The sequence below is a fragment of the Phoenix dactylifera genome, chromosome 10 (genome assembly GCF_009389715.1).
Source record: "Phoenix dactylifera cultivar Barhee BC4 chromosome 10, palm_55x_up_171113_PBpolish2nd_filt_p, whole genome shotgun sequence".
Taxonomy (NCBI): Eukaryota; Viridiplantae; Streptophyta; class Magnoliopsida; order Arecales; family Arecaceae; genus Phoenix; species Phoenix dactylifera.
The window spans coordinates 2,060,240-2,130,307 of record NC_052401.1 but is presented as its reverse complement, the minus strand read 5'-3'; the positions used below and the strand labels follow the sequence as shown (position 1 = coordinate 2,130,307).

Here is a 70,068-nt window from a genome sequence, read left to right as displayed (position 1 = left end):
GATGAGGAGCCTATGGATCATCCTACTGCACCCTCAGAGGCTGGACCATCGTCATCCGCTCCTCCGACAGATACGGGATGACTTCTGGAGCAGGATGACAGAGCTCATGACAGCTCAGGCGAGGACTATTACTGACGGGCTCCACGAGCCGATTGGACGCCGGTTGGATTCATGTCTGCTGAGATCAGTGATCTGAGGCAGCAGATAGGAGCACTCCGGAGAGAGAGAGAGCACATGGACCATCCTGTGCCACAGGCTGCTGGAGTCAGAATATCGGCACAGAGTCATCCCGCTCGTCGTGCTCCACGCCAGACACAGTCTCACCAGGCTCGACCTCCCCTCGCCACGTATGCTAGGAGGATGAGGACTAGATCCCAGCCATTAGATTCCCCCTAGGCTGATCTTAGCGTCTATGTTTAGAGCCTAGCTAGATATCTAGTTCTCACATGTTATCTTGCTTTTCTCCTATGTATCTTGTTTTTATCTTATGTATCTTTAAATCTTGATTAAGGAACATTGTATCTGTCTTTGTTTTGACATGAATGTATGAAAAATGTTCCTATTTTGATCAATGAAGTTTGAAGTTTATTATTTATTTGCATCTTTTCCCATATATATATTTTGATGATAACAAAAAGGGGGAGAAGAAAAGAAAGAGTATTTAAGAAAAGAAAAGTATTAAGAAAAAGAAAGAGTATCAATTAAGTAAAGAAAGAGTATTTTATTTAAGAAGTAAAGAAAGAGTATTAATTTTGGGAGAAGTAAAGAAATATAACAAAAGGGAGAAAATAAAGATAAAAGTTATGTAAAGAAAAGAGAAATAAATGGGCAAACAAATTGAAAATCATATAAGAAAGCTTATACATCTAAGGGGGAGCAATTTGTAACAATGAAATTGACTAAATCAAAAATTTCCATCAAAGTTCAGAATTTGGCCACATAAAATTCAGAATTTGGCACGCCACCTCTCGCACCCCGATACATAACCTGAAACTCAGAGTTTATCTCCAATTTTTGAAGTTTCATTGCTAATGAATTATAAATGAAAGGGGGAGCAATTCAAAAAGTCAAATTGGCAACATTTGAATGATATAGGGGGAGATTTCACAAGTATATATGAAAAGCTGAAATTCAGCAATTTAATCCCTTTTATAAACTGATTTTAAAGACAAGTATCAATAGACTTATACTCTTTATTTTGTAATCATCAAAAAGGGGGAGATTGAGGATGATAGTGTTATTTTGATGATTAACAAGCAATTATCTAGAGTATGCTATAAGTTAAATTGATACTTCATTTATAAGTTCATTACTCTCAGTATATTTGGTTAATTGAAAATAGATACATGACCTTGTTCATTTGAATGAATCTAACCTTGAGAATGCAGCAAAGTGTGGATTGAGTCGACCCAAAGGTTGATTGGGTCAACCCCGGCACATCAAGAAATCATTTGGCACACTCCTGCAAAAATGGCACAAATGAACAGTGAGTTGGGTCGACCCAAGGTAAGCATGAGTCGACCCAACCTTGAAGAACCTCAAAAACACAACTGAAGAATGCTCTCTGGATTTACTGAGAGGGTCGACCCAAACAGTGGTTGAGTCGACCCAAGCTTGAGTCGACCCAAACCCTGAGAGGGTCGACCCAAAGGCAAGACAGAAAGACAGACAGAAATTGGTTCTCTGGAATTACTGAGAGGGTCGACCCAAGAAGAAGTTGAGTCGACCCAAGTGGACTTTGAGTCGACCCAAAGAATGGTTGGGTCGACCCATGGGAAGGAAGGCTGAAATTGAAGTTTCTGTGGTTTCTGAGAGGGTCGACCCAAGGAATGTTTGAGTCGACCCAAGGCAAAGTTGGGTCGACCCAAGGACAGGTTGAGCCGACCCAAACACGGGCTGAACAGTAACGGCTAGTTCTGCAACTGTACTTTTTGTCCTTCCCAAGGTGAGTAACGGCTAGTTTTTCAAATCTAACCATTGGGACTTGTCCTAAGAAGGTGGGAAGCTATTTAAAGGGGCACTATTCATCAGAGAGAACAACTTTTGAGTTGAATATCAAAGAGTACCCAAGAATACAAAAGTGCCCTAATCTTCTTCATCAAGAGCTTCATTCAAGAATCAAAGAAAGGGATTGAGCAGATTCAAAGAGGCATCAAGAGCTCCATCCCCTTAAAGAGTGAAGCATCCTTGACAAAGAAGAGCAAAGCGACTTCAAAGCGATAAATACTTTCTAACTCTTCCTTGTAGCTTATATTGTTTCATATGCTCATTTAGGAGTTTGAATCTTTCCTTTTGTTATTAAACACTTTGTAAAGGTTCGTTGGTGAGCCCGCAAAACCAACAAAGGTTTTTGGTGAACCCGGAAAACCAAAGTGTATAGGTTCGTTGGTGAGCCCGTAAAACCAACAAAGGTTTTTGGTGAACCCGGAAAACCAAAGTGTATAGGTTCGTTGGTGAGCCCGTAAAACCAACAAAGGTTTTTGGTGAACCCGGAAAACCAAAGTGTATAGGTTCGTTGGTGAGCCCGTAAAACCAACAAAGGTTTTTGGATTGTGAGCCCGGAAAACAATCCAACTGTAATCCGCGAGATTATAGTGAATTCCCAAGGGGACGCTTGGGGAGTGGACGTAGGTGCTAAGGAGAGCACCGAACCACTATATATTGTTGTGTTTGTGTTGTGCTTGTGTTTTCATTTACTCTTGCATCATCTTCTACTCTTGCGTTAGTTTAACTCACTCAAATAGCTTAAGAAAGCGTCCACCGCACTTAATTAAGAAAACGTTTAAAGCACCAAAATTTAGAAGAAACCAATTCACCCCCCCCCCCTCTTGGCTTGTCACTTTGGGCAACATATATGTATATATATACGTATGTAAATGTGTGTGTGTGTATATATATGGGGATTGATAACCTACTCTCTATTATGGTAGGTTATCAATCTACCCATTTTTCATTAGACAAAAAATATTCTTACTTTTTATAACTCGGGTATTTTATTTCTTTTTACAATCCCATATTAACTCACCCCCTCAATCCTCTAATTAATACTCTCTCTCTATCATATATATATATATATATATATTATATACAAACATACATACGTACACACACACACACACATATATATATATATATGTATGTATGTATATACATGTATATATATAGATGTATATATATATAGATAGATATATGTATATATGTATACACGTACGTATATGTATATCTATATATATTATATATATATATCGGGGAGAGAGGGAGGGAGAGAGTATTAATCGGGGGTTGAGAGGGTAAGTTAATGTGGTCTTATAAAAAGACATAAAATATTTTTAAGAGTTATAAAAAGTAAGGATATTTTTTGTTTATAAAAAAATGGGTAGATTGATAACCTACCATAACAGAGAGTAGGTTATTAATCTCTATATTATATTTATATATATGCATACATGTACGTACCTATACACACATATTTATATATATATATATATACCGAGGAGAGAGAGAGTATTAATTGGGGGTTGAGAGGGTGAGTTAATGTGAGATTGTAAAATGACATAAAATATCCTTAAGAGTTATAAAAAGTAAGAATATTTTTTGTCTACTAAAAATAAGTAGATTGATAACAGAGAGTAGGTTATCAATCCTATATATATATATATATGTTACGGGGGAACTTAGCCACCATGCCCCACGTGACCGGCACGCGCGCCCAGGAAGACTACGGCTGCCCCTTGATCCAGCAATCCGACCTCGGGTCGGATATCTTCGGCTCCGCAGCCCGACCCCGAGTCGGCTGCCCCTTGGTCCAGCAATCCGACCTCGGGTCGGATATCTTCGGCTCCGCAGCCCGACCCCGAGTCGGGTGCCCCTTGGTCCAGCAATCCGACCTCGGGTCGGATATCTTCGGCTCCGCAGCCCGACCCCGGGTCGGCTGCCCCTTGATCCAGCAATCCGACCTCGGGTCGGATATCTTCGGCTCCGCAGCCCAACCCCGAGTCGGGTGCCCCTTGATCCAGCAATCCGACCTCGGGTCGGATATCTTCGGCTCCGCAGCCCGACCCCGAGTCGGGTGCCCCTTGATCCAGCAATCCGACCCCAAGTCGGCAATCTCTTGACAACAACAGACTGTTCCCCTGAGGCACGCCGCGGCCCCCTGCTCCACTACTCCCTGCAACGGCCGTATCCGGCACTGCCCCACGATCCCCTGTAACAGCCGTACAAAGCGGAGCTCCACTACGCCCTGCCATGGCCGTACCCAGCGCTGCCCCACGACGCCCTGTAACGACCATGTCAGTGGCAACCCCATCGGGCCACACGATGACCAATCCCCAGAAAAACCCCCCAGCCTGATATATATGCGGCTGGGGGGGAAGGGGAGGGTAAGCAAGATTTTCCAGAGTATTATCTTACCTGCTACCTCTTCTTCTCCTTCGATCTCCCCTAACTTGATCGTCGGAGGGCCCCCACCACCCCGGTGGTGGTGCGAAGCTTGCTTGCAGGTTTCCCGGCGGAAGGTGGAGCGCAACCGAAGTAATTCCAAGGGAACCCCGTTCATACCGCTGTGCCAATCGTTCTCGGTTTGGACCCCCAGCAACAGTTGGTGCTAGAGGAAGGGCCCGGATCTCAGAGCGATCGTAATGGCACGGCGAGGTGGTCGTGGAGCTTCCAATGCTTCCGGTCGCGGGGCCTCTCGCGCCTCTGGCCGGAGGGCCGCTGCATCTCCAACACACTCTCAGCAACACTCCACCTCCCCACCGCCCGTTCAGACGGTCGAAGCCGCCCAGTTCGACCAGCTAACCCAGCAGGTTCGCACCCTCGCGGAGGCAGTGCAGAATCTGCAGGGTGCGATGTTCCGGGCGCCGCAGCGGGTTCAGGAGCCGCCGCTGCCTGAGCATTCGCCTGTCCTCCTCAACCCGCGCTCCTTCCTCTCCCATGGGGAGGAGCGCCGGCGCGAGGAGGATTCTCGAGCATGCTCCATTCTGCCGGGACCTTCCCGCCGGAGCTGCGCGGGGTCCGAGAGGCGGGCCCGGGCGCGTTCCCAGACCCCCCAGTCCTCGAGGAACCCGCGCTCCAGTCGGTCCCCCTCTCGCCGCCCCTTGTCTCCCACCCACCGGTCGCGCTCCCTGGATCGGCGGGTGGACGATCTCCACCGACAACTCCAGGTCCTGAAGGGCCATTCTAAAGATCCTTTCGCCGACTTAGAGATCTCCTCCCAGCCGGCGCTTGCCTCGAGGATCCTGCGGACCCCGAATCCGCCGGGGTTCAAAATGCCGGCGATCGAGCCCTATGACGGGGCGGCGGACCCGCGGGATCACGTCGAGAGTTTCAGGACCCTTATGCTCCTCCACGGAGCATCAGATCCCCTTCTCTGCAAGGCTTTCCCGGCAACCCTCCGTGGCCCGGCGAGGGCGTGGTTCGCCGGGCTGGAGGCTGACTCAATCCGGTCCTTCGACCAGTTCACTCACCTCTTCGTCACTCATTTCGCCGTCAGTAGCCGGCGGCGACTGGTCTCCGACTCCCTCTTTGATGTCCGGCAAAACGAGGGAGAAAGCCTGCGGGATTATCTTACCCGATTCAACAGGGTTACGTTGGAGGTCCGGAACCTGAGTCAGGAGGTAGCTCTTTCAGCCCTGAAGCGTGGCTTCCGGAAGGGCAGACTCACCTTCTCCCTGGACAAACGCCTGCCGCGGAGCTTCCCAGAGCTGTTGTCCCGGGCGAACCAGTATGCGGACGCCGAGGAGGCGGCCGCCCACCGGAGCAAGGAGGCCGCCGAGATCCCTCCAAAGCTTGGGAAGAAAAGGCGGAAAGAGGCACGCCAGAGGAGGAGCCCGACGCCCCAGCGTCGGCGCAGAAGCCCGTCGCCGGCGAAGAACCACGGCGCCCCACGCCCTCGTTCTCCGCCCCGACGTTTCAACCGGTACACCCCTCTCCTGACTCCCCGGGCCCAGATCCTTATGGAGATCAAGGGGCGGGAGGACCTCCCGGCCCCGAGACAGATGCGGAAGATCCCTGGGAAGAGGCCCTCCCGGGCGTACTGTGAGTACCACCGAGACCACGGCCACGACACAGAAGACTGCTTCCAGCTTCGGGACGAGATCGAGGCTCTCATCCGCCGGGGGCGTCTCGGTCGATATGTGAGCGACCGACGTCCCCCCGCAGACCCGCGTCCGGCCGACCCGGCTCCTCCGGAGCCTCGGGAGCAGAATCGACCCGTTGCGGGCGTGATCCACACTATCACTGGGGGCTGCCCCCGGCCCGTGAGGAACGCAGGGGGCTCGACGGAGGCGTCAGGTGCGGCCGTCGCAAAGAGGCAGAGGGTCGGCAATGTAATCACCTTTTGTGATGAGGATGTAAAGGGGGTTCAAACCCCCCACGATGACGCCATGCTGGGCTTGTCCAGACAATCGTTGCGCAAAATATCCAACCCCCTCATAGGATTCACCGGCGACGCTGTCCCGGTGGAGGGTGTCGTTGAGCTGCCTGTGACTGCGGGCGTCGCACCCGCAGAAGCCACGGTGCGACTCGGGTTCTTGGTCGTCCGTGTTCCCTCGGCCTACAACGCTATCCTCGGACGACCCGGGCTGAACGCCCTTCGCGCGGTGGTCTCCACGTACCACTTGCTCATGCGGTTCCCCACGACGGTCGGGATCGGGGAGGTCCGAGGTGACCAACCGACCGCACGGCAATGTTTCTTAGCGACCCTCAAAGGGAAGAAGCCCGCAAAAGCCCTCAACGTCGAGTCCCTTGATGCCAGAGACGAGGTGGCCTTGCGGCAGGGGGAGCCAGCCGAGGGTGTGGTCGAAGTTCCCCTCGAGGAAGGCCGCCGGGACCGGGCGGTCCGGGTCGGCGCCAATCTCGACCCGGGAGCTCGGGCCCGGTTGGTGGAATTCCTCCGAGCCAATGCCGATGTATTTGCTTGGTCGGCGGCCGATGTACCTAGGATCGACCCGGAGGTCATTTCTCACGCCCTCAACGTCGACCCGACCCACCGGCCAGTGAAGCAGAAGAAGAGACACTGTGCCCCGGATCGGATTCGGGTGGTCGACCAGGAGGTAGACAAGCTCTTGGAGGCAGGATTCATAAGGGAGGTGAGTTACCCCGAGTGGCTGGCAAATGTCGTACTTGTCCGGAAGGCGAGCGGGAAGTGGAGGATGTGCGTCGACTATACCGAACTGAACAAGGCGTGCCCTAAGGATAGCTTTCCGCTTCCGCGGATAGACCAACTGGTCGACGCGACTTCCGGATATCAGCTGCTGTCTTTCATGGACGCCTTCTCCGGTTACAACCAGATAATGATGGCCCCACAGGACGAGGAGAAAACTGCCTTTATAACAGACCGGGGGCTGTACTGCTACAAGGTAATGCCCTTTGGTCTGAAGAATGCTGGCGCCACTTACCAGCGCCTCGTCAACAAAATCTTCAAAGAGCAAATCGGCCGGAACATGGAGGTGTACGTGGACGATATGCTGGTGAAGAGCCGCCAGGCAGACCAGCACATCGTGGATCTGGAGGAGACTTTCACCACCTTGCAGAAGTTTCGCATGAAGCTGAACCCAGCGAAGTGCGCCTTTGGCGCTTCGGCCGGGAGGTTCCTCGGTTTCATTGTCAACCAGCGGGGTATCGAAGCCAACCCGGATAAAATCAAGGCCATCCAAGGTATGTCCCCTCCGACCAAAGTGAAGGAGGTTCAGGAGCTCGCTGGAAGGGTCGCCGCGCTCGGACGATTTGTGGCAAAATCGGCCGAACGCTGCCAACCATTCTTCAAAGTGTTAAAACGCCCGAAAGACTTTCTCTGGACGGCCGAATGTCAAGCAGCATTCGACCAGCTCAAGGAATACCTGGCGTCTCCTCCCCTGCTGTCCAAGCCGCAAGAAGGGGAGATGCTCTACCTCTTTCTGGCGGTCTCCCCAACCGCGGTCAGTGCGGTGCTGGTTCGGGAAGAGGCAAAGCTCCAGAAGCCCGTGAACTACATCAGCCGGGTCCTACGGGATGCCGAGACGCGGTATACGAAGGCTGAAAAGATCGCCTTCGCGCTGCTGACCGCGACCAGGAGACTCCGCCCCTATTTCCAGGCCCATTCTATCACCCTCTTGACTGATCAACCACTACGACAGATCCTCAACAACCCCGAGAATGCGGGACGGCTGGTGAAGTGGGCAGTAGAACTCGGTGAGTTCGACATCCGCTACCAGCCTCGACCCGCCATCAAGGTCCAGGTGCTCGCGGACTTCCTCGCTGAGTGCACGGTGCAGGAGGCGGAGCCTAGACCGTCGGAAACGCCCAGCCTCGACCTCCCGACCTGGACGCTTCACATCGATGGGTCGTCGAACCCCGAAGGTGGAGGAGCCGGGCTGGTCCTTACCAGTCCTGATGGAGTGATAGCCGAGTATGCCTTGAGGTTTGGATTTTCAGTGACCAACAACGAGGCGGAGTACGAGGCCCAAGTCGCGGGACTCAAACTCACCGGGGAGCTCGGCATCCGGCGTTTGAAGGTTTTCACCGACTCCCAGCTGGTGGTCAGGCAGGTCCGTGGGGAGTTCGAGGCCCGGATCCCGACCATGCAGAACTACGTCCGGAAGGTGCAAGCACTCATTTCCGACCTCGGCAGCATCGACCTCCAGCAGGTCCCCAGAAGCGAAAATGCCAGGGCCGACAGGTTGTCCCGCTTGGTGGGCGCAGAGGCGCACAACTTGTCGAGGGCAATCTACCTGGAGACCCTGGATGCCTCGAGCATCGGCGAGGCTGGAGCGGTGATGGCGATTGATCCGGAGCCGTCTTGGATGGACCCGCTCGTCGCCTACCTCGCCGAAGGGATCCTCCCTAAAGACGAAGATCAAGCTCGGCGACCTGGCAGGCTCCACCGCACCTACGCTTATATTTATAGCCAAACTGTGGCCCCCCGGTCGTTCCGATGCGGATGGCTCAAATAAATGCGGGCACATCGAATCCGGAGCCGTTCCGGCTCTCGAGGCTTATCCCCCCACGATCTCCTAAGCGTCGTTCTCCTTAATTGTATTCTTCGTGCAGGACACTCCGGGCGGCGTGTATCCCGCGGCCCCCGTATCTCCGCATGCGCCCAGGCCGCATCCGCCTCGAAGAACGCGCGTATCGTGGCCGCTTAACTGGCACTCCTCGCAAGCAGCAACTGGCCGGTCCGATTTCCCAGGTAACGCCTCAATTAGCATTTAATGGCCTTCTGGTGTTCCTCAGGTGACACTTCGAGAGGAGGAGAAACACGATCGCAGCTGGCCACGGAGAAACCCCGTCGAGCGGCAAGTGATAGGCGCGCGACCAACGAGCGGAATTCCCCGAGGCTCGGCCCTCGGATGCCAGGCTAACCAGATGATCATTCCGGGAGCAGACTAGCCTGAAGCCCCGACCGGTCGCCTCGGCTTGCGCCAGCCTTGGCCGACCAACGAGCGGAATTCCCCGAGGCTCGGCCCTCGGATGCCAGGCTAACCCGATGATCATCCCGGGAGCAGACTAGCCTGAAGCCCCGACCGGTCGCCTCGGCTTGCGCCAGCCTTGGCCGACCAACGAGCGGAATTCCCCGAGGCACGGCCCTCGGATGCCAGGCTAACCCGATGATCATCCCGGGAGCAGACTAGCCTGAAGCCCCGACCGGTCGCCTCGGCTTGCGCCAGCCTTGGCCGACCAACGAGCGGAATTCCCCGAGGCTCGGCCCTCGGATGCCAGGCTAACCCGATGATCATCCCGGGAGCAGACTAGCCTGAAGCCCCGACCGGTCGCCTCGGCTTGCGCCAGCCTTGGCCGACCAACGAGCGGAATTCCCCGAGGCTCGGCCCTCGGATGCCAGGCTAACCCGATGATCATCCCGGGAGCAGACTAGCCTGAAGCCCCGACCGGTCGCCTCGGCTTGCGCCAGCCTTGGCTGACCAACGAGCGGAATTCCCCGAGGCACGGCCCTCGGATGCCAGGCTAACCCGATGATTATCCCGGGAGCAGACTAGCCTGAAGCCCCGACCGGTCGCCTCGGCTTGCGCCAGCCTTGGCCGACCAACGAGCGGAATTCCTCGAGGCTCGGCCCTCGGATGCCAGGCTAACCCGATGATCATCCCGGGAGCAGACTAGCCTGAAGCCCCGACCGGTCGCCTCGGCTTGCGCCAGCCTTGGCCGACCAACGAGTGGAATTCCCCGAGGCTCGGCCCTCGGATGCCAGGCTAACCCGATGATCATCCCGGGAGCAGACTAGCCTGAAGCCCCGACCGGTCGCCTCGGCTTGCGCCAGCCTTGGCCGACCAACGAGCGGAATTCTCCGAGGCACGGCCCTCGGATGCTAGGCTAACCCGATGATCATCCCGGGAGCAGACTAGCCTGAAGCCCCGACCGGTCGCCTCGGCCTGCGCCAGCCTTGGCCGACCAACGAGCGGAATTTCCCGAGGCTCGGCCCTCGGATGCCAGGCTAACCCGATGATCATCCCGGGAGCAGACTAGCCTGAAGCCCCGACCGGTCGCCTCGGCTTGCACCAGCCTTGGCCGACCAACGAGCGGAATTCCCCGAGGCACGGCCCTCGGATGCCAGGCTAACTCGATGATCATCCCGGGAGCAGACTAGCCTGAAGCCCCGACCGGTCGCCTCGGCTTGCGCCAGCCTTGGCCGACCAACGAGCGGAATTCCCCGAGGCTCGGCCCTCGGATGCCAGGCTAACCCGATGATCATCCCGGGAGCAGACTAGCCTGAAGCCCCGACCGGTCGCCTCGGCTTGCGCCAGCCTTGGCCGACCAACGAGCGGAATTCCCCGAGGCTCGGCCCTCGGATGCCAGGCTAACCCGATGATCATCTCGGGAGCAGACTAGCCTGAAGCCCCGACCGGTCGCCTCGGCTTGCGCCAGCCTTGGCCGACCAGCTGCCTGGCCTAGCGCCGGAAGAATTTCCTGAGGCCTAACCCTCGGATGCCTGGCCTAGCGCCGGAAGAATTTCCTGAGGCCTAACCCTCGGATGCCTGGCCTAGCGCCAGAAGAATTTTCTGAGGCCTAACCCTCGGATGCCTGGCCTAGCGCCGGAAGAATTTCCTGAGGCCTAACCCTCGGATGCCTGGCCTAGCGCCGGAAGAATTTCAGCCTCCGGTAGCACAGCCGAGACAGCGACGGGTTCTCTGCCCCTGCGGGGATGGAGCGACAGAAGTATTGAGAATCCAAGATAAGGCCAAACCCTCGGATGCCTGGCCTAGCGCCGGAAGAATTTCCTGAGGCCTAACCCTCGGATGCCTGGCCTAGCGCCGGAGGAACTTCAAGAGTCAGGAGTCGGCAAGACGCTACTAAGAGTTAAAAAGAGGAAGGACGAAAGTGAAATGAGGAAACACTTTGTTTGCATTAACTTTCGTTGCATCAGGGCCGAGACCCATACAACATGGCAAAACGCCAACATACAAAGAAAAGAACAAAGAAAAGTACAGAGAGTCAGCTTGGAGGAACCCCTGGGTCTGGAACGGCGAGCACGTCCGCGAAGGGAAGGGAGAACGGCTCCGAGAGCGTCAAAGGAGGAGCGAACGAACAGTCCGACGGCAACGGCAGCAGCACAAGGGAGAAACTCGAGGATGCCTGTGAAGAGAAAGGCGGACGGAGAAGGGCCCCCGGTTAAATAGGCGGGAAGGCGGGTGACGCCTCGGTGACGCCAAAGGACGCCTGGCTGCCGAAGGATCGTTCGCGCCCCAAAGGCGAATCAACGCCATTAAGGAAGGATGTCCGCCGAAATCCGCAGACTGCCAGATCAGCGACAACCGCCATACGCCATAAAGAAGGCGGGGAGCTCGGAGCGCGCGCGCCTTTCCAAGGGATGGCGGCAATCTCGAAGCGTCACTCCCTTCACCCGTTTCCCTCCTGGTTCCAGGCTCGGAAGTGGGGGGCTACTGTTACGGGGGAACTTAGCCACCATGCCCCACGTGACCGGCACGCGCGCCCAGGAAGACTACGGCTGCCCCTTGATCCAGCAATCCGACCTCGGGTCGGATATCTTCGGCTCCGCAGCCCGACCCCGAGTCGGCTGCCCCTTGGTCCAGCAATCCGACCTCGGGTCGGATATCTTCGGCTCCGCAGCCCGACCCCGGGTCGGCTGCCCCTTGATCCAGCAATCCGACCTCGGGTCGGATATCTTCGGCTCCGCAGCCCGACCCCGGGTCGGCTGCCCCTTGATCCAGCAATCCGACCTCGGGTCGGATATCTTCGGCTCCGCAGCCCGACCCCGAGTCGGGTGCCCCTTGGTCCAGCAATCCGAGCTCGGGTCGGATATCTTCGGCTCCGCAGCTCGACCCCGAGTCGGGTGCCCCTTGATCCAGCAATCCGACCTCGGGTCGGATATCTTCGGCTCCGCAGCCCAACCCCGAGTCGGGTGCCCCTTGATCCAGCAATCCGACCCCAAGTCGGCAATCTCTTGACAACAACAGACTGTTCCCCTGAGGCACGCCGCGGCCCCCTGCTCCACTACTCCCTGCAACGGCCGTATCCGGCGCTGCCCCACGATCCCCTGTAACAGCCGTACAAAGCGGAGCTCCACTACGCCCTGCCATGGCCGTACCCAGCGCTGCCCCACGACGCCCTGTAACGACCATGTCAGTGGCAACCCCATCGGGCCACACGATGACCAATCCCTAGAAAAATCCCCCAGCCTGATATATATGCGGCTGGGGGGGAAGGGGAGGGTAAGCAAGATTTTCCAAAGTATTATCTTACCTGCTACCTCTTCTTCTCCTTCGATCTCCCCTAACTTGATCGTCGGAGGGCCCCCACCACCCCGGTGGTGGTGCGAGGCTTGCTTGCAGGTTTCCCGGCGGAAGGTGGAGCGCAACCGAAGTAATTCCAAGGGAACCCCGTTCATACCGCTGTGCCAATCGTTCTCGGTTTGGACCCCCAGCAACAATTTTAACTAGTCTAAATAGTCTTACTAAAACTCTAATAACTGAAAGTATCTTCGAAAGATGTAGTGCACTCCTGCAAGTCCCGAACAATCATGCATCTGGATCTTAAAAAAAATATAATAATAAGCTACACTAGCCCAGTAAGCAACATAATATTCAAAAGTGAGGTCTAAGCATACCAAGTAATTAGTTAAAAAGCAATATGTTGACTAAAAAATAAATCAATTCTTGAATAATACATATTTTTTTTGAAGTTTACTATTATTTTCATAAATTGATATTAGAAATCCAACATCAGGCTATTGTCACGTAACCGAGTGGCATGTATCAAAATGCAGAAAGTTTCAAACATCACTATTCTTAATTGTTGATGGTACGGTATCTAAATACGACTATTCTAATCACCGATGGTGCAGTGTTAAAACTAGTTTCTAAGATTACAAGTCGACAGGACCAATGAATAATCCCCATTGGCGGAGCGAGAACATAACCATATATAATATAATTTAAAATAATTACTATCATAACATTAATATGCCTGACCCGTTTAACTAAATATAAAATAGATATTATAATCAAATTTAATCGACTAAAATACCCATGATAAAATTATATAATAACAGAAAGTGTCCATTTATATCATAATGCACAAAAAAAAATCTGCAGGAGCCCCAACAACCAAGGAACCCTAATTGGTCTTGGCTTTCTCCCTTACCACGTGATTAAGGTATTATTTCTTTGCTCCATTTATTTATTCATCATTTTGAGGAGAGAATTTTTTGGCTTCGTTCTTCATTTTATCCCAAAAAATTTGATGGCATTATAATATCAAAATATTATATTATACCATAAATATAATATTATATTACATTATACTAATATTATACTATATCATATATTTATGTATTAATATATATTATATTTTATTATACTCCGTTGTATAATATCATGCAATGTCCTCAATGGTCATTTTGTCATTCCTAAAGTACTTTCTCAGCTTGTTTGGCAATCATATATCAAAGTTTTATAGCACTTTAGAAATGTAGTTACCAAGTAAAAATAGCTTTTTATAAAAGCTCTTCTTCAAAAAGCTTTACTTCTAAAAGCTTTACACCCAATAGCTCCCCAAACGGGGCCTAAGTTAACACAATCAGCACTATTTCATAGGGAGTTGTCGCAAAATGTCATTTTTTCTAGAGTCAGGCCATCCAATTACTTCCAGGGTTTGGTTAATCAAGATCATTTCTTGACTACAAAATAAAAGGATCAACTTTTCTAGATGACTCCTTCAATTCCTATACAAGCAAAATCTGGACAAATTAGGAACATAGCTTTACCATTTAAGCTAGTTTATGGACCTAGCCATATGATGCTTCAAGTAAGCCTATAAACAAGGCCCATGAGCCTCAATTGGGATGCAGGCTGTTGGCCAAGTCCCACCTTATGTGAGGTGGGACCCAGCAATTTAAATAAAAAAAAAGAAAAAAAAAAGGAAACAAAAAGAGGAAAAAGAGGGGTTAGGGTTAATTATTCTATTTGAGGGTGGATGAGAAGAAAACAAAATGAGGGTAGCCGTCTTGGGAGAAGTGCTTGTGGAATCCATCTCAAGGAGGAGGTGAAGATCTTATTCAAGGCATTTCAAAAGGAAGAAGAACCTTGTGCAAACCTACACTCGGTGAGATTGTTCTCATTTTATTATTGGAGCCTAAACTCTTTTTCATATAAACTCTTTGTTTGTGATCCAAGGAAGAGATCCTTGATGTATGTAATCCTCTAGCTTAGCCTAGAGAAGATACTTTGTAAGCCCATTATTGTTGATAGTGGAGGTTTGTGGTGGACTTAGGTCCGGTGGTTTTTTCCCCTCATATTGGAGGGTTTTCCACCTAAAAATTCTTGTCTCTTTCTTGTGGTTTATTTTTTTTTGGTGGTTCTTACATTGATTAATTATTGTGGTATTCTCATTCTACTCACACAAAGATAGGAAAGTTTTCATCTAGTGAAGGGGTCTTTCCTAACAAGTGGTATCAGAGCAAGGTTTTGTGCCTACAAGGTGTTTGATAAAATTCTTGTGTGACTCGAATGGAGGATTCTATGGGAGGCATGATTAAATTGACATCTTCCAACTATGCCATTTGGAAACCTAGGATGGAGGATATCCTTTATTGTAAGGATTTGTATGAACCTATCCATGGAGATGAGGCTAGGCCAAAAGAGAAGACTGACAAGGAATGGGAGATAATGAATAGAAAGACAGTTGCACAAATTAGACAATGGGTTGATCAGACTGTGTTTCATCATGTTGCTCAAGAAACCAATGCCTTCTCTTTGTGGAAGAAATTAGAGGCCATGTATAAGAGAAAGACTGCACAGAATAAAGCCTCTTTGATTAGGAGGCTTGTCAACTTGAAGTATAAAGATGGGAAAAGTGTGACAGAACACTTGAATGACTTCCAAGGCTTGGTGAATCAGTTGACTACTATGAAGCTTGTCCTAGATGAGGAGTTGCAGGCTTTGTTACTTCTTAGTTCTTTGCCAGACAGTTGGGAGACTCTTGTGGTGTCTCTAAGCAATTCTGCACCTGACGGCAAGGTCACTTTGGATATGGTAAAGGATAGCATGCTAAATGAAGAGGTTAGAAGAAAGGAACAGGGAATATCTCCTGAAGCTGAGGCTTTTGTGACAGAAAGAAGAGGTAGAAGCAAAAGCAAGTATCCTTACAATAGAGATAAATCCAGGGGCAGGTCAAAGTCAAGGAAAGGCATAAAATGCTATCATTGTGGCAAACTAGGACACATGAAAAGAGAGTGCAGAGCATTGAAAAGAGAGCAGAACACAGAAAAAGGTGAAGCAAAGACAGAGAAAAAGGATGTTACAGCAGTTGCAGCTGATGCAGATGTCATTGTTGTTAGTGATGGTTGTGTCAACCTTGCATATGAAGATAGTAACTGGGTGATTGATTCTGGTGCTTCTTTTCATATCACTCCACATGGTGGTTTCTTCACATCCTATACTTCTGGTGATTTTGGTTGTGTTAGGATGGGAAATGATGGTTTATCCAAAATTGTTGGCATGGGGAGTGTATGTTTAGAGACCAATACAGGGTGCAAGTTGCTACTCAAAGATGTTAGACATGTTCCGGATATCCGCCTCAATTTAATCTCCACCGGCAAGCTTGATGATGAAGGTTATAGCAATCATTTTGGTGAAGGAAAATGGAAGCTCACAAAAGGCTCTTTGTTGATAGCAAGAGGAAAGAAAAATAATACTCTCTACATGATGCAAGCAAAGCTAAAGAAAGGAGAGGTGAATACAATTAATGATGATTTCTCTACAAAGCTTTGGCACAAAAGGCTTGGGCACATGAGTGAGAAAGGACTTCAAATTCTAGCCAAGAAGGAGTTGCTACCAAATACCAAAGGTGTGTCTTTGAAAACTTGTGTTGATTGTTTAGCCGGAAAACAACATAGAGTTGCATTTCATAGAACACCTATATCTAGAAAAATTAACATTCTAGATTTGATACATAGTGATGTATGCATGATGGATAGTAGAACTCTTGGTGGTGCACTTTATTTTGTTACCTTTATTGATGATCATTCTAGAAAGGTATGGGCTTTTGCTTTGAAATCCAAGGATCAAGTCTTGGATATATTTAAACACTTTCATGTCATGGTTGAAAGAGAGACAGGCAAGAAGCTAAAGTGCATCAGGGCAGATAATGGAGGTGAGTACAGAGGGCCATTTGAAAAATATTGCAAAGACTATGGCATTAAGCTCCAAAAGACAGTTCCTAAAACACCGCAAGAAAATGGAGTTGCAGAGAGAATGAATAGAACAATTGTAGAGAGAATCAGATGTATGCTCTCTCATGCAAAGTTGCCAAAACCATTTTGGGGTGAAGCTATGAGGACTGCAGTGGATTTGATCAACCTTTCTCCATCGGCTCCTTTGGATGGTGATCTGCCAGAAAGAGTTTGGACAGGAAAAGATGTATCCTACAGTCATTTGAAGGTGTTTGGATGCAAGACATTTGTTCACATTCCAAAAGATGAAAGGTCTAAGCTTGATGGAAAGTCTAAAGAATGTATTTTCTTAGGTTATGGCCATGAAGAATTTGGATACAGGTTGTGGGATCCAAAAGACAAAAAGGTGATCAGGAGTAGAGATGTTGTCTTCTTTGAAGATCAGTTTATTGAAGACTTTGGAAAGCAAGAGAAGCCGAAGTATTTGAACAGTTCTCCAATTAATCTTGATCCAGTTCCTCCACCTATGGTCCATGATGATGATAGGGGAGATGTGCAGGATGACAGTGAGCATAGTGATACAGGTGCTAGTGAGGGTTCTACAGGTGATAATGGTCACAGTGAAGCTTCAGAACATGGTGAACTATCAAGTCAGTCTGAAATGACAGAACCAGAGGTCAGAAGGTCTACTAGACAGCACAGAGCATCATCTAGATATCCTGCTTCAGAGTATGTTTTTCTTACAGATGAGGGGGAGCCAGAATGCATCCAAGAAGTGCAGAATCATAAGGACAAGGATAAATGGTTTCAAGCTATGCAAGAAGAAATAAAATCCTTATATGAAAATCATACTTTTGATTTGGTAAAGCTTCCTAAGGGTAAGAGACTACTCAAGAACAAATGGGTATACAGATTAAAGGAGGATGAGAGCGGCTTAAAACCTAAGTACAAAGCAAGATTAGTTGTGAAGGGCTTTGGTCAGAAGAAAGGTATAGATTTTGATGAAATTTTTGCTCCGGTTGTGAAAATGTCATCTCTTCCGATTATATTGGGTTTGGCAGCTAGTATGGACCTTGAGATTGAACAACTTGATGTGAAGACAGCCTTCTTGCATGGAGACCTTGAGGAAGAAATTTATATGGAGCAACCTGAGGGGTTTAAAACTAAGGGCAAAGAACATCTTGTTTGCAAGTTGAAGAAAAGCTTATATGGGCTTAAACAAGCACCAAGGCAATGGTATAAAAAGTTCGATTCTTTCATGATGGGCCACGACTACAAGAGGACAAAATCCGATCATTGCGTCTATGTGCAAAGGTTTAGTGATGGTGATTTTATCATTCTATTGCTTTATGTAGATGATATGTTGATTATTGGCCGTGATACTAACAAAATTGATAGGTTGAAGAAAGACTTAAGCAAGTCGTTTGCCATGAAAGATATGGGGCCCGTAAAGCAAATGCTTGGCATGAGAATTTCTCGTGATAGAAAGATCAAGAAGCTTTGGCTATTACAAGAAAAGTATATTGAAAGGATGCTCGAGCGGTTTAATATGGAAAAGGCTAAACCGATTTCCTCTCCACTTGCAAATCATTTCAAACTCACAAACAAGCAATGTCCTACAAATGAAAGGGAGAAAGAGGAGATGCAAAAGGTACCCTATGCTTCAGCAGTAGGAAGTTTGATGTATGCCATGGTGTGTACAAGACCAGACATAGCATATGCAGTTGGTGTTGTGAGCAGATTTCTCTCGAATCCTGGCAAAGAACATTGGGCTGCAGTCAAATGGATATTTAGATACCTTAGAGGTACTTCCAAAGCTTGCTTATGCTTTGGAAATGGAAAAACTATGCTAGAAGGATTCACAGATGCAGATATGGCTGGTGATATTGATACTCGAAAGTCTACATCGGGATACATGATGACTTTTGCAGGGGGAGCTGTTTCATGGCAGTCCAAATTGCAGAAATGTGTTGCTTTGTCCACTACAGAGGCCGAATATATTGCGGGTGACAGAGGCATGTAAGGAAATGTTGTGGATGAAAAGATTCCTCCAAGAATTGGGCTTGAAACAAGACAAGTATACTCTCTTTTGTGATAATCAGAGTGCCATTCATCTTAGCAAGAATTCCAGCTTTCATTCAAGGTCGAAGCACATTGATGTGAGGTATCATTGGATTCGGGATGTGTTGGAAGAAAAGCTTTTGCATCTAGAGAAAATCCATACCGATGAGAATGGGTCGGATATGATGACTAAAATTTTGCTTAAGAAGAAGCATGATATTTGTATGCTTAAGGCAAGCTTGGTGGAGCCTCTCACATAAGATGGGAGGGGGAGAATTGTTGGCCAAGTCCCACCTTATGTGAGGTGGGACCCAGCAATTTAAATAAAAAAAAAAGAAAAAAAAAAGGAAACAAAAAGGGGGAAAAGAGGGGTTAGGGTTAATTATTCTATTTGAGGGTGGATGAGAAGAAAACAAAATGAGGGTAGCCGTCTTGGGAGAAGTGCTTGTGGAATCCATCTCAAGGAGGAGGTGAAGATCTTATTCAAGGCATTTCAAAAGGAAGAAGAACCTTGTGCAAACCTACACTCGGTGAGATTGTTCTCATTTTATTATTGGAGCCTAAACTCTTTTTCATATAAACTCTTTGTTTGTGATCCAAGGAAGAGATCCTTGATGTATGTGATCCTCTAGCTTTGCCTAGAGAAGATACTTTGTAAGCCCATTATTGTTGATAGTGGAGGTTTGTGGTGGACTTAGGTCCGGTGGTTTTTTCCCCTCATATTGGAGGGTTTTCCACCTAAAAATTCTTGTCTCTTTCTTGTGGTTTATTTTTTTTTGGTGGTTCTTACATTGATTAATTATTGTGGTATTCTCATTCTACTCACACAAAGATAGGAAAGTTTTCATCTAGTGAAGGGGTCTTTCCTAACACAGGCTCTGCAAAGCTTGGTTGTTGTCCTATAACAAGGAGCTGAATCTGCTTATATCTCAACGGCTATATGTTCCCCATAGTGCAAGTATCAAGTATCATATAGCTGCAACAGTCGTCAGAAAACAGCTCAAGGAAAACGCTGCAAATCCACAGTACCCTCTTCTTTGAGAAGAGAGTACCGTCAAAAGCAATGCGAGGTTTTCAGCAACAACAAAAAAAAAAAAAGCAATACGAGGAACATAAATTACAATGGCAACTGTAGCAGTAGATGCTAAACGGAATGATCTTGACATAATAACCATCAAACTTTGTTACTGAGTCCACAAGTTCATACTTTCCAGCACCTGAGCAATTTTAACTGAAGCTGGTTCCATGCTCAAGAACACAATACTGGCAGAACACCGAGCACAAGCTAAATATCCTACATTTCCACAGCACTGCATAAAAAACTTCCATGGAGATTGCCCGATTCACACCAAAAAATTCTCACCGGGCACACAAAATAACTCAACGAGAGACGAGAGTAGTATATAAATATCAGTAAATAACTTGCAATAATAAATACATTATTTTAGGTCTTGTAACTCTTATCACCCATCATTAGGAGCACAAAATCATAGAAGTTGCAGCTGCTTTATATCTCCTTTGTTTTTTTTGAAAATTCTTTGTTTTTTTTGAAAATTCCAACCAATCAAGAGGTATTTCATTATTTTTCATTGACGGTACTTTCTTCCCATCTTTTTCCGTGAACCAAACAAGCCGTTAAGGTTTTTAGTGTCTGGTTCACGAATAAACACAAAAATTAGAATGCAAATCTTAAACAAACCAATATCATAATTTTTCTGCATTAAAAAATATCAGATAATCACCATATGAGGGAGACATTCTCCTCGCTGCGCTCTTCTGCACTCTCCAAATGCTGCAGGACCTGCAACCTCCTTGTCAACTTAGTGAGCATCCATTAATCATGTTTCAGAAAAAGACTTGATTGCTGAACGTCATTTTCTAATGGAGAAGTGCTTTTCTTTTGTGATGGTTTCATTTCTTGCCATTGGTTAAACAAAAAAATCACTAACAAAATATCAAGAAAAAGAGAAAGGTAGAAAGTGATTCCTATGAATTAGTGGGAAGGCTCTGCAGGCACCCCATTTTTTCAACCTAGCTTTGTTAGCCTCAAGGCAGGTGATAGCTAGGTACCATCGATCTTATTCATGTATATAAATATTTGGGATTAGATTTTTTATTTATGTATTTATCTATCTAGCAAATGTTAAGAATGGCTTGCATCATGAAGAATAATTTATAATCCCAAGGATTCATAGGGCTAATGATAAGCACCATGGACCACATTACTATTTGTCCTGATGCTTAGATGAATACTATGTTTCACCAATCATCACAAGAACTTCTGCACAAATTAGCACATCTATGATCCAAGAAAGATAGGAGAAGACCACATATAAATTTTTTGACAAAAAAAACACGCAAATGAAATAAGAAACAGACATTGTCGGTATCCGCCATGAGGGAATCCATGACCTCAATTCATAGATATGCATGCGTATATCGACAGGCTTTCATCTAATTTTTTTCACCAATGCTGACAAGAACTTGTTTGTTATCTTGTAGAACCCTAATTTTTTCTAAAGAAGAGCATGATGGATATGGACAGTAACGGACAAGGATAGCTCATGACAATCTCAACATTTTTACAGAACTAAGTATTTTTTATGTAATATAAGCAACCTCCATTATGAAACAAACAATTTGTTGATTCCCAACAAAGGCCGGATTGGATTTCATATTTATGAGCACAATCGTTAAGGTCTAATAGTTCAATCTGAGGACGGCTAAAGGAGGATAAGTGGTTCTTTGGTTTATCCTCCCCACTTTTTTTAGGTCAATGCTCCTTTAGCCCCATCAAAGGGAGTAACCTATACCTAAGTTCCCTTGTATCCGGATTTAAGTGATGTAAACCAAGCTCTTTATTCTTGCAATTAATTGGAGAAATAACCAATACCACCCTCAATTATTTCTCACCTTTTAGGATGTAAATATTAATTATAAATAATAATATGCTAAAAATTCATCATCTATCAAGTAATTGCAACGTTTTTTATCGCCAAAGATATATTATATCTGTATGTCAATCTTAATTTTATATTGTTCTATGCAAATATTAGCAAATATTAATAACGTAATATGATAAATTATATTAAAAATAAAAGTTCATCTAGTATTACAATAAGTTGTAACATTATTGTATCATCTTTGACTCATTGCTTATTCATTATCATGAATATTCCTCAAGAATTAATATTTTTTTTTTACTATAAGTAGTTAATAATATTAAAATTATTATTATTGTACAAAATTATCCAATGAATTAGGATTGGAAGGACAAATTTATGTCCTTTCTGAAAACATTTTTTTTCCCAAATAGTGTTATATAATTCTTAGGCTGCCTAGCTCCAAATAATAAACCAGGGGTAACTGCAATCATTATGTATGATAATTTTATTTTATTCTAAATGGCAAATAATTAAGATTTATAACTGCTAAATCCGGTATAAATTACATGATATGATCCGGAAAGGGGGGCCGAAAAGATTACCATACTTCGTCATCAATTACAACGTGGACTTCTATTGTGCCGCTTCCCAAGAACGAACGAGCGCAGGGATGGAAAGCTCGTAACGGCCAAGTAAAGCACCTGGTCGGAGCTCCGGTTACTCTGACCGACGTCAGCGCTTCCGCGGACATGCCTTGCAGGTACGTGCATGCGCATAAAATCTCTATGCCGAAGGCAGATCCACCGTCCACCTGGCACTTCATGACATCAACTCCTTCACGCTTCGTGCCACGTTTCATCCAAATGGATTCCCGCATAGCAATTTTAAGCGGCACGTTTGGTCCCGCATGGGTATCCAAACCATTCGGTTCGACCCATGCTTTCCGCTAGGCGCGCCACTGCCGTGGGTTTACAAAACCACCGGCCCTCGCGGACGTACGCATCCGTGTCAAAGAATTATTGGGAAACCAAGTGGGGCCCGTATGGGCCGCACAAGGTCTCACAAGCTTAATGATTGACACGTCAGCGAGAAATGGTGGTAATCCAGAGGAGCGGTGACGGGTGACAGATACGAGCCCCCCGTTTTGTAACGTTTGTTGCCGTGGACTCCTAGGACACTTCCACGGCTCTTCTAAAACAAATGCGACAGACAGTGTCCAGCTCCATTTTTCCGCATAATCATGGATGTGCGAATCACATCCACCGTTCATTCCAAACCATCCCGCTCGCTGCCTCATAGCGTAACGCGACGGAACGACGTCACGCTAAGATCGCACGCAATCTGAAGACTCTCGTCTAGGAATTTTTATGCGGGATATTCGAGGGGACATCTTTAAGGCGCTGTCCCCAGCTTTCCGGATGGGACCCACCGTTCTCGATGCGGTTGTCTTAAAAAAAAAAAAACGATGGGCCCCACCATGTCGCCGACTCTTGCCCCTCCCCGTCATCCTTTCCTACCCTCCCACTATTTATTCCAACCCCTCCCCCTTTTTCCCCCTCGCCCCTGCTCTCTCTCTCTCTCATGGTGGAGCGCCACGAGATCGCGCGCCGGTGACCCCCGCTGCCGCCCGGCTCATGGAGAGCTTCCGCCACCAGCGGACTCCCGGCTCCGACCGCTTCCTCGGCCTCTTCGCCGCGTCCCCGGCCGCCAACGGTACGGTCCTCTCCGCCGGGGAGGACGAGCTTCACGAGGAGGAGATCTTTTGGACCGGGGCCGACCCTCCCTCCTCCGAGACCAACCGCTACCCTATGAAGCCCTCCCCCGCTATCGCCAATCCCAACCCTAGCCCTGCCTCCATCGCCCGCGCCGGGTTTCGGCGCCTTCCGGAGCGGAACTTCGGAATCCTCGCCGCCCTCCCGGAGAACGACAAGAAGGAGCCGACGGCGAAGGCCGGTCCCCAGTTCCTCTATCGGAAGGCCGCCGCCGGCGTCCCCACTTCTTCACCGTCGACCTCCACCTCCCCTTCCTCCGTCTCCAGCTCCGCTCGGATGATCCCGGCGGTCCCCAAGACGAAGCCGGAGTCCGCGATGTCGATTCCGGGCGGGAAGATCTACCACCAGTCCGCCCCGGTGAACGTGCCGATGGCGCCGCCGATGATGAGGAAAGGACGGGGGGAGTTCGAGATGGACGACGGAGATTTGGACGGGGATGAGGAGATGCTTCCGCCCCACGAGATCGTGGCGAGGCGGTCCGGGATCGATTCGCCGATGACCACCTTCTCGGTGCTGGAGGGGGTCGGAAGAACGCTCAAGGGGAGGGACCTGCGCCGGGTTCGCAACGCCGTTTGGCGAAAGACGGGCTTTCTTGATTTATAGCGAGGAAAGTGCTTAATTTCCCTCTCTTAAATTTTTTTGTCTCTTTTGATCGTGGTGGTATTGTGTTTTGTGATCTTGGGGGAAGAGGGGATGGCGATTGAGAGTGTTTTGGTGGATCGGTGACAATAAATGATCATCTTTTGCTACTTCGCCCATTGCGTTCTTCAATTTGCCTTTGCTTTTGTGTCAATTAGCTCTCTCTATCTCTCTCTACTTGGAGAGGAATTTGTCGGAATTTGTTAGTTATAGAGAAAATTCACATACAGATCTTAGTGTCGTAACTTGATCGTCTCGATTTTTTTTTGCTCAACCACCTTTTTCTTAAGAATTGTCTGTGTAACAATTTTAAATTTGCGAACTTATATTAGTTTCATGATTGATATCAGTGCACAGACCAATGTAATTTGCGATCTTGTATTAGTTTTGAGAAGATTTCCGAGCTGTCCACCATCTACATCTCGGTCGTGGCATAACTCGTAACTAGTAAGCAATCTTCTACCCGGTGTGCTGCTCTTATGATGTTTTAGATAAGCAATTCAATCTATAAACTCTCATATGAAGCTAGGAACAAAATTTGAGGATTCTGTCAGTGAGGGGAGTTAACTGATTGGACACCGAAAGGCATGGTATTTGCATAATTTGAAAGTTTGTGGTCTCCAATTTATCCGTAGGAGAGACATAAGGCTCCTTTTGGAGCGGGTTTCGGAGAAATAAAATCAAGTAGTTTGCATGAGATCTGGTCTTCTTGGTTTCAAACATATTTTGCATTATTTGATAAAAGATGCATTTAAACCCAATTTTTTGTGAGATGTGTATTGGGATGCTCTCAGCTAATTATTGTGGTTTCGAGGTACATTTTTGGAGAGTGGTTGAATAATTGCCCTTGCTAACCCCACTATCTTGTGTGCTTGGCTGATTGATTCCTGGTAAAGGGATAAATAAGTATTGATAATAATATATTAATGATAATAATTAATAGCATATGATTTTCTAATGTTATATGATTATATTATTATCTAACATTATAATAGCATATCACTGTTCATTATTATAATAATAGTATATTTTATGTACTATTGTATTACTAATTGGACATAGGAGATGGGATGGAGGGCAGTGTCGTCCTTTCCTTCTATTAAATAACGATAAGAAATGGCTTCCCCCACTGCTAAGACTCCGGTTTGGCATGAGACCGGGGGACCTTAGGTCTGTACAAGACCTGGTCTCAAGCTCCGGAGGGATCATATATGGATCTGATTGAAACAAAGATCTTATTAGGATGCTCGGCAACTTATCCTGGATAATGTGGGAATAAAACAGCCAAAAGCCTGTAAAAGTTCTTATTGCAGGGAGAGGGTCATTATATATGAGTTCCAGCATTTTATTTGCTGATGCTAGTGTTTGTATATATGTAAGGGCAGTGTAATCATGCCGCGTTACAACCAAAAAAAAAAAAAAAAACACTCTTATGGCAGCAAAACCAAGGCATTTTTATTTTAATAATGCTTAGGAACCTAATTTCTGAATGGAGTCATTGTAGATGGGTTTTAACACTCATTGTATAGTGCTTATTGGATAAGATCCCTGTCATGTTCTCAACAAGTCAATATGGGATCACCAAATTTTGTGTTTTTGTAGTTTGTCATTGAGATTCATGGCAGAATGTAGTGATAAAGGGACATTTAAACCACTTTGTTGCAGCCTCCTTTTCCTGATTGGAATATTTCGGGCTGATGGGATAAGGCCTGGACAATTATGATGATAGTTTCTTCTTGTACCTAGGCCTAGGCCATGATGGAGCTGATATCTTTACTTCATCTGACTTTTTAATTTTTTATGTTCTTTTATTCAAAATGTTCTCACATTGAGTTAATTTGTCCTGTTCATGGTTACCCTGAATGACATTATTGTGTTCCATCCATCATTATATGTTTCATATGCAGTTTGCTGTCATTTTTCAATTCTCAGCTGCTAGGTCCATCACTCCCTTCAATCTCAGGTGGTTCATAATCTAAATTTCTGTTGTCCTGAAACTGTGAATTGCTGGAGGTCATGCTCCTCATGTTCAAGCCTTGCTGATTGATATCAATGAATCAAGATGCGAAGAAACAGCAGCCTGACGGTCTCTGTTCAATCATATATGTGCTGGATAAACCTATATGTCATGCCCCCGCCTCCGCGAGGTACGTGAGGCACCTAGTGCCCACGTGGGGGCCACATGAGGGGGGAACACGGGGCTCCCCTGCCAGATATTGTCCGGTTCTGGGGCTTCACGCAAGCGTCCTTCACCCCTCCCCGGTTTTGTTTTCCACCCAAAACGCGTCTGCAGGATTTGGAGACACCCGCCTCATATGCCCAGGCTCTGGAACGAGTCTTTCCGATGTGGGACTATTGGGCCTCACACCCTTCCCACCATCGGACAAGAGCCGTCCTCGGCTCTGATACTAAATGTCACGCCTCCGCCTCCGCGTGGTACGTGAGGCACCTAGTGCCCACGTGGGGGCCATATGAGGGGGGAACACGGGGCTCCCCTGCCAGATATTGTCCGGTTCTGGGGCTTCACGCAAGCGTCCTTCACCCCTCTCCGGTTTTGTTTTCCACCCAAAACGCGTCTGCAGAATTTGGAGACACCCGCCTCATATGCCCAGGCTCTGGAACGAGTCTTTCCGATGTGGGACTATTGGGCCTCACACTATATGTCATCACAAGACAATTACAACGGATTAACAAGCTTTGTCCAATCTATATGGTTAAAGATGTGAGGTCAGACTTACTGAAGAGGCTGAAACATATATTATATTAAATTCTACCCACCTTGTGAAAACAAGAAGCTGATATATGGCTATCAATCAGCTCTACTTCAGATGGGATTCTAGACTTTGCTATTATCTACTAGTTCTTTTTTTTTATAAATAGCATGTGCATTGGTTGATGTGAACTAAGATGATATATTACTTACATTGGACTTAAGTCATTGGCATTAAGCCAGGAGCATATCTCTATTAAGATCACAATGGTTTCATATGTTATGAACTGATTTTTAAATTACTTTTTTATATTTGGATTTACATGACCGAGTCATAAAGCTTCAGGTGCATTTGTTTGGGCCTGCTGGAGTTACAGGAGTTGTTTTGTCATCGTGTTATCCATGGTAGATTAGAAATTCGTAATTGATGAATCATGATTAGTAATGATTGGTTCGAGGCAGGAGCCAGATTAAAATTCTTGTAAGTTGGATTCTATTTTGCAAAGAAAATATTTCTTATATTTTTTTTTGCTGTAATTGGTATTGATATTTTTGCTGCGCCAGTATTTCAAATGAGTTGCAACTTCTGTTCGCAAAAAAAACTTTTTTTTTGGACATGAATCACCCAAGAAGGGTCACTAAACAGAGATATTGACTTTTCGTTAAAAATTGGTGAAAATTTTGCATTGTTGTCACCAGATGGAACGCTCTATTTTTTTCCCCTGATGTTGATATGCTGGGGGATCTTACTAATATACTCATTACTTCACTGGGTATGCAATGTTTTGTGATTCTTTTCTTATGTTTAGATTTGAGAGACGAAGACAACTAGATTCTCTGTCTCTTAGTGAAACATAGGTTAAAAGAATGGTAACGGCTATCTTGAGAGAGAAACTCTGGCGTAGAGAGAGAGAGCTCCCAACGGCTATCTGGTCGGTGGCACTCACGAGCTGATTGACCGGGATCTTAGTGCTCCGGTGGGCGGCGTGCGTTGGTTGCTTGGCGGGGACCTCGGGGAGTCCGTCCTCGGTCGTTTGTCGAGAGCCTGGGGTGGCCGCAAGTTTGCAAACGGGCGAGCGGCAGGGGGTCTGGCAACCGAGGAGGAAACTCGAGGAGGACGAACGCCGGCGCTGGGCGGACCACACCGGAAGGGGGGAGGACACTGGTACACTCTGTCCTCCTGATCTGTTGTTGTGTTTTCAGGTGGCCAATACCAGCATGGATCGCAAAGGGAAGCAGCCGGCGACGAAGGCGACGGAGGAAGCGGCGAGAGGCAAAGGTAAGCCCACTGCTACCTGGTCGAAGCCGACGGGTCGTGGGGTGCGCCCCTCAGCCTGGTCGAGGCCGGGGCCGTGGGTAACCCACTGGCCCACGGCCGAGGAGGTGGACCGCCTGAGCCGCCGCTTCCCGGAGGTGCTGCGGCCGCCGGAAGAACCGATTGAGGCGGCCCGGCAGGTATGGGAAGGGCGGGCGGCGATTGTCCGCAGCTTTGGTCGCCGGATTCCGGCGGAATGGGTGGCCAAGGATGTGGCCACCCGCGCAAAGCTTGAAGGAGTGGTGGCCGTCCCGCTAGCGGATGAGTACATTGCCCTGAGATTCCGGTCAACGGAGGACCGGGATCGGGCTCTCAGGGAAGGGCCGTGGGTGGTGGCGGGGCAATTGCTCGCTATGAGCCCGTGGGTGCCGGACTTTGAGCCGGGGGATGGCACGGTGAACAGGGCTTTGGTATGGCTCCGGCTGCCACGACTACCGCCGGAGTACTGGTCGACGTCGACCATCCTCCACATCGCGGCGCGCGCCGGCCAGCCGGTGGCGGTGGATGAAGTCACCGAGCAGCAAGCGGCGATGGGTTTCGCCCGCGTTAAAGTCGCGATTGATCCCACTGAACCGCTGCGGCCCGGTGTGCTAATACAGGGGAAGACGAAGGTGCGGTGGCAGCCCTTCGTCTTCGAGAACGTCCCTGTTCTTTGCCCTAGTTGTGGGCGAATGGGGCATACGGAAGTGACTTGCCGCTTCCGGACGGCCGCGGGTGCACACCGGGAGGTGCATCCGGTGGCAACTGAGGCGGGGGACAACCCGGACCTACCGCCCTTCGATGGTGGGGAGGAGGTCCCGGGGCCAGTTTACGGCCCCTGGATGGTGGCAACACGGCAGAAGATCCCTTGGGGGGACCTGCCGCCGCGGCCGAAGGAGCCTCCCGGGGCCGATCTTGGGGCTGGGTCGTCTGCGAGGCATCCGGTGAGTCCGGTGGTGCCGGCGTCGTCGCCTGCAACGGTGTCTCCGGCAGACACGGCCGGCTGGCAAAAGCCGGCTAAAGTTGCGCGGCGGCGCTCGCCGGTGGCAGCGGAGGGGGAAGGGCTTCAGCTGGCCCTTCCTCCCGGCCCGTTTCAGGTCGACTTGGCTGGTGATGACCTGCTCGGGGACGATGAGCTTGAGCCAGCCGAGCCGGAGCAAGACGGGGGGATCTCTCACCAGCGACCAGACTCGGGGCCGAGTCAGGACGCCCTGATGCGGGCCGTGGCTGGGGCTGGTGGGCCAGCTGTGGCCCAGGCCCAAGCTCAGAAGAGGCCCAGGCCACCGGTGGACCCGGGCCCGCACGGAGGCTCAGGTAAGGGGGATCACTCACGCACCTTTCCTGCGGTGGGTCAGCGGGCTGACACGATGTTGGCCCGCGGCCGGGCCCAGGGGAGGGGGCGTCGGGGCCGTGGGCTACCGGGCGCGACTCGGGATACGTCTGCAGCGCGGGGCACGCTGCGTGCTCGATCAGCCCCGGGCCTGCGGGCCTCCCCAGCAGCGGGAGAGCGGGTCTGGGAGCTGTTGGGCCGGGCCGACTCGGTTGTGGGGGCTGAGGATGGCCCGCCAGTACAGGGCATAGGGTGGGACCGACCGGATCCTTACATGGAGGTTGAGCCTTCAGTACCGGGAGGGGACACAGCCCTATCCACTGTTGTGCAGCGTGTCCGGGCAGCAGTCATGAGCGCTGCACCCCCTACACACGGGGGGGAGGAGGAGCGGGGTAGTCGGGGGCCTGAGCCAGTGGCCGGCCCCACGACCCTAGGTGAGGAGGGGTCGGAGGCTGACTATGTGGACTGTGATCCATGATGATCCTGGCTTGGAATTGTAGGGGGGCGGCCAAGCCGTCCTTCATGTCTTCCTTTAAGAGATTAGTACAGCTCCATTGCCCGGAGATCTGTTTCCTATGCGAAACTCGATTATCTGGTGAGGGGCTTAGTCGTGTCAGGCGTCGCTTGGATAGGGAGTGGGCTACCTATGCAGTTGACTCCCGGGGGTTATCAGGAGGCATTTTGGTCTTGTGGAGGCGAGGGGTGGCGACGATAGATGTTTTCCACAATTGCTCCCAGCAGGTAGTTATGGTAGTATCGAAACCAGGAGTTCCTCCGTGGGTACTCTGTGGTGTGTATGCGAGTACGGATCACAGGGCTCGGAGAGTCCTCTGGCAGGAGATCACTAACCTCATCACCCAGGGCATCCCGACGGTTGTGGTTGGTGACTTTAATTGCATTCAGGGTGAGAACGAGAAGCGGGGTGGTGCTGCCTACACTGACAGATTGGACAGGAGGGAGTTTCGGGACTTTGTCTTGCAGAATGGCCTGGTAGACCTTGGTTTTTCAGGATCTAAGTTTACTTGGTGCAATAATCAGTCAGGCAGTGCCAGGGTCTGGGAGCGCCTAGATAGGGCCTTTGCATCCCCAGAGTGGATTCTTCGTTTTCCTACCTGTCAGGTCAGTCACCTTCCTCGGATTGCCTCTGACCATTGCCCCTTGCTTCTATCCACATCGTCGGTTCGCGCCCATCATAGCCCCTTCCGTTTTGAGAAGGTTTGGCTATCATACCCCCAGTCGTGGGATGTAGTCCGCGATGCGTGGCGCACCCCAGTACGTGGTGACGCCATGCAGGCGGTCTCGCGCCGGTTGGAATTGACTAAAAGGCGTTTACGCCGATGGAATCGTGAGGTCATGGGTAACATCTTCCGGCGTTTGGAAGGGGTTGAGTCTTCGATTGCTGAGTTACAGAGGAAGGAAGACCTAGGAGGGGCGCTCATGGAGGACGATATGTCTGACCTTCGGGGGTTGCTAGCGACTCATCACTCGTTGCTACGGCAGCACGAGATCTTCTGGCGACAGAAATCCCGTGTGCAATGGGTGAGAGAGGGTGATCGCAACACTAGGTTCTTCCATCGGTCGACGATGATTCGGCGGCAGCGGAGTTTGATTCACTCCCTGCGAGATGAGACGGGCCATCAGGTAGAGGGCGAGCAGACGGTTCGGCAGACCCTCTTTGACTTTTTCCGAGCCAGATGGACGGAGGACGACGAGGCTAGTTATGGTGACCGCCCTCTGAGGGTGGACAGGAGTATTGGCGATGCTGAGAGGGCTTCTTTGATTCGACCGGTATTAGCACGAGAGGTACAGGAGGCAGTTTGGGCGCTGGCTGCTGACAAGGCTCCGGGGCCTGATGGTTTTCCTCCTTTTTTCTTTCGGAAGTACTGGGGCATTATCCACCGAGGTGTGGTGGAGGCTATCCAGTGTTTTTTCGTTCAGGCTACGATGCCCGAGGACTGGAAGGCCACATTCATCACGCTTATACCAAAGCGCCAGGATGCGGTTGAGCCCAGTCACTTCAGGCCTATTAGCTTGTGCACAACCTTGTATAAGGTTGTGGCAAAAATTATGGTGGGCAGAATGAAGCCCCTTTTACCTGGTATTATCAGCCATGAGCAGGGGGCTTTTGTCGCTGGTAGGAACATTTCACATAATATTTTATTGGCTCAGGAAATGATGTGGGATCTCCAAAGAGCACCGAAAAGGCGCAGCTTGATGGCCATCAAGCTGGATATGGAGAGGGCTTACGACAGGATCAAGTGGAGCTTTCTCGAGCGAGCACTGGTGGCGTACGGTTTCCACAGGCGATGGATTGGATGGATCATGGGGTGCATCCGGGGACCAAAGTTTTCTATCTTGATCAACGGCACACCCACACTATTCTTCGAGTCCACCTTGGGATTGCGGCAGGGATGTCCTTTATCCCCATATTTGTTTATTATTTGTGCTGATATCTTATCACGGACCCTACAGAGAGTTTGCGCCGACCGGGAGCTGGAGGCGTACATTCCAGCACCGAGGGCCCGACCTCTCTCACATTTATTTTTCGCTGATGATTGCCTTCTTTTGACCAGGGCACGAGTGACGGAGGCACGGATTCTTTGCAGGGTGGTGATGGAGTACTGCATGGAGTCTGGCCAGAGAGTGAATTTCACGAAGTCAGCTATCACGTTCAGTCCCAGCACGGATATCAGAGTCCGACAGGAGATCCGAGGGATATTGCAGATACCAGAGCAGGAGGGGACACTGACCTACCTGGGAGTTCCCATCAGTGGTAGGCGGCCACGAGTAGCAGAGTGCTCGAGCCTAGTACAGCGAGTCCAGAGCAGGCTTGAGGGATGGACAGCATCCTCCCTATCCATGATGGGGAGACTGACTTTGATTAGATCAGTATTGGGCTCCATACCACTGTACCTCATGGCTCACACTGTGATACCAAAGATGACTCTGTTGAGGATCGAGCGTCTTCTTCGGAGTTTCTTGTGGGGATCACATGGTGGGGGCCATGGCGTGCATCTGGTGGCTTGGGAGCAGGTTTGCCGTCCTACCAGTGAGGGTGGCCTAGGGGTGCAGTCGTTGATGGAGAGGCGCGAGGCGCTCATTGCCCGGCATGCGGTTCGATTCTTGCTTGAGCCACACAGCCTATGGAGTCAGGTGATGGCAGCTAGATATGGCTGTGGGGGCCTAGAGGGAGTAGGGCGAGGTCGCCGAGGCTCTTTCATGTGGCGCGAGATTGGGAGGTATCTGCGGACTGCATCAGCTAACACCAGATGGCTGATAGGTGATGGCAGGAGCATTGATGTGACCAGTGAGCCGTGGGTGGACACCCTCCCATTGGGGAGGTGGCCGACCATGGTTAGCATAGAGGCAGCAGAGGGACTACGGGTTTGCGACCTTCTGGCGGCAGGAGGAGCGGAGTGGGATGATGCTAGACTTCGACAGCTATTTGGAGTACATCTAGCAGCGAGGATTCGGTCCATCCCGTTACCAGGATGTGCAGGATCGGATGTCAGGGTATGGGGCACCTCGAGCCGGGCCAGGGTCAGGTTGGGAGACCTCACCCGTGTCATTCAGCCAGAGCAGGATAGGGGGCCGGATGGTAATTGGATCTGGAGGTACGGCCTCCACCCCCGGGTAGCCCTCTTCTTATGGAAAGTTTTCTGGGACCGCCTGCCAACGAGAGCAGCACTGAGCAGGCGTGGATGGGGGATCCCCGCGGAGTGTGGGACATGCGGGGCCGTGGAGTCAGTGGACCATGTGCTCTTCCAGTGCATATGGGCGAGGCTTACATGGCAGTGGGCCGGGGTCCCGCAGGAGGCTCGGAGTGAGCGACTACAGTTTCTTCACACGATGCGGCAGTGGCTAGCCAGCACGAGGACGAGTCAGGAGGCCATTAGAGCGAGTTGCACAGCGTATCAGATTTGGCTGGCAAGGAACGCTCGGACCCTCGGTGACCGCAGGGTGTCACCACGATTTACTGCGGAGCATGCTCGTGTACAGGCTTCAGAGATCATGCCCACCCACTCTTCAGATAGGCCTTTGACAGCTCAGGGCACCTGGGGCCCCCCTTCTGCTTCGGCAGCTCATCAGATGGTGTTTTTCACCTGGGAGCCCCCACCCCCAAGCTTCCTCAAGGTTAATTTTGATGGGTCGGTGTTGGATGGTGGCACGCGGGGCGGTGCAGGCTTTGTTATACGAGACCCGCACTCCAGGGTAGTGGCAGCAGGTGGCTGCCAGTTGTTTGACATATCAGTTCCGGAGGCAGAGCTTCGAGCTGCCTGGGCGGGTGTGCGCCATGCGAGGATGGTCCTGCAGGCTAGCTCGATCGTGTTGGAGGGTGACTCGGCTACGGTCATCAGATGGATCCAAAGGGGGGAGACGGCTGATGGTACAGATCACCCCTTGATCCGTGATATCTGGATGATGATGGGAGATGGGAGGGCTTTTTTGGTTAAGCATGTATTTAGGGAAGCTAATGGGGCAGCCGACTGGGTGGCGACTTATGCGGCCCACCACTCAGGGTACGCTCTGTGGGGAGGAGAGGGGGAGCTTCCGCAGGCTCTCCGTGAGTTGTTGTATTTTGACTTTCTTGGATGTATTCGTACACGTATTGTATGAAATATCCGTTTTCAGCAAAAAAAAAAAAAAAAACATAGGTTAAAAAGAAAAATATGACAACATCTGAAGCAATTTGAGTTAGGTAATGTGCTGAATTGTGACTTGGTTGAATTGATGAAAAAGTGAAACTAGACTAAAAGGTGAAACTAGATTATAGACCCTGCTCTCTATCATCAATAACCAACGCATGCAAGACACAAATGGAAGTTCCCTATCATTATTGTATTATGTTAATTATTGATATCAAGTAGTTTAATGCATGTAAAAGATTTTGAAATCAAATTGTTGGTAATCACTTAAAGCTTTATGAGGGACATTAGGCAGCCCAAACCTTTTGCTTAAAACCTGTTTGAGTCAAACCTACTGCCGGAAGGCCACATATCTCAGTCCCAGAAGAGGCCCATCCGGAGATCAGGGGCTCCTGCACTTATTAATCCAAATTAACAATTAATTATGCATGCACCGAAAGCAGCAAAAACTGATACTTACACACACACACAAAAAAAAAAGAAGAAAAAAGACAAACATAGTTGTGAAAAAACTCTCCCCATGACATTTCATGACGGATTCATTTGGGAAACCATTTCAGAGAACAAAGGACCAAGATCTCGCGACCTTGGCTTATATAATTAAACAATTATCAACTATTTTTCAATATTATTTCCACAAAAAACTACTTTTAAGCATTGATTTTAATACTTTATCAGTTAAGAACTATTTTTCGGAGCTGAATTTAGATTGAAAAATCTCGACTGATCTCAGATATTGCATGGATTGATATCTCAACATACTTCATTTTATACCGTTTAAGAATTTTTTTAAAAAAAATTATATATTACTGTATCGGTCGGTACCAGGCACCGACGAATGTCAAGTTGGTCATCCATCGAGTAGCACTGCCAATTAACATCTTTTTTCCATGTTCTTACTGATTTACATCTTCTTAATGCTTTGCATGCTGCCTGACCTTATCATGTGTTGTCTCCTATGTCAATGTTTGCGGCAGCAATATAACAGTAATGACAGCACAAATCCAATCTGAGCCTTTGCCTGTTATCTGCTTGCTGAAAACATCTGGATGAATGTGACTACAAGACTACATTGTGGACAATTGTCGGATCAGTTTTCAGAGTTGTATACCTTCATAAATTGAACAAGGGCGTTGACTTGACCTTTTTTTTTTTTTTTCTCAAACAACAATTGTTTCTTTAGAGGATGCATGTTACACATGCTACTGAACGTGTATAACTCAATAGTACCTTTATGGAATTCCATAAGGGGACGGGGATGGCTGACCTTTTTTCTCTCCTTCCCACAATTAATGGAGGTGGCAAGGCTACGCCGACCGTCGACGACATCTCACCAAAGTGACAGGCTGTGAAGGAATCAATTCAATCTACAGCTCTATTTGTCTTGCGGTAAATATGGCTCGTTTTGAAAATGGTGCACTTTCTGGCATACTACCAGATATTCAGAAATAAAAGGTGTATGTGCACCTCCGGGTCGGTCCACGGATCCAACTAATGATGGTGGTCGAGTCGTGTTGTTCAGGTGGCGTCGATGCAGACGAGTATGAATTGATCAAAGAGCTGGTTGGGATCAAAAAGCACTTGCAATCTGCTGGTGCGTGGTGGGAGAGAGCAAAATGATGAGAGTTCTCTTTCAGAAGGCTTAATCTACATCGAGTGGTTTGTTGAATCGGATTCTGATCTTAATTAATAACTGAAATGTGCGTTGCACTAGAAAGAACTCTGAGAGTTCTAAGAGAGTTGCAAAGTAGTTATCTTGTCTGCTTGTGTTCTATGATTTCTATCAATGAAATGGTAGGCCTTTAGACCTCCTTGTCCATCAAAAAAAAAAAAAAAACAAAACAAAAAAGAGAGAAAAGAAAAAAAAAGTTCTCATCCCTCTCTCTCTCTCTCTCTCTCTCTCTCTCTCTCTTAACAGGAAAAAAAAGGTCCCCAATTTACTGTGCCCTTGCATGGTTCATTATTTTCTACAGTGTTCGCCTGTTATCCTCTTAGTTAAATCATCATTTGGATTGTTATAGGTCGACTTGATCCTTAGCGCTTTTTTTTTTTTTGTCTTTTAACAACCGCGCCTCACACTAAACATGCATGAGTGTAGCAAAACTTGATCATTAGCTACCAAACATTTTTTAGTACTGCTACAAGTACCACTGGATTTGTTGAGCACCTAATTTAAATGAAAAGATTAAGAAAAGAGAAACCCCGGTGTTAGGATAGACCAAAACCATACTAAAGCTAGACTCGAGATGCCAACCTCTTAATCATGTGAGTCATCAGGGGCTCCTGCGGATCCTCCCATGTTCTGAATACTTGCTTGCATCGAATTCAACCCAAATCAAGAGCAAGTTGGCTCCGGTTCCAGATTCCAAACTACAAATTAATGAACATGCAGACACCAAAGTCTTAACCATACCATTGCTGTGTCACCCTAACACTAGCCTCTTCCTTATCTTCTCTGTTAATGTGATGTTAGCTATATTAGTCCAAATCTGATTGATATTTTTTTATTGACACATAAACTATATTAATAAAAGAAATATCGATTAGATTTGGACTAATATATTTTGTGTGTCTAATAAAGGAAATATCGATTAGAACTAGACTAATACAACTATATATAGCTTATATCACCCTAACATTCTTGGGTAATTATTTCATCTGAAACATTCTCATGTGAAACTGAGATTGCATTGCCCCCTTTTCTCTTGTGTCAATCAACCATGCAAAGGTACAATTAAGGCTGCAATTATCAAATGGGAAGACAGATGGCAAATTGCTCTTCTTTTCCTTTTCGAGGGAAGTTAGGCTCAAGGAGTCTAACAGGAATTCATTGAGATAATGAAAGAAACAAGTTAGTTCTTTTTTATATACTACAAGTTGTTCTAGGGGTATCCGAATTTAGTCCCATATCGACCAAGTAGCGGAAAGGTTTGTGCCTTAAATAGGGGGGCTCAAAGTCTTTCCCTTAGGAGGTGTCTTTTAAAGGACAAAATCGTAAGGGGCTAGTACCTATACGGACCCCCAGAGCGGATAATACCTCATGCTGGGACGCAGCTCGCTTTCCCTACTCGACTCAGTGTGGGACTATGCTGTTGACCGTGGGGGCTAGTACCTATGCGGACCCCCAAAGCGGTAACAACACAAGTAATAATTGGAACAAAGATATATTTATCATTCTAGAATTGTTACTACATGCATGTCCGTGGGGCAAGAATGGGTCCGAACCCAGTAGACAAGCTAGCCGAAGAGGTCTTGCACAATATCTACTGCTCTAAGTATGAGAAGAGGCACAGCTGCGGACATATAAAGTATCCTTTATGCAGCACTATAAAAAAAATCTTAAAATTGGAGTCAAGGACATTTCCAATCTTATCCCTGGATTCCACCGATCTCTCTCTCTCTCTCTCTCTCTCTCTCTATCTATCTCTATGATTATTAAATAAATAGAAGAGAGAAGGCAAATATTTAAAATTCATGGAAAATTTTTAAAGCCGCAACATCCTTAAATTTAGGCCACATCATCTGATTAATTACTAAATAAGTTGAAAGTGGGCAAGCCAAATTCTCAAATCTAAACTAGAATGATTGTACAAAAAAAAAAAAAAGAATTTGATGGTCTCTCTTTCCTCCTCTTCTTGGCGAAGGCCAGCTCTCACCAACAGTAGTAAAACAGCCTTCTTAACTTTTACATAGTTACATATATATATATATATATATATATATATATATATATATATATATATATATATATATATATATATATATATATATATATATATATATATATATATATATATATATATATATATATATATATTATTTGTCAATATTTTATTTTTATTTTTTATGTAAATGATCAAAGAATTTTAGAAGTATTCCATCATGCGATCCATTCCCGAGCAAAAAAGAGAAAAATCAATTGATAGTTTTGAAACGGGGGAGGGTCCAGGTCTTCACCACCGTCTCTGTGTGTCCCTTTCTTGATTGGGTTTTATTTCAACTCCAAACGTTGAATTGAATCAATCATCTGGTCGAGAAAGAGAACGCGGTTGTCGCACGTCACGCGAATCCTCCCCTTCTTGTTGACTTTGATCTACTTGGCCTCTGTCTTCTAAGTTTTCCAACAAGATAAATTGAAATGGAGACGTGAATAGAATTAAAACATTAATTAACCACTTCAGCAACCTCAGTGAGATGCAACGAAGAGGCTCATAATTTGGGTGGTGGGTCCATGGGAATTTTGAGCTAATGCTATCAAGGTGCACCTGGCGTGTGATGTACGAGTCGATAACTACACAAGCATATGCACATAATGAGGCACCCTATACTGTTATACATTCTCATTGCATGATATAGAACTAGTGAGATAGTGCCATACACAAACCATCAAATATTGCAATGAGCATGAGATCTTACAAAATCCCTAGCCCAAGGAGCCACTAATGCCAAATTCAATTTCTAAAAAATCTGTATTTGATATAAGGTAACAAACATGATGATTCAGAAAGATCACCATACTTGACGTGAATTGCCCTAGTTGGTTTTATTGACATGTTGCCATATATATTACATATGACCGTGAACAATTAAATCTCGAGATTTGGTCATTTTTGAGGTAAACCTTTCGATACATTTACAATTCATTGTTGAAGTAATATCTAATATATATATATATTGCTGGCTTTGCAGGGTTGCACTTACTAATTTGCAAGGTCCGAGTTAAAGGAATTTGTTTCTTATCTCCATTTGGATCACATGAAATGAGTGCCAATTAATGTAGCAATCAATTGTTGCTCTATCTTGAAAATTAAGGCACGTAGACACATATATCATCCTAGCTATAGTGACTACCCTATCGCATATGTGTAGATCTTTGGGTCCCATTTGAGCTACAAGATATGCGTGTGTCCTGCAATTTTAGGTGAGGATGAAGTATGAGACTATCTATATCATCTATCATGAAAACCATGGTTATTATCTATCTATTTCTTATGATAATGCAATCCATTTTGTATTTATTACTGGAGATAAACCATACCTGCAGTGATCAAAGAGGCTTCCGATCTGGTTCCTAATTGGCTCAATTGGTAAAATCCCTAGAGTTATAAGGTGCTAGTAACTTGGACTTGACTTCTGCTTTCACTAGTTTATCTAAATAAATTGGATGAAGCTGCAAATTAAGATGGAAATCCTTTCATGTCATCTCATAAAATTAAAGGGCTCTTTCCAAGTAACTACTTCTTACTTAGATATGCATTCTTCCGTTGGCTTTAATTGCATAGTTTATGGACTTTGGATGCATGAAATTTAATTAAGTCAACCACCTCTTTGTATATAGTTACTATTTACTCTGCAACGATGAACTTACGCATGCAAAATCAAATCATTCTATGGAACAAAGATTACCATTGAATCGATATTTTTTTTTAAAAAAAATGTAACTCTTGATGAATTTGTTAAACGAGGATACGAAACTTGCATTGATTCAATAAAAGGTGGCCGAACCTCCCATGACTTCAAGGTCAAGCAACTTTTAAGGGTAATAACAGGAGGCTCCACGGCGACCTGAACCAAGGTTTTGAAGACCACGTTCCATCTTCCCGCTAATGTAGTCAAGCGTTCATATTTACAGTAAGGATTTGAATTCCTAAGTGCGTGCTAAAACTTTGCAGTACGTTCGATATTCTTCCTACTGTGTTCATGCATCCATGTTGCCCACATAAGGACCGTACGTCGGATTACTTCTAGGTCAAAATCTCGTTACCTGAAACAAGTTAAGATCTCGGGGTTTACGTTCACACAGACAAGATGAAATTTTGTTCTACGTCAAATATAAGCTATATATGGTGGCTACGGGTTGGCTTTCCTCACCCCAGGACAAAAAACACCACTATACGTTCGGAAGGAGGGGGATGGAGGGAGGTGTGATTGACTGATCTCTTTCATCTCTTTCTCCTTGGTTTCCCACAGGTCTCTTCTCCCAGAGGGATTCAACTTTCAAAGAAGCAGCCCCACACCTCCTCCATCTATAGTTCCTCTCTCTCTCTATATATATATATATATTGAGCAATATTGCACCGTTTCTCACCCCATTTCTTTGCAAAGTCCCTTCTATATACATATATATATACATCTTGCACCCACTCTCGTTATATAAACAACAGCTTCCTTCATCTTGTTGGCTGTGCAGACGCTGCACAAAGAAGTTCCAAAGAGGAAAGGAGGAAAGGAAGGGGAGAGAGAGAGGAGTAATCGCATAAGAAAGAGAGGAAATGACTGATCAGCCTCCCGGCCTTCGGTTCTACCCAACGGAAGAAGAGCTACTTGGTTTCTATCTGCGAAACAAGCTAGAGAACAAGAGGCTGAAGGAGATGGAACGCTACATACCCGTCGTCGGCGTGTACAGCTATGACCCAGAGCAGCTCCCCCGTGAGATCCTTCACCTCCTCGATCTTCAGATGTGCCTCTTTTCAATTCTGTTGACAAGTAAACGTAGTGATGTTAAAACCACAACTCATGCAAGAGAAATCAATACTTCTTTAAGCTCTCCCTCCTCCCCTTTCTCTAAATCCTCTCAGCCATAGAAGACTTGCATCATTTTGATGGCATTTTCTTCGTCTCTCTCTTCTTCTACTCGCCATTGTTTTACATATCCAAACTAGGAGCTCTCAAGTTGCTCTTCAACATGAATGATCATATGTGCATTGTAAAATTTAAATTGGTTGGAGTTGTGCATCCCTTTTCATCTTTCTTGCTTGCAAATCGGCTGGGTTTGCTTTTCCAGTTTTTTGCAAATAAAATCTCTGATCTTCTTTAGTTTCCTCAAAGCATGCGTCATTATCTCAATAAATTTGGGCGAATTCTTTTGGTTTATGCAGCGATGTCAGGAGAAGCGAGCATCCGGGATCCCGAGCAGTGGTTCTTCTTCTGTCCAAGGCAAGAAAGAGAAGCACGAGGGGGAAAACCAACACGCACCACCCCTTCCGGCTACTGGAAGGTGACCGGCTCCCCAGGCTATGTTCTCTCGTCGCAGAACCTGAGGATAGGTTGGAAGAAGACCATGGTTTTCTACACAGGAAGAGCTCCCACTGGGACCAAAACCAAGTGGAAGATGAACGAATATAAAGCTCTTGAAGAAGCAGCAGCATCAACATCAACCACTCCTCCAAGGGTATATACTTGCCCGTTTTGTTATTATGCCTTTATTTGAAAAGAAAAACAAGAAAAAAAAATTGTTGCTTAGCTTTTCCAATGGATTATACATTCTAATATCAATTTTTAATATGATTTATAGAAGTCTTATCTATGAAATGGTTTTAATTCTTCAATATATATGCAACAAATTAACACCATATATAGTATATAACAGTTCAAGAGAGGGTGAAGAATCTGATTCACTAAAAACCTCTATATACCAATTTTCAATTCACTCAGTTTTCTTTCTCTCTCTTTTTCTATCAGAGCTACCAAAACCATGTAGCAGGCCAGTTACTTATTTCTTTATCAGTTTATCCATTCACGATTAAATAATTATATGGTCTAAAGAGTTTAATGGCTTTCTTCTCATTACGAAAAAGAAATGATAACAAAGACTTAATTTAAACACCTCGATGTTACATATTTTGAGGTCTCCTTTCCCTTCCTTAAAGAAAAAAAAAAGACAAAAAAAGAACGAAGAAGACGACCTCGAAACTAAATACATGTAAACTTCAACGCTAAGAGTTACAGTGATGTTACCTTTTCTTTTCGGTTGTGCAGCTAAGGAATGAATTTAGCGTGTGCCGGGTGTACATCAAATCTGGGACCCTGAGGTCGTTTGATCGGCGGCCTTCTGCATCCATCGCCATGAACTACAGTGAGAGCCAGCGAAGAAATCCTGAGACATCCTCCTCAGCCAACCCACAGATAGCTGATCAGAGGACCAGTTCTCACGGCAGCTCATCACCGGGGGACGATGGCTCGCAGCCCCTGGCCGCTGGTGCAACCTTCGATTGGGACATGCTTGAAGACATCATCTATCCGGAGCAGTTTTGATTGGGAGTGTGAGAGAACCGAGAGCTTTAACCAGCATGAACAATTAAAATGTCTTCATCTGAGAATTCATCTCTTTTTCAGTAGATTGAACTCTTCAGCTGGTTCGTGTCAGCGCTGACATAAAGATTAATTTTAGCAAAATATTTCAGCAGCCAAAGAAACTTCCTACATAGAATTGTTGGCATTGTTGTTGGAAAGCTGTGACAGGAAAAATAAAGAGGCAATGGTGACTCCATGCGGGGAAAAGGGCACAAAAACGGGCCTAACTCGACTTTGACTGCTGTCGCTATGGACTTTCCATGGAAATTTGGCCTTGTGGTGTCTCTTTAGAACAAAGAAGCTAGAATCTTCCTCCTAGAATTGTGGGCCATGCCCTACGTACCCATGATAATGGTAGCAGAAACACAGATATTTTCCGGAATTCAAGCCAAACCAAGTATGATTTCTTCCATAGAGTTTGGGATAGAAATTTCGGATACATAGATGTGTTGAAGTTGCAGCAGACGCATCTCCTAGCTAGAATATATATGTGTTACTCCATTGGTTAAATTTCATGTTTCACTCACGCAAACTGGTCAACGTAGCTAATTGTTGGAGAATGTTAAGATAAATCGCCAACTTTTTTTTTTTTGTTTGTTTGATGCGTGCATGAAAACATCCTACAGATAAAACGCATCCTATAGCAGAAAACATGTGGCTCTCCAGTCGCCCCAGTACAGCACTTCAATAATTTATTTCAAAGAAACAGAAGAAACCTATTTGAAGCAAGAAATCTCCAAGGTTCAACGACCATTGTAAACTTGCATTTGTTTTTACACGAATGTATAACTTGTTACCGACACGCAAGCTTGCATAACAAATCTGTTTCCACTCTCGCTTTGCTGCAAAGTTTTTCTCTTTTTTTTAAGTAAATTATAATTTTTTTTTTTACGATTAGAGACAAATTACACTTACATTTAATAGTTTGAAAAAACCTATAATTACTCCCTTGGGGCAAACCATTAATCATAAATGGGATCCAAATGCCACATGAGAAAAAAAATTCAAAAAATGATCAAAATAATTTTAATCTCTTGGTCTCTCTCTCTCAAATGAAGGATAATAGTGTTAATTATGTTGATTAGAGCCTTCAACTCCAAAGGAATGTCAAGTCTAGGGATCATGTCGCTTGTTGAAAGCTGTCATTAGTCTTGCCGAAAGAATTTTCGAATCTAATTAAATTAGGACAGTAAGTTTTTTTCTACCTCTGGTGAATTTATAGTGCATGCCATGTATTTTAAACTTGGAATTTATATTGTTTAGTTCACAATCAAAGATTGAGAAGAAAAATATTTAAATTTTGGAAATTTGAAATTTTAGAAAATTATGCATGTTTATTAATATTATGTATGTATGCATAAAAATAGTAATTTAAAAATTATGGATCAAGCATAAATTCTTATACTGATATGATTATAAAAATAATGATGGATTTGCATAGTTGTAGTGTTTGAAAAGTAATGGTTTCTGTTTCGCATGAATTTTTTTAAAAAAATGATTTTTTTGGTTTATGAAAATAATGTGAAATTCTGGTTGATACTACTTATGTTGTTGAAATAAGTACATTTGTGTTATGTATGAAAAACTTGTTGCCATGAGTATTATGAAAAACTTTCTCATTTGACTATGATTTAGGTTTAGCCAATGGGACCATTCGTTAGCCACAAGTCAGAAACTAGTTTCTTTCGGGCCTAGTCAATCGAGGCTAATCGCTGTAGTTCTTTCGGATCTAGCCCGTCAGGGTTAATCGTTAAAATAGGCTGATGAATCGTGTATTTTATTTTCAGAATTAATCTTTTTACCTTGTCACAGGGTTAAACATGACCGTGTGATTCAAAGTTAGTTTCCTTTCAAGCCTAGCCGGCACATGCTGATGGATCATGTGCTATATATTTAGGGGCTAGTCTCTTTTGAACCTTGTCATAGGGCTGATCATGATCGTAGACATCAAGACCGAAAAAGAGTTTATGATTTACTATTGTGCATTGTATATTTTGAAAAAGAAATTTATGCCGGTAAATGCATTTTAATATTGTTAAATTGTTTATGCTCAGAAAAAATTATCTTATGCTTGACCCTACTAAAGATTTTGAAAACTAGATCGTAAGCTCGTTAGCTCTTTTCTATATTTTTTTACAGATGCAGCATAGTAGATGGAGTTTGGAGCCAAGCAGTAATGAGTTTAGGGTTTAGAAGTATTTAATTAATTTTTTTCTTAAATAAATTTAATTGTACATTATTTTATGATTGTGGAGTATTTTTTTTTAAATAAATATATTAGATTATTTGCTTCTATCACTGCTTTAATTTAGAATAGACCTTGGATGTCCTGTGGAATCAAATTCTAGGAATGTATTGTCGTTTGTTATGTGCTCGGCTCGAGCTATCGGTCGGAGCATGACAAAACGTAAACTTCAGAGGGACAATTTATAATTTTTTTTTTAAACCTATGAAATTTCTCTCTCTGGGGTCTCCAACCTAAAATATCTAGACTTGTCCAAATAGTTCATGTTCCTCGGATAACGCTTATAAGATGCTCATGGCATCTGTAATTATCTGGACAGCACCACTCTCGGCAATAATAAGAACTTTTGTGGAGGAGAGGACCCGTAAACGAAACAACTTTTGACACACGAAAGGCATCCTTTCACAGTGAGATGGTCGCCGGGGACAAATAGCTCCTGTCGGCAAGACATTTGTAGATAAGACAGCAACAGCACCAATGGTGTTACCATGCTGAGATCGAAGAAGTCGAAAAGCACAAGGATTGAATGATTGGGGGTCAATAAGTGAATTGCAGAGTACCTGAAAAACCTGGTTAGGATCAATGCAGGTTCAGATCCGAGGGCACCTACCAGATTAAAAATTATCATGCAATCAAGCAAGTCTCCTCATTACTTGCCTCAGAATTTCACCAGGCCAGATCACCAATAGGGTTCTGAAATATTTAGTTTACTAACTCTTTACCATCAAGAGCAAATCATTTTAGAGGAACAACAGAGAGAATGGTAGTTTTCTCCTCCTTAGCCAAAGTGGAAACATTGTCTGCTAAAATTGTGGCATGGTATGTCAGGATCTAATACTGATGTTAGATGAAGAGCTCAAACTGGCTGCTCCGGTTCTTTAAAAAATGGTTCATTTGTCCCAGTGAAATACATCAAAGTGCGCCATGCCATTACCTTTTTCCAGTGAGAGAAAATATATGCAATAACTGTACACAAGCAATACATGGTGTTACATGTCTCTTCATTTCTTTGGTTGATCCTCTCCGGCAGCTTACTACCAATCCTCATCGAGGCTAACTCGGTGGAAACAAAGAACTGTACAGATGAGAATGAAAAAGGAGACGAACTCTATGAACATAGCTCCCGTCTCAATCATGTTGGCATGCCTCAGGATTGCTGGAATAGCAATACTTCCAACAGCGGAAGCGCCCGTCAAGAATTTCGCTGCATTAATCCAGCTGAAAAGGAGAAATTCCAACAAATTACAACAAAATGGACTTTTGATGCAACTAAAACCATAGGGTAGAGAATTTGCAACTTTGCTGGTCGGTCTATGCTGGAATAGGATGGCAAAGCAAATTACACAGGTGTTTAAAGGTAGATGCATATCTGTAGTCTGATGACAATGTGAAAACTATCATAGTCATTATGTAGCCCCTATCCTCTTAGGCAATATGATGAAGCCTTCAAACATCAAAACACATCAAGGATCATACGATCCATGTCCGCATATTTCTTTTCTTTTCCTTTATTTCTTTTTCTCTTGTTTCTTACCAATGTTACATATGAATACACCATGATCAGGGTCCTAAAAGGGCTCAAATTTCAGAAGAGTTGATGTTGAGTAGCTACCAAGTCTAAATAAAGAAGAGTGCAGGTTATCTACAACCTAAGTAGCATGGTTAGATGCTGCAACCCACTTGCAAATGCTGCAAGTGAGGCATGTGTTGGCTTCATGTTGACACAATTCCCCTACAACTTAGAAAACTAATCAACAGTTAAAAGCCTATAATTTGGAGGCCACTTGTAACTCAAAAATGAGTCCGATACATAGGACTAGCATCATGATGGTACTGCTCGGGCAGTACCTAATTCTTAATCAAGAAATCCTTAACCAACAGTTAGTAAGGCATGCAGCAGGGCATCCAATCTTTCTTAAGGTGGTACATGTCTAAGAAAGGTGCATTGGTTAAGAAACCACGATAGAAGTGCTGTCATGGTGTAGGAGAGGACATTGTGAAAGGCGCATTGGTTATCTTTTTTACTCCGAATGTCAACCACAAGACAGTTTAAAATCAGCATTCTGCACCAGGGCTCCTTTCAAATGAAAAACTGGGACAATAATCATGATATTGCACAAATGGGCTTAAACCTGGTAGGGCACATCACAAAACCATAGTAGACGATGAAAAATTCATGCATTACAATTTTCTAATTCCCAACAGATGTTGATGTAAGAAATACATGTGCAAAGAAAAACAGATGCCAAGAAGGTACTGTTTACCGGCACAAGTTAGTCGGCTATTGGGCCCATCCAACAGTGACTGAATCTAAATATCTCTTCTTGGTAAAGAGTGTTTGAACAGCATCTCAGCTATTCTAGTTTCTCTACTATTTTCATCCACTAGCTTAGGATGAGTCAACAAGCATGTTCTTTTAATGTTTATCAGAAAAGGTCCTGTTGGATTACGTGTTGGGTTAGATAAGGTTCCTGATGCTGACTATTTAATTTGTACATTTCATAAAATAGTAGCTATCAATGCGGACTTTACATATTCCCTCCACCATCCTCATTTTTTTTCCTTCTGAATAATTTCAGACTCATCAGCCTAATTTCTGCAGTCCGATTTTGCAATTTAGTGGCACCCAGTAAGTATACCACATGTATAGGCAAAAACCAATGAGCATAAGATCTTCTTTTGATCAGAGACAAGATGGCTGCTCTCCTAGAAATGTGATTTGACAACTCTGTACACACTAGCAGGACTGTTCGTTAATGCATGATAAAGAATAAAGAGGAAAATTTAGGAGGTCAAAAGGTACATGATAAAGAATATGACAGGCCAACTGAATTTTTAGCCCATCAAGGACAGATAAACCAAGAATATCAGATTGTTCTTGCATCTTCAAAAGGTAATTACTAGCTAAAAAGGAAAGTCATATGAGCATGTTACGAATACTAGAGGTGTATCAAACTGTCATTTTCAAACCAAAAGAAGTTGCTGGTTTTCTTTGCATCATACTTATGGCTTGATTCCATGCTATAACAGCAATATTTAAGTGACATTCAGAAATCTGAAAATGGCAGCCAAAAGTAAAGCATAACTAGATGTAAACTCACCCCCCACCCTCCCTGCTGGTCAAGAAACTTGTGGAACCACCTCCAAAGAACATACAGGGCATAGGCACCACCACATACATGAGAGCTGTAGTAGCAAAGAAAAATATGTCAGCAATAACAGAACCAAAGCCTAACTAAATGGTACGCCATGTCACTATTCACCTGATAACATAGGCCACCAATTGTTGTATAAAGCACATGCCTGCCAAGATGAAAACATTCCAGGAATTAGGCATTTTTACATGCACATAAGAGTGTGTGTATGCATGTGCAAGTATTTTAGCTAAAACTTGTGCAATGCACAGTATACAATAAAATAACAATGACTGACTCAGTAAGGTAGAATTTGGAATAATCGTTAAGAAAGTGAAAGCAAAGGAATACGAAGAGAGTGGTTTTGAATAAATTAACTCAGTTTACACAAAGAAATAAAGAATCTTAACAATTAATAAACATCAAGTCCCCTCAAAACTGATTTGATTAATGCATAAGACTATGTCCCAGCTAGTGAATACTCAGTATTATAACAGGCCAAAAAATATCATTTAAACTGAAATTGATACTTACAAGCAATCATTTGCAAGAGGAGTTTGTTAGTTACACTAACGTAAAGCAAAAAACATACCCAATATCAAAGAAATAAATTTCACATGATATCCATGAAAATAAAGTTTGTTAGTTACACTAATGTAAAGCAAAAAACATATCCAATATCAAAGAAATAAATTTCACATGATATCCATGAAAATAAAGTTTGGTTTTGATTAATGGAAAAGTGAATCAAGGTTGAAGACCATGAACCCCAATTTTATGCATGTGTGCATGAGAGCTACATATAACACTAAAAGATAACATTGTGTCATGTTCAATCAAAGATGGGCATACATCGAAGTATTTCATATCTCTGATTTACTTACTAAGCAACACTGGAGCTTTGTTGAACTGAGCATGAATATTAGCAGGTCAATTATGGATACAATTAAAACATTTAATAGCACACTGTTGTGTCAGAATATTTTCAAACTTCGCTGCATGATTTCAAAATCCATGATATGTTACAATTTATTCTCCTCAACATATAGTAATGGTGGAATACCTTGGATTGTTGAAGGATTTCCATGAGAACTAGCCTTCTCTTGTCACAACATTAGTTGAAATGCACAATCTAGTGTTTTCAACCATGCATATATTGCCCAAGTTAATTGAAGCCCCATGTTACTGCAGAAAGGTTGATGTTTCATCTCTCAAAATATGAGGTCTTGACCCACTCAATTTTGTAACTTCTCAAACTTTGAAGTTTAACCCTTAAGGGACATAGACAAGTTGTGCTCCATTTTTCTTTAAGGAATTCTTGTCTCAGATTGAAAGTTGCATTGTGATTTTTCTCAAAATAAAAGGAACATTAAGTCCTCTAGTGCGCATCTATTTTTTGATGTAACTCATGGAGCTTATTTAATTCACAATACTTGTTCCCATCTTCTTATCTTATTATTGTTCAAATGATTGCAATATACTATACTGCTATAATCTAAAATTATTTAGTAAATTCTAATAATCTAATCTTTTGATTTCTTAATGTGGTTTTGTAGTATGTTATTTAATTATGAGATAATGACCCAAATGCTTAAAGAAACACACACACACAAAAAAAAAAAGAAATGCAATGCCTAAAAAATTCAACTTTATGCAATCTAAGTTCAGAATACATAAAGGCAAATACTCGCAAACCAACAACATTACAAAGTCTGAAGAGGAATAAGTAGATAACCAAAAGAATGCAAGTAAAAATGCAGAAGAATAGATTGAACTCATATAGGATCTTATATCATTCTAACTTGATATGTGAAAACACTAAGAAAGAATACAAATTCAACAGAGAATCTTATGCCACCTCAAAATGGTATTGCTAAGTACCTCTTTTATTTTCTGACGAAAATCTTAATAGTACAAGCACATAACATGTCAAAAGCAAACCAAAGTTTGCCAGAGTATGTCTTTGTAAGGTTCTTTAGAATGACCAAGAAAAAAGTTCAATTAGCTATAGAAGAGTGAAACGCAACCAACTTTTCATATATCAGCTTTAAACCCATCAAACAACTATAGGTTGGACTTCCTAAATGTGACCCGGAGCTGAACAGTAAAAATATGGTATTCAGGTCTGCATACTCACTACTAGTGTAATAGAAGTTGAATAGCTTGACCGCAATGATAACTTTGAGCAATCTCCAGTTACTTAGCATGTAATGTATAAATGCATCACTTCAAACTTAACATTTTTGCCAGAACTACTCCCACACTATCCCAAGATGGGAGAAGAGAATATATACATATATATATAATGATGGAATGCATTTTCTTGATTACCTATGTAATGCTCAATGCTTCAACATGATAGCATTAAGATAGCAGCATACAGGTTCCAAATTCTTATATAAAAATAGCAGGCCACCAACATTTTGTCAGGAATAACAATTTTGTGGTTCAGCAACTCCACCAATGAAATAGACAACAAGCCTTATGCCTAAGAGCAGGTCTCTACATAGAACCTTTCTCTCGTATCAATTTGCAACAGGGAAACATCCATATATCTTATTATTCAACTAAATAACTTGAGCCAATATGAGACAACAAGGGGTAACGACAGAATATATACATTGGACAAAAAATTCCAGACACTTCAATGTATTCACATGAAATAAGCTGTAACAACACAATACATACTTATGGCAACCAAGACAAACACTTCATGCCTCCTAGGCTGCAATGAGAAATTATAGCCCTTTGGCACTAGTAGAAAAACTTCTTTGACATGTTGCACCACCTCCATATTAAGGCTGTTCAGATAGGCTTACATGAAAATGAAATGTTTTGGGCACCACAACACCGAACTCAGCCAGCCAATCAACCTACCTGTACAGCACCAATTATTTCTCGATATTGGATGCTACATAAAAGTAAGTCCATGTCCTATGTAGAGACTTCAATACTCACATTTGGTTGTCAATGTTCAAGGAAATCCAATCTAACATGGGGCATCAACAACCTCCAGTGCGAATATCTAACTTCAGAAAATGTAAATTTTAAATTATACTTGCTGTGAAGTTCACTGCTAAGAAATGAGGGGAAAAAACTATGTTGAGATGAGGGAGGAGAGGAGGGCACAGATCTATTGGATCGAGCCCGGGATCTTCTTGGAAATGGGAAGATCTAGGATAGGCGGCCAACCTCCTGGAGAGAGCGATGTTTTTTTGCTTGGTGTGAACGAGATGACCACCTTTTAATTGTTTGTAGTTTGATTCTAGAAATCAATAATCCTGATCGTACATGGTAAAGCTTGACAGTCTAGGGAAATACACAAGGAGGCCAACTTACAGATTGGTAAGCTCCATCAAACAGGATAGATGTAAAAACTATTTTCATAAAAAGAGTAAAAATCTAATGATGCAATATTAGATCTTCCAAGAGAGTGAAAATAATAGAATAGTGATGCAGAGGAACGATATACATCATCAAGTGATAAAAGGATAAAAAGTCTAAAAGGAGAAATGCAAATGATGTCACAAAATTGGCAATGGACTTGCCTTTCGTGCAGCATCACAATTGTATAAACAAGCAATTGATCATAAGCAACTTAATCTGGATCATTAAACTGCAATGTTTAGCAAGACCATAACATGTAAAACATTAAACCAAATCAGATAAGGAAGTGATACCAGGATTTGAAGCAGAATGCTAGCAGAAAACATAAAAGCAAGTCCAGCTAACCTGCATATCAACAAGAATTCAGCAACAAAATTCCATTTAGCTGCAATAAAAGCAAACGACAGTTATAGAATCTTGGACTTACACTGTAGATGACAATCCGCAAATCAACATTTGCCAAGTCCACATCCAATAGAACGATGAAATATACAAACAGAAAGGTAAACTAGTTGAGATGACAAATCACATAATCTATATAAGCTGTTGAGATAAACAAACCAATTCTAACAGCTGCATGTGAAAAGGATATATATATATATATATATATTTCCTCAGTGAAATATGAAGTTTACTTTCCTAAGTTTGCCACAAAAGTGAACCTTATTAAACAAACCATAACCGTTATAGCAAAGTTTGCGATTCAATGCCACCAATCTTAGTGAACTTGCAATCAGATATTGCAGACAAAAGTGAGAATGTTCCGAAACAACTAAGGAGTTGTTCATTATAACAACCAATATTGCTTGAAGCAAAGAGCCCATGTATTCAGTTGTAAACAATGCATTTGTTTGAGCCCACAATGGTAGACTCAGAAGGGTCAAAAACCTTGCAAAAGTTGAAAAAAGAGAAGATGACAATGAGGAGCAATGAATACAAGTGACAAATATCAAATTTTCTTGGAGTCCTGAATCATGTAACAAAAGGTACACATTAGTCCATAAACAATTCACCCCTGATGCTCCTATATCGTTACATTCACTATGAAAGAGTTTTCAAAATCGAAACAGACTGCAATCCACAAAGATCAAACATCTCACCAGGAAAAAGAAATAAAAAAATGATATGTTGATGAGGAATTAAATCAAAATCACCGGATCAGATAATTCCCCACCAATACAAACACCAAGAGAACTTGCAATGCCCATATTCACATAGTGACCGCGTATCAAACCCTAGAATCAGGCATTCTTGCATAGCTTGGCTACAATTCTTTCAATTGAGCGGACAAAAGAATAACACTCCAATAAATCACATCCTCCCCCTTATATTACGCTTATCTCTACTACTCCGAGCAACTGACACCAAAAAATCTGGGGAAAAAAATCTAGAGATCCTCAGCTCACATCGACTCCCTGATCGGAAACTTCTCATAAACCCTAGAAACAAGACCAATAGATTCCGGTATAGACGAGGCGAGACACGATTTGGGATTCGTTTTCTTCTTTTAATTTTAATAAATATTAAATTTTTAAGAGAAAAAGTAGAAGCAGTTGTTTACCTTCGACGGTCATCGCCATGTCTTTGCCGCAACTCGGAAGCAAAGCGAAACAAGGAAGAGAACAACGTCTTTCTACTTCTCTTTTTTTGAGAAAAAAAATAATGATGACTGTTCCGGCGGAGCATATTTAAGCAAGCGTGTTCCCACATCAAGAAAAGGTTAGCATACACGATTCGCCGTACATGTGTGGGTACACCGGATGAACGGCCACGAGCCTTCCTACGATATTTAGCTATCAATCTATCTAGCATATACCATTCGACATTCCAGATTTAGTTGCAGAAGAAATCTGAGAACGAAGACGTTAAGATAATGAATGGTATAACAATTTAGGATTATAAGGAGCATGAATTAAGATCTTGGAGAATATGTAATTAATTTCTTTTATCATATACAATGGAAATTTTATTTTTTATTACTTTAATTGCTGAAAACTAATCCACAAATAATCACATCGAAGTATTATTTTCAACAATATTTCCTGCATGCATTACAGTCTGGTTTAGCTGGATGTGAGTATCATATAAACATATCAGATAGGGGTATACAAAAGTAGATTGCTTATATATTACATGACCCTGATTGGATCTTTCTTTGATTCATTCTTTTACATAACTGAAGCAGATAAAGATGATGATCTTTTTCTCTGATGTGTCACTCATCCTCTAAGATTCACAGCACTCTGGAAGAGCTATAAAATAGATGTCAAAATTCTATTCTTTCCCTCCTTGCCTTGATGGTTTGTTTGGTCAAAGGGATTCCTCATGTGTTGTGGCCTGCACAGAGCATGATCTTCAAATGGTAAAAACAAGAACTCCAACCACCAACATGATTCCAATGGATTGGGGCGAAGGAGTGGCATTAGCTGCATGCTCATTTAGGAAGGCCAAAACTGGTATCAGGAGCTAAGATGCATCAACACCCTTTTCAGAGCTTAGCAGCGCAATCCAACCTGTCTTCGAATGGAGTTGTTTTAACTTCATGAGTTATTTCCTCCTCTTCTGGGCTTGTGCTGCTGCAGCTGCACCCGATAATTTCTCGAGGGTAACAACAATCTCCTTCTGATTTTTCCAGTGAAGTTCCATTGTTTTTCCAGTGAAGTTCCATTGTCTTGACCTGTCGCCGATTCACCCTTTAACATCTGCTGAGAAACTGAACTCCTACCACGAGAAGATGTGGACTAGTTTATCTGGACAAGGACTTGAACATCTGATGCTCTGTTTGGATTGTTCCTAGCAACCCTTGGTTGCTTGTAGCAGTGTTTTCCTCTTTCTCAGCGGCGATTGTTTGTGGCGAAGAAACATTTATTTCCTTACTGCAGTCCAGTGCTCTGTAAGATTGTCCTGAAGCATGCCGTATGCTGACAGGATCTTCATGTCTTCCTGTAAATGAACGAGAATGTTGAGAGCAGGATCCAGATACCTCATGTAGTAAAGGATAAAACCAAGCAGAGGGTGGCAAATAGAATTGTGACACTGATCCACTAAACATACTAGGACTATCATCATGATCATGGCAAGGTCTAGCATTTGGAGAGATGGAAGGCCAGAGAGGCCAGGCATATGGCACCAAAGGCAGTCTGCTATATATCATTGGTGGGAGATTAGTCGACGAAGATGATATCTCCACCTGCATGGACATGGTCTCTGCACTTGTTCCAACCTCACACTCGATTGTCTTGGCGATCTGCAGAGTGTAAAATTCTTTGAGAAATTTATACCATTGCACTATAATTAGAAAAATATTTGACTCATGCATCTTCTGTTGACTTCATATACTTTAAAGAGACCAAACCTGCTCCTTTAGTTGTTTGTTTGTGTCCTTCGAGCAAACGTACTCTTTCATGACCAACTCCTCCGTCGCACATATTAAACAAAATTGTTAAATGGTTGGATCAGTTAAGCCCATCACAAGGATAGGAGAGAACCCATATAATGCATAAATTTCCTTTTTCAGCATATCAGGGCCACCACCTTTCGACCTTTGAGACATGAAAGCAAAAATAGGAGCCATAATTTAGAAAACCGTAGTAGCAATATATCAGGTAATTATTTTTTTAAGGAACACGTAAGGTTATTACTATTGCTAAAAAGCAACCCATAATTTAACATTATTTTCCAAGATCATGAGGGAATTATGAATACCATCTTTATATTCTTATTTTCCACTGACAAATCAGCAACCTTTTTGGTCAGCTCCTCATGAATGGCCTGATAAAACATAGACAAAAACTTGAGAAACATGATAAGGCATGTCATCCATGATAAGCACAAATGATAATTTTGAGGATATAGAGCTAACCACTAGGTAACAACATTTTAGCCAAAAGGAATACACGGTTGAGAGATGAGAAGGCATTATCACTTCCTTTTACCTGCTGCTTATGAATTGTCCACCTAGCTGACTCTCTATTAGCTAATACCCTGCGTATTCTCTTTGCTTCTTTCTCAGCCTATGAAACACTAAAAGTTTAAATATGTTGTAAAAGAAATATTCTCATGAGACTGAATCCACTGTTACCTTGGTCAAATTTTGCTTCAATCTACTACTGGAGAATGAAATGTTCCTAGTGGGGCAGTTGATGTCTGCTCTAGGCTATTCAAAGCTTTCCTCCATTGAATCTTTGACATCTTTCTTATCTTCTTGACAACACAAATGAAATCTCCATAAATATATGTAAGGAGACCAATTAATCTAAGCCAGTACAGTACAAAATTTTACATTTAAAGAATCAAAAATTAAAAAAGATGTTAAAATTAGCTTACCATTCATATATTTTCTGCTAACAGAGAACCTTTGACACCATTTAAATGTAGAATCAAGACTTTACTGGTAAAATAATGCTTATCAAGACAAGTTCTTCAAATTTCTTTTCCCTTGATTCGCTGAATCGTCATTTACATAATGTGCTTCATTTCACTAGTTGGACTTAGTTTGACTAATAGATAGCAGCAAGTACAGATACTATGTTCCTTCTAATTTTGGATGGCTAGTTTAGAGACGTGATTGCAACCCTTTCAGGAAGATCCGGTGTAAGAAAGTGTAACATGGAATTCAGCATAAGCACATAATCTCCCTTATTAGGCAAAAGAGGATTAAAGGCTAACAAAATGAAACAAATAGGAGTCAGCATTTGGAGTTTATGCATTCCATTCTACTGGCTGCTACTTGAGAGCAACTGCATTAAAGTGCTCATAACAGTTTGCAATCTCATGCACATTAGACTTCAACTATTATTCAAGTCCGTTATTACCCTCCCAATGATTATTTCCTTAGAGACTTAAAGTGAATATTTATTTTGCTTGTCACTCTTCCTCAATCCTTTCATCCTTGTGCATGTGTGCTTGTTGTCTACGTTTCAGGACTTAATAGATGAGGAGCGAGAAAAACCAACGAGGTCGCTATTGGCAAAACAAAGGCACAGACTAACTTAACGATCATTTATACTGATAGCTACGATAGGACAAGAACCAGAGCAGTTTGTAATTAAATAAAGAGTACTAAATTTGTATATAAGAGAAATAAAGTGGTTAAGTAATACATAACATATAATCAAGTCTCGGACCGCTACATTACATAGAATCAAGACCCCAACCTTGAACTTTCAGCACCTTGATACCGATGTTTGCATGTGTATAAGTAGTTTGTTTCTTTCACTTTACCTAAAACTTGATTGCAGTAAATGTAATGCACACAATTTTTTCAAATTGACAATGCTAGCAGCTATGCACAGAGAAAGCAATGATATGCGAAGTTTTTCATGTAAAACTAGAAATTTTCATATAAACATGCTTCAATGCTTATTTTGTTTCCACAGATGGATCATTCTAGCTTGCTGTTTTTTTTTTTTTTTGAATTTTTCAGACAAATGGATAGTTCTATGTTGCTTCCTTTCTCTTATATTTTCAGAAAACTGCTCTGATTTGCTCCCCAAATGGATATAGTTCCAGGTTGCTCATGGAAAGATATTCAGTGTCAATTCCAATACAAAACTAAAGTTAAGGTGGAAAAAAAATCGAAAAAAGTTCAATATACCCGTTCACCCAAGAACTTAGCAGGGAAATGGAATTACTTATGAACAGAAATAGAGTAAAGATCTCGTTTTTATCCCAGCGTCTCCAACCAAAATAGATCGAGATCACTTCCATTGATAATTCCTTCCTCCGTTATTTTTTTCAAAATCCATTTATACCTAAATCAAGCATGTTTCCCATACTTTTACTTAAATCAAGAACCCATACAGCTCCCATCCAACGGGAAATTTTTCCAATCAAATAAGAACACACATCCCTTTTTCGTCAAAGGAAGCATTTTTACGAAACACAACAATCAGAAATCAGCATCAAAAGCAATGAAATCGAAAAAAAAATAATGGGAAAAGTTCAAACCTAGCAAAAAATTGCGTCCAATCCCCCACAATTCCTTTCTCTGAAGATCACCTCCTGAGCTTTCGAAGGCTAGCCGTCGTCCTTAACCCGCTTCCTCCTCCTCCTCTTTTCCATGGCTCTCCACTATCGCCATCTCGGCCAGAGCCCGCGACGCGTCGAGCTCCATCTCGACCATTCCCCATTGTTCATGACCTCACAAATACTCTTTTAACACTTTGTGTTTGGAAACAAAACAATGTTTAGAGTACTAGAGCTATCCTTGCCAAATACCGTTTTACCCTGCTCTCCATGACTGGAATAGTTCCTACCTCAAAGATTCCTTCTTTTTTTTCGGTTTGCCACACATGAAGGTATCCTTTCCTACAAGGCCGGCCTATATCCTCTTTTGTCCCTTTCTCTAGACTCCATTCTCTAATAAAAACGAAGGTACTTCCTTTAGGCCCCTTGCCAGCCAAAGACATGAGAGCTCTGCAGATGCCGCCTCTAATTACTCGCAAGCTCCTCCCCTCGAGCTCTCCGCCTCTCTCCCTTCCAAGATCCCGCCCACTTCCAAACAAAACCATCATCAGAGCTCGCAGCAGCAAACCGCAAAGCTTCTTGGATCTGAGCCACGAAGCCAAGCCAGAGTGTCTCGCCATCGACCTCCAATGGCACGAGCCATCGAACTCATCATCCTACGACGCGGTCATCGTAGGCTCCGGCCCAGCCGGCCTGCGCCTCGCCGAGCGAGCTTCCGCGCACGGCATTCGCGTCTGCTGCATCGACCCCTCGCCGCTCTCAGCGTGGCCCAACAACTATGGCGTTTGGGTTGATGAGTTCGAGGCTATGGGCCTCGAGGGCTGCCTCGATAAGGTGTGGCCAATGACGACTGTCTTCATTGACGATCGGAACACAAAGCATCTCGGCCGCCCTTATGGTAGAGTCTGTCGTAAAAGACTAAAGACGCAGCTGCTGCAAGGATGCGCCTCTAATGGGGTCAAGTTCCACAAGGCCAAGGCATGGAAGGTGGAGCACAAGGAGTTCAGCTCCGCCGTGACGTGCTCCGATGGCTCCGAGCTGAAAGCTAGCATGGTCGTCGACGCCACCGGATTCACGAGTCCATTTATAGAGTTTGAGGGGCCGGTGAGGAACCACGGGTACCAGATTGCGCATGGGATACTCGCAGAGGTGGAGGGCCACCCTTTCGACACGGACAAGATGGTGCTCATGGACTGGAGGGACTCGCACTTAGGCAACGAGCCTTGGTTGAGGCCTCGGAACGACAAGCTCCCGACGTTCCTTTATGCGATGCCCTTCGACTCCAAGTTGATCTTCCTCGAAGAGACGTCGCTGGTGAGCCGGCCGGCGCTTCCATACGTTGAAGTGAAGAGGAGGATGGTGGCCAGGCTGAGACACCTTGGGATCAAGGTGGAGCGCGTGATCGAGGGTGAGAGGTGTTTGATTCCGATGGGCGGGCCGCTACCTGCCATTCCCCGGAATCTCATGGGGTTTGGCGGGTCCGCCGGACTGGTGCACCCGTCCACGGGGTACATGGTGGCAAGAACCTTGGCCTTGGCTCCGGTGGTTGCCGACGCTATGGCGGAGTGCTTGGGCTCGACAAGGATGATACGAGGGAGGCAGCTTTACAGAAGGGTGTGGGCTGCGCTGTGGACAGGGGAGAGGAGGAGAGCTAGGGAGTTCTACTGCTTTGGGATGGAGACTCTGCTGAGGCTGGACTTGAAGGGCACAAGGAGGTTCTTTGATGCTTTCTTTGATCTGGATCCATACCATTGGGAAGGGTTCCTCTCTTCCAGGTTGTCCCTTGGGGAGCTGCTTGCTTTGAGCTTGTCTTTGTTTGGGCATGCATCAAATCCTTCCAAGTTTGACATTGTCACCAAGTGCCCTGCGCCTCTGGCTAGATTGGTGGTCAGTCTTGCTCTCCAGTCTATGTAGACCCAAGGTTGCATTCACGTCGGTTTTTTTGTGTTTTCTTTTTATTTTTCAAATAAAAAGGATTACAGCACAAGAAGAAACACTTGATTAATTCTAACTGATGATAATCCTGAGTTTCAATTGACAGATCAATGGCTAGAAATATTTTTTTTCCATGGGAATGGTTGGAAATATTGGAATCAACCCACTGGCCCCTAGAAGATTACAGTAGTGCATAAAAAGAAATAAATCAAAAATTATGATCAAGGCGAAATCGAGCATGCAAGAACTTGCCAAAAGTGATTTCGAGTCATTCATTTGTTAGATGGACGGTACAAACCTCTTTCAGTTTCACTGCAAAATTTTAACATCCACAAGGGTCTGACAGAGAAGTATGTTTTCTTGCATAGTTAAGTCTCAATAGTCGTCACAAAACTATCTAGAAATTTAGCATAACAAGAAGACAGACAGCATTTATAATGAGGTAATGACAAGTTCTACAGATTTTGTAGGGCAAAAATTAACAGAAGGATTCTTTAAGAACAGTTAAGAACTCTCCGAGAAAATCTAATATGAAGGCAACAATTTAGTCCATTGTTGAAACACTGAATTACACTCCGGCAGCAGAACTGCCATGAACAAGTCTCAGTCCAAGGTCACTGGACCTATGGGCAGCGTTTGCACTTGGAATACAAAGGACTTTGTGAAACTTGGGCCAACCAAAGTCAAGCTGCATCAGCATTGTGCCATCCCTTTGTGCATGGAGGTATGTTCAAGAACTCATCAAACTCCTTTGCATGAATGTCGCAGCATTTCCACTACATACGGGCAAAACAGGTTAGAAAGAGCAAGTGGCAGCAGATCCAATCAAGTTCACTTAACCATCTGAGAAAGGATTAGAAAACCTACCCCTCTCGACCTGTCATGAAAAATTGCTGGACCTGGATGGTACTCGCATGCAGTTTCATAGTTATCCTTCTCTTTAAAGGTTTTGCCGCATCCCTTATTCCTGCAAATCTGGGGCTCATTCAGATCGACTATCTTCTTGACTGGGGGAGCAGCAGCCTTCTCAACATGATCATCTTTCTTAGCAGTGACTACAGATGGTCTTGAAGGTCTGCCCTGCGAACCTGAAAAATATAGGTCCTTTTTCTCACTAACTGGGAGTACCAGGTTCTCAATTTTAGTAAAAAAGTTCATCTTGAACTGTACCGAAACCAAAATATAGGGTGCCTTACCCTGGAAACATTTCAAGACCGTCTCATGTCAGAAAGAAATTTTACCATGATCAGAGCAGAAAAAGCCTTGGCGGCACCTCGAACAAGAATCGACAGGTTTTTTATTTTGAGCAGCAGATGGAAGTGGCACCGCCTTCTGGGGGTTTGCAGATACAATCTTGGTAACTGGTTTCTCAGTAGTATGTTTCCCTGTCTTACAACTTCATTCATAAAAGAAAGAAAAGTTACTTGATAAGGCACTAAAATGCACATAAGAGTGCAACTGCTCAGCACGATTACATGCAAGAAAAAATATATTTAAGCATGTCCTCAAGAGGGCATCTACTAACGCGTACATTGTCCAGGTTACATAACTTCTCTTACCCTTTTCCATAATTTGGAGGTTATTGCAAATGTAATATCTCAAAGACCTAGACAATGGGATATCTCTTACAAATAAAAAACAGAAAATTAAATGTTTTTGAGTAGAGCAGAAAATTATACATTTCTAGAAGAGTATTTGGGTTCGATTGCATGAAACATTAATAATGTTTACAATACAGTGCATCCAGAAAGAAAAGGTTTGCATGCTCTAGTACAGAAAAATTTACTCTATGCAGCAGCAAAATATGCCCCTTATATTTGTTTAGAATATCAATAAAGTTCAACTTTATGTGCAATTAGCCAAAGTCCATGCTATTTCAGTTAAGCAAGCTACAGAACCCACAAAATTGGTTTGCAAAAATTTAAATGAAGAACAGTAGTTATATCAACAAAAAGGTCGCAGTAACAAAAAGTAAATAAACCCATCCAAAGAAGATAATGGAAGGTGTATGGTAAACCAATTGAAATAGTACAGTCATGAGGAATGAATGCCAGCACCTCTCAAGAAGAAAAAATGAACTCCATTTTGTATTGAAGGGAAGATCTAAGGAATCTGCAAGTGCTCATGATAATGCTGGAGAAAGCTCACAATGACGGACAATGAGGCCCCTGATAGGAATTGATGGTTTACTAAAGCCAATCCCAGGGGTAAAACGCAAAGAGGCATTAACACATCTTAGTTATGAAAGCTGATTCGGTGCAACAAGCAGAACCATGCCAGATGCACAACACCAGTTTCTCCTAGCTGCCTAAAAATGCACTGCATGTCCGAGTACAAGTTGGCAGCCAGCCTTTCTTCAACTATAAAAAGGTCAAATCTCCAGTATCAAAGAAATTGAAAGCACAGGATTTGCAAAATCAACTGACACGAGAGCAGCAGATCCAGCTCCCTGGTTGACAACATTTAATGATCCTAATTGATTTCTGTACTTCAACAGAGGAGTGGATGCTCGACGAAAAAAGTAAAGCATGATCAGAGTTATGCTGGTAGGTGGCTTGTTGCACTTGGAGAGGAAGCCTTTCTACCCATGTTTCAAAAAAGAAGGTGCAGATGCCCTTTGGACATATTGTAACTTCAGTACTCTATGTTTGTCATCTATGAGCATTCTTGTCTAAACAGCTTTGTAGTAACATAAAATCTACTGAACCTTCTAGATAGCATTAGCTATTTTACATAGGGTTAATACTTCAGTGCATTCAAAACCATGAAGATTGATAAGGAAGCATAGTAAGGCCGACATTGAATAACAAAGTTAGGAAATTCATCATTATGAAGTACTAATATCTGGCATGTGCAGGACACATGGGATGGAGATAGATCTCCTCGGGTTAAAGAAAATGTATTTGGATACATTAGGACTCTTGAAAGTATGGGTGGTTATATTTGGATACATTAGGACTCTTAAAAGTACTAATATTTGTTATTATGAGGGATCCAGCAGAATTTGTTGACATGTGAACCTTTTTTTATGAATTGGGGTTTAAGTGTCTGGTTCAAATCCAACTACATCCTAGCATATTTTTATTTGTCCCCCCTCCTCCATCCCATCCGATTCTTTGTCTCACATGGAAACAGATGGAAAGGTATATGAGATCATCTGAGATTCTGAATAAAGATAGTTTATTTAGGATACATATGAAGTCTCAGAATAATGGACAGCTATGGTTTTTCTATCATTGGGAGTTGATGTTCTAAAGAGAGAAGAAGAGGATTAGTTGAGGCATCAGATCTTTTTTCTGGAATCTCTATGCTCGAAATTGAGAGTCCTGTTTTTGAGAGAGTGAGCATACCTTATTTTCCATCTTTCTCATCCATGTCCTTTGTCCAGCTTTTCTAGTCATGTGATCTTGCATGAGGTGCATTGAACATTTGATGAGGGTTGGTCATGCATGTGTTCTCACTATATATAGCAAGAGATGTTTGTTCAATTGATGTGGCTGGGCTTTTGCATACATTATCACTTTCATGCAACCTAACAAAACATTTATGATCATTCAAATTTGCAATATATACGTTTTCCATTTTCGTTCTTACCATTATTCAGAAAAGCACGAAAAACTAATTACTTGGAACATGGTGTTTCTGTGTGTTGCTCCATCAGCATGCTGTCAATCGGATCAAGATAGAGTAAACAGACCTAAAATCAATTCAGATATACATGAAAGCCTACAAACAGACCAAGTTCTTCTGGCCATAGGCCAACTTAAGTAAAATAGGGAAGCCAGTAACAAGTTGAATGAATAGTACAAATATATATCCAACAAATTAAAGATATCATACAAATCACTACTATCCATATATCAACTATCATTAAATTAGAGGCAGTCAAAAAAAAGTAGCCTACCCAGGGATAGCCAAAAATAAGCTAAAATCATGACTTTTTTGCCTGCAACAGCTCCATTCTTTCATACCATCATGAAATATAGGCTGGAAAGGTTAATATACACTTACATTAGGAACTTGTTGATGTTTTGCAAAAACAATACCAGCAAATGTGAAATTTGACTTACTCCCTGGAAAACAAAAAGGCATTAAAACATTAATACCAAGTTGTGATTTCAACTAAAAGAAATTAGGGTCAGTACATAAGTACTTAGCATCCACTTCAAGTACACATTTTCTGATAATGTATAATCTTTTGCTCAAGCACTTGATACAAAGTATTGGCAAATATGTATACAGTCATCAGCCTACTAACATGAAAGCAACTCAGGACCTTGAGGGCAAAACCATTGATATGGGGTCTACAGCCATGATCACAGGATACAATTGAAAAAGTGAGTCCATCAGCAATCTATTGTAAGTTACTATTAACTGATGAAACAATTCCCCTCGTAGAAATAATAAATAATTTTCATACAAGAGTTATCATTCTGGGACAGATGTTTATGAAAGTCCTTATTTACAGACCAGGCACTGGTTTATTTCTACCTAAAATTACCCAGATGGCTGATTGCAAATGTATTACCTTGGTTTGTGATGAATTATGAAAACATGTGAAAATCAATGGAAAATATTTTAGTACCTACACCTCCCGGCATCTCGGCTAGTATGAATTGAACAAAAAAAATATTTATTGGTTCTGCAGATGTTTTTAACCCATTCTTATGTGAAGTGATCGTGGAACCAGATAGTGAACATAAATATGAAAACAAGGCTTACTTTAAATATATTACTTTTATTTTAAGATGTGATCTGAGATTGAAACAAAGTAAGAATCTAGATATTACATGATTTTGCTAAAAGGTAATGAATGTCGGCAATGACTACAAGGTGATTTGAAATGGGGCTTTGAATATGTCAGCCCCGTGCTGTTATTCCTCAAATCTTGAACCAATGTGTCTTGTGTTCTAGGGTTTTATATGATATAAAGGAAATACTACCCTAACACATCGCAATCCGGAGATGAGCACTATCTCCTCTTCTTTTCTTTTCAAGTTCTAATCTTTAAACGCTCTTCGAACCCGAATCAAGCAATAAGGGCACATTTGATATTGCCAAAGTAAATGACACAATCATTCAGCCCCCACAAACAGCGCATCACACCAAAATTCGAACCTTGGCAAACGATCGCAGCCCTAGCCAGCCATTCCTTGTTGATTTTACAATATTTTCCATCAAAATATTCATCAAAGTTGTCTTTTGTTGTGACACGATTGCAAGCACGAGAAATCCTACTCTGACGATCAAAAGCTACAATCTTTTTCCTTCTCCTGAGATAAAGCAGTATCAACAAACAAAAGAAGAATTTTTTTTTTTGTTCCCAGCGGATGATACGACCACATGATAAAAAGAGCCCAGAAGCAAATGCGAGAAGTTTGAGAAACAGGAAAGACAGGAGGGGAAAGACGAGGAATGGAGGGTTTTTTCTTACGGAATCGTGATAGCGGCAGGAGCCCTCCACGTTGCTGTCCTCAGTGAACATGGCGTCACATGCAATCCTCTGGCATCGAACGGAGCCGACCTTCTCCATGGCCGTCTTCTATCCCTATCCTTCTCTCTCTCCACCCCGAATTCTCCAGCGACCAGTGCACGGACTCGGAGACTTCTTGGGTATGCATCCAAGGCCACGATGAATTCAATTGTGTGTAGGACCCGTATAGGAATAGTATCGGCAAAAATAAGTACGATACGGATATTAGAAAGATAACGAATGTAATGGATACAATTATTCTAAATGAATACTGTTACGGGGAACTTAGCCACCATGCCCCACGTGACCGGCACGCGCGCCCAGAAAGACTACGGCAGCCCCTTGATCCAGCAATCCGACCCCGAGTCGGACATCTTCGGCTCCGCAGCCCGACCCCGAGTCGGCAGCCCCTTGATCCAGCAATCCGACCCCGAGTCGGACATCTTCGGCTCCGCAGCCCGACCCCGAGTCGGCAGCCCCTTGATCCAGCAATCCGACCCCGAGTCGGACATCTTCGTCTCCGCAGCCCGACCCCGAGTCGGCAGCCCCTTGATCCAGCAATCCGACCCCGAGTCGGACATCTTCGTCTCCGCAGCCCGACCCCGAGTCGGACATCTCTCGACAACGACAGGCTATTCCCCAGAGGCACGCCGCAGCCTCCTGCTCCACTACTCCCTGCAACGGTTGTATCTGGCGCTGCTCCACGATCCCCTGTAACAGCCGTACAAGGCGGAGCTCCACTACGCCCTGTCATGGCCGTACCCAGTGCTGCCCCACGACGCCCTGTAACGGCCGTGTCAGTGGCAGCTCCATCGTGCCCCACGATGACGAACCCCCCTGAAAGACCCCCCAGCCTGGTATATATGCGGCTGGGGGGAGAAGGGGGGGTAAGCAAGAACTTCCAGTGCATTCTCTCACTTGCTACTATTATCTCTCCTTCTCCTCCAATCTCCTCTGACTTGATCGTCGGAGGGCCCCCACTACCCCAGTGGTGGTGCGAGGCTTGCTTGCAGGTTTCCCGGTGGAAGGTGGAGCGCAATCAACACCAACCAAGGCAACTCAAACGGAACCCCGTTCACACCGCTGTGCCAATCGTTCTCGGTTTGGACCACCAGCAACAGTTGGCGCTAGAGGAAGGGACGAATCTCAGAGCGATCGTAATGGCACGGCGAGGTGGTCGTGGAGCTTCCAATGCCTCCGGTCGCGGGGCCTCTCGCGCCTCCGGCCGGGAGGCCGCTGCGTCTCCAACACATTCTCAGCAACACTCCACCGCTCCACCTCCCATTCAGATGGTCGAAGCCGCTCAGTTCGACCAGTTAGCCCAGCAGGTTCGCACCCTCGCGGAGGCAGTGCAGAACCTGCAGGGTGTGATGTCTCGGGCGCCGCAGCGGGCCCAGGAGCCGCTGCTCCCTGAGCGCTCACCTGTCCTCCTCAACCCGCGCTCCTTCCTCTCCCATGGGGAGGAGTGCCGGCGCGAGGAAGATTCTCGAGCACGGTCCATTCTGCCGGGACCTTCCCATCGGAGCTGCGCGGGGTACGAGAGGCGGGCCCGGGCGCGTTCCCAGACCCCCCAGTCCTCCAGGAACCCGCGCTCCAGTCGGTCCCCCTCTCGGTGCTCCTTGTCTCCCACCCATCGGTCGCGCTCCCTGGACCGGCGGGTGGACGATCTCCACCGACAACTCCAGGTCCTGAAGGGCCACTCCAAAGATCCCTTCGCCGACTTGGAGATCTCCTCCCAGCCGGCGCTTGCCTCGAGGATCCTGCGGACCCCGAATCCGCCGGGGTTTAAAATGCCGGCGATCGAGCCCTATGACGGGGCGGCGGACCCGCGGGATCACGTCGAGAGTTTCAGGACCCTTATGCTCCTCCACGGAGCATCAGATCCTCTCCTCTGCAAGGCCTTCCCGGCGACCCTCCGTGGCCCGGCAAGGGCGTGGTTCGCCGGCTTGGAGGCTAACTCAATCCAGTCCTTCGACCAGTTTACTCGCCTCTTCATCACCCATTTCGCCGTCAGTAGCCGGCGGCGACTGGTCTCCGACTCCCTCTTTGATGTCCGGCAAAACGAGGGAGAAAGCTTGCGGGATTATCTTACCCGCTTCAACAAGGCTACGCTGGAAGTCCGGAACCTGAGCCAGGAGGTGGCTCTTTCAGCCCTGAAGCGTGGCTTCCGAAAGGGCAGACTCACCTTCTCCCTGGACAAACGCCTGCCGCGGAGCTTCCCGGAGCTGTTGTCCCGGGCGAACCAGTATGCGGACGCCGAGGAGGCGGCCGCCCACCGGAGCAAGGAGGCCGCCGAGATCCCTCCAAAGCTCGGGAAGAAAAGGCGAAAAGAGGCACGCCAGAGGAGGAGCCCGACGCCTCAACGTCGGCGCAGAAGCCTGTCGCCGGCGAGGAACCACGGCGCCCTACGCCCTCGTTCTCCGCCCCGACGTTTCAACCGGTACACTCCTCTCCTGACTCCCCGGGCCCAGATCCTCATGGAAATCAAGGGGCGGGAGGACCTCCCGGTCCCGAGACAGATGAAGAAGATTCCTGGGAGGAGGCCCTCTCGGGCGTACTGTGAGTACCACCGGGACCACGGCCACGACACCGAAGACTGCTTCCAGCTTCGGGACGAGATCGAGGCTCTCATCCGCCGAGGGCGTCTCGGTCGATATGTGAACGACCGACGTCCCCCCGCAGGCCCGCGTCCGGCCGACCCGGCCCCTTAGGAGCCTCGGGAGCAGAATCGACCCGTCGCGGGCGTGATCCACACTATCACTGGGGGCTGCCCCCGGCCCGAGAGGAACGCAGGGGGCTCGACTGAAGCGTCAGGGGCAGCCGTCGCAAAAAGGCAGAGGGTCGGTAATGTAATCACTTTTTGTGATGAAGATGTAAAGGGGGTTCAGACCCCCCACGATGACGCCATGGTGATCTCCCTCACTATGGCAAACTATGATGTAAGGCGTGTTCTTGTGGATAGTGGAAGCTCAGCTGATATTTTGTTTTACGAGGCCTTCCAAAAGATGAGCTTGTCCAGACAATTGTTGCACAAAACATCCACCCCCCTCATAGGATTCACTGGTGACGCTATCTCGGCCGAAGGTGTCGTTGAGCTGCCTGTGACTGCGGGCGTTGCACCCGCAGAAGCCACGGTGCGGCTCGGGTTCTTGGTCGTCCGTGTTCCCTCGGCCTACAACGCTATCCTCGGATGACCCGGACTGAACGCCCTTCGCGCGGTGGTCTTTACGTACCACTTGCTCATGCGGTTCCCCACGGCGGCCGGGATTGGAGAGGTCCGAGGTGACCAACCGACCGCAAGGCAATGTTTCCTAGTAACTCTCAAAGGGAAGAAGCCCGTAGAAGCCTTAAGCGTCGAGTCCCTCGACGCCAGAGACGAGGTGGCCTTGCGGCACGGGGAGCCGGCCGAGGGTGTGATCGAAGTTCCCCTCGAGGAAGGTCGCCCGGACAGGACGATCCGGGTCGGCGCCAATCTCGACCTGGGAGCTCGGGCCCGGTTGGTGGAATTCCTCCGAGCCAATGTCGATGTGTTTGCCTGGTCGGCGGCCGATGTACCTGGGATCGACCCGGAGGTCATTTCTCACGCCCTCAACGTCGACCCGACCCACCGACCGGTAAAACAGAAGAAGAGACACTGTGCCCCGGATCGGATCCGAGTGGTCGATCAGGAGGTAGACAAGCTCTTGGAGGCAGGATTCATAAGGGAGGTCAGCTACCCCGAATGGCTGGCAAATGTCGTACTTGTCCGGAAGGCGAGCGGAAAGTGGAGGATGTGCGTCGACTACACCGACCTGAACAAGGTATGCCCCAAGGATAGCTTTCCGCTTCCGCGGATAGACCAACTGGTCGACGCGACTTCCGGATATCAGCTGCTGTCTTTCATGGACGCCTTCTCCGGCTACAAACAGATAATGATGGCTCCACAGGACGAGGAGAAAACTGCCTTTATAACAGACCGGGGGCTGTACTGTTACAAGGTAATGCCCTTCGGTCTGAAGAATGCTGGCGCCACTTACCAGCGCCTCGTCAACAAAATCTTCAAAGAGCAAATCGGCCGGAACATGGAGGTGTACGTGGACGATATGCTGGTGAAGAGCCGCCATGCAGACCAGCACATCGCGGATCTGGAGGAGACCTTCGCCACCTTGCGGAAGTTTCGCATGAAGCTGAACCCAGCGAAGTGCGCCTTTGGCGCTTCGGCCGGGAGGTTCCTCGGTTTCATTGTCAACCAGCGGGGGATCGAAGCCAACCCGGACAAAATCAAGGCCATCCAAGATATGTCCCCTCCGACCAAAGTGAAGGAGGTTCAGGAGCTCGCTGGGAGGGTCGCCGCGCTCGGACGATTTGTGGCGAAATCGGCCGAACGCTGCCAACCTTTCTTCAAGGTGTTGAAACGCCCGAAAGACTTCCTCTGGACGGCCGAATGTCAAGCAGCATTCGCCCAGCTCAAGGAATACTTGGCGTCTCCTCCCCTGCTGTCCAAGCCGCAAGAAGGGGAGATGCTCTACCTCTATCTGGCGGTCTCCCCAACCGCAGTCAGTGCGGTACTGGTTCGGGAAGAGGCAAAGCTCCAGAAGCCTGTGTACTACATCAGCCGGGTCCTACGGGATGCCGAGACGCGGTATACGAAGGCTGAAAAGATCGCCTTCGCGCTGCTGACCGCGACCAGGAGGCTTCGCCCCTATTTCTAGGCCCATTCTGTCACCCTCTTGACCGATCAACCGCTGCGGCAGATCCTCAGCAATCCTGAGAACGCGGGACGGCTGGTGAAGTGGGCAGTAGAACTTGGTGAGTTCGACATCCGCTACCAGCCCCGACCCGCCATCAAGGCCCAGGCGCTCGCGGATTTCCTCGCTGAGTGCACGGTGCAGGAGGCGGAACCTAGGTCGCCGGAAACACCCAGCCTCGACCTCCCGATTTGGACGCTTCACATCGATGGGTCGTCGAACCCCGAAGGTGGAGGGGCCGGGCTGGTCCTTACCAGTCCTGATGGAGTGATAGCCGAGTATGCCTTGAGGTTCGGATTTCCAGTGACCAACAACGAGGCGGAGTACGAGGCCCTAGTCACGGGACTCAAACTCACCAAGGAGCTCGGCATCCGGCGCCTGAAGGTCTTCACCGACTCCCAGCTGGTGGTCGGGCAGGTCCGTGGGGAGTTCGAGGCCCGGAACCCGACCATGCAGAATTACGTCCGGAAGGTGCAAGCACTCATTCCCGACCTCGGCAGTGTCGACATCCAGCAGGTCCCAAGAAGTGAAAATGCCAGGGCCGACAGGTTGTCCCGCTTAGTGGGCGCAGACGCGCACAACTTGTCGAGGGCGATCTACCTGGAGATCCTGGATGCCCGGAGCATCGGCGAGGCTGGAGCGGTGATGGCGATTGATCCGGAGCCGTCTTGGATGGACCCGCTTGTCGCCTACCTCGCCGAAGGGATCCTCCCTGAAGACGAAGATCAAGCTCGGCGACTTGTTATGAAGTCCGCCCACTACGTACTCTATGAAGGGAGGCTGTATCGGACCTCGTTCACCGCCCCCCTCTTAAAGTGCCTCCGCCCCTCGGAAGCGGCCTACGTCCTCGGCGAAGTCCACGAAGGCGTTTGCGGATCACACTTGGGGGCTAGGTCCTTGGCGCACAAGATCATGAGGCAAGGCTATTATTGGCCTACCTTGTTGGAGGACTCAAAGGATCATGTACGGAAATGCGACGCCTGCCAGCGCCACGCCAACGTCCAGAGAGTCCCTTCTGTCCCCTTGGCACCAATCACTGCACCCTGGCCCTTCGCCCAGTGGGGAATGGATATCCTCAGACCATTCCCCGTCGCATCAGCTCAGCGGAAATTTTTGATTGTTGCAATCGACTACTTCACCAAGTGGGTGGAGGCAGAGCCGCTGGCCACTAT

At 45.5% G+C, this 70,068-nt stretch overlaps 6 protein-coding genes and 1 long non-coding RNA gene across 10 annotated transcripts; 3 read left to right on the top strand and 4 right to left on the bottom strand.

The window, feature by feature from the left end:
• Nucleotides 1-23,133: 23,133 nt before the first annotated feature.
• Nucleotides 23,134-24,220, top strand: LOC120112115. The gene has a single exon (XM_039130753.1). The coding sequence runs from the start codon at nt 23,199-23,201 to the stop codon at nt 23,937-23,939; it is 741 nt and encodes a 246-aa protein (XP_038986681.1). The 5' UTR covers nt 23,134-23,198; the 3' UTR covers nt 23,940-24,220.
• Nucleotides 24,221-37,955: 13,735 nt separating this feature from the next.
• LOC113462469 lies at nt 37,956-41,781 on the bottom strand. The gene is made up of 2 exons (XR_003384878.2): nt 41,693-41,781; nt 37,956-40,431 (listed from the first exon to the last, which is right to left on the bottom strand). It is a non-coding gene; the product is annotated as an uncharacterized LOC113462469 (long non-coding RNA).
• On the top strand, nt 40,430-42,408 carry LOC103703230 (NAC domain-containing protein 90-like). Its single transcript, XM_026802990.2, has 2 exons — nt 40,430-41,126; nt 41,714-42,408. Exons 1-2 carry the CDS (start codon nt 40,785-40,787, stop codon nt 41,987-41,989), a joined length of 618 nt encoding a protein of 205 aa, XP_026658791.2. The 5' UTR covers nt 40,430-40,784; the 3' UTR covers nt 41,990-42,408.
• A 2,708-nt stretch (nt 42,409-45,116) lies between these two features.
• Nucleotides 45,117-52,445, bottom strand: LOC103703105 (vacuolar protein sorting-associated protein 55 homolog). Of its 2 annotated transcripts, none has more exons than XM_008785816.3 (5): nt 52,356-52,445; nt 51,088-51,139; nt 47,537-47,576; nt 47,375-47,459; nt 45,117-45,491 (listed from the first exon to the last, which is right to left on the bottom strand). In XM_008785816.3, the coding sequence occupies exons 2-5, from the start codon at nt 51,118-51,120 to the stop codon at nt 45,308-45,310; spliced, it is 342 nt and encodes a 113-aa protein (XP_008784038.1). In that variant the 5' UTR covers nt 51,121-51,139; nt 52,356-52,445; the 3' UTR covers nt 45,117-45,307. The 2 variants fall into 2 exon arrangements, with proteins under 2 accessions (XP_008784038.1, XP_038986680.1); XM_039130752.1 differs by lacking the exon at nt 52,356-52,445 and adding an exon at nt 51,222-51,240.
• Nucleotides 52,446-53,448: 1,003 nt separating this feature from the next.
• LOC103703231 lies at nt 53,449-56,711 on the bottom strand. Of its 2 annotated transcripts, XR_003384880.2 has the most exons (5): nt 54,876-56,711; nt 54,730-54,807; nt 54,500-54,565; nt 54,150-54,336; nt 53,449-54,041 (listed from the first exon to the last, which is right to left on the bottom strand). XR_003384880.2 is itself a non-coding variant. In XM_039130751.1 (2 exons), exons 1-2 carry the CDS (start codon nt 54,198-54,200, stop codon nt 53,541-53,543), a joined length of 552 nt encoding a protein of 183 aa, XP_038986679.1. In that variant the 5' UTR covers nt 54,201-54,487; the 3' UTR covers nt 53,449-53,540. The 2 variants fall into 2 exon arrangements, 1 of the variants encoding a protein (XP_038986679.1); XM_039130751.1 differs by lacking the exons at nt 54,500-54,565; nt 54,730-54,807; nt 54,876-56,711 and having other exon boundaries at nt 54,150-54,487.
• Nucleotides 56,712-56,748: 37 nt separating this feature from the next.
• Nucleotides 56,749-59,005, top strand: LOC103703106 (capsanthin/capsorubin synthase, chromoplastic-like). Its single transcript, XM_008785817.4, has one exon. The coding sequence runs from the start codon at nt 57,203-57,205 to the stop codon at nt 58,673-58,675; it is 1,473 nt and encodes a 490-aa protein (XP_008784039.2). The 5' UTR covers nt 56,749-57,202; the 3' UTR covers nt 58,676-59,005.
• Nucleotides 59,006-59,100: 95 nt separating this feature from the next.
• Nucleotides 59,101-64,338, bottom strand: LOC103703107 (cysteine and histidine-rich domain-containing protein RAR1-like). Of its 2 annotated transcripts, XM_008785818.4 has the most exons (6): nt 64,131-64,337; nt 62,767-62,769; nt 62,601-62,683; nt 59,938-60,092; nt 59,564-59,784; nt 59,101-59,472 (listed from the first exon to the last, which is right to left on the bottom strand). In XM_008785818.4, exons 1-6 carry the CDS (start codon nt 64,227-64,229, stop codon nt 59,380-59,382), a joined length of 654 nt encoding a protein of 217 aa, XP_008784040.2. In that variant the 5' UTR covers nt 64,230-64,337; the 3' UTR covers nt 59,101-59,379. The 2 variants fall into 2 exon arrangements, with proteins under 2 accessions (XP_008784040.2, XP_008784041.2); XM_008785819.3 differs by lacking the exon at nt 62,601-62,683 and having other exon boundaries at nt 62,708-62,769; nt 64,131-64,338.
• Between the last annotated feature and the right edge of the window lie 5,730 nt (nt 64,339-70,068).

Excerpts from the sequence above, each read along its gene's own strand:
- LOC120112115 (XM_039130753.1), top strand. The coding sequence starts at position 23,199 with ATGGAGAGCTTCCGCCACCAGCGGACTCCCGGCTCCGACCGCTTCCTC.
- LOC103703230 (XM_026802990.2), top strand. The coding sequence starts at position 40,785 with ATGCGTCATTATCTCAATAAATTTGGGCGAATTCTTTTGGTTTATGCA. Across the intron at positions 41,127-41,713 it reads CATCAACCACTCCTCCAAGG|CTAAGGAATGAATTTAGCGT; the intron begins GTATATACTTGC and ends TCGGTTGTGCAG.
- LOC103703105 (XM_008785816.3), bottom strand. The coding sequence starts at position 51,120 with ATGTTTTCTGCTAGCATTCTGCTTCAAATCCTG. Across the intron at positions 47,577-51,087 it reads GCATTCTGCTTCAAATCCTG|GCATGTGCTTTATACAACAA; the intron begins GTATCACTTCCT and ends TCATCTTGGCAG. Across the intron at positions 47,460-47,536 it reads TTGGTGGCCTATGTTATCAG|CTCTCATGTATGTGGTGGTG; the intron begins GTGAATAGTGAC and ends TTGCTACTACAG.
- LOC103703231 (XM_039130751.1), bottom strand. The coding sequence starts at position 54,200 with ATGAAAGAGTACGTTTGCTCGAAGGACACAAACAAACAACTAAAGGAG. Across the intron at positions 54,042-54,149 it reads ACAAACAACTAAAGGAGCAG|ATCGCCAAGACAATCGAGTG; the intron begins GTTTGGTCTCTT and ends TACACTCTGCAG.
- LOC103703106 (XM_008785817.4), top strand. The coding sequence starts at position 57,203 with ATGAGAGCTCTGCAGATGCCGCCTCTAATTACTCGCAAGCTCCTCCCC.
- LOC103703107 (XM_008785818.4), bottom strand. The coding sequence starts at position 64,229 with ATGGAGAAGGTCGGCTCCGTTCGATGCCAGAGGATTGCATGTGACGCC. Across the intron at positions 59,785-59,937 it reads CTTTTTCTGCTCTGATCATG|GTTCGCAGGGCAGACCTTCA; the intron begins GTAAAATTTCTT and ends TATATTTTTCAG. Across the intron at positions 59,473-59,563 it reads TTCATGACAGGTCGAGAGGG|TGGAAATGCTGCGACATTCA; the intron begins GTAGGTTTTCTA and ends GCCCGTATGTAG.